The sequence below is a fragment of the Triticum dicoccoides genome, chromosome 3B (genome assembly GCF_002162155.2).
Source record: "Triticum dicoccoides isolate Atlit2015 ecotype Zavitan chromosome 3B, WEW_v2.0, whole genome shotgun sequence".
Taxonomy (NCBI): Eukaryota; Viridiplantae; Streptophyta; class Magnoliopsida; order Poales; family Poaceae; genus Triticum; species Triticum dicoccoides.
The window spans coordinates 367,465,500-367,537,588 of record NC_041385.1 but is presented as its reverse complement, the minus strand read 5'-3'; positions in this window follow the sequence as shown (position 1 = coordinate 367,537,588).

The following is a 72,089-nucleotide window of genomic DNA, read 5'->3' as shown; positions in this document are numbered from 1 at the left end:
ATCTCATATGATCCTCTCGAGACATGGCTACTACCTAAGTCCGATATACTATGCATGATTAGGTGTCAAGAAGAACCTCCCAAGGATGCACGTGAAGACGGACAAGCTACCCACTCCGCGGATGAAGAGAACCAGCTGACACGGACAAGATCATCTTCCACGCCCCGGGCATCCGGCCCAGGCCCCGGACATCCGGCCCCTCGAGCTTCTCCATCAGCAAGAGCCAAGTCTGTCAAGTCTCCAGGGCCCGGACATCCGGCGTCCAGCCCGGACATCCGGCCTCAGCCCGGAAATCCGGCCAAAGCCACGGAAATCCGGCGCCTCGCACCAGGAACCACAGAAACCTGCACCTCCATCCCGGACATCCGGCGTTTCGGCCCGGACATTCGGCGCCTCCATAAGCCCCGGACATCCGGCCCGACGCCCGGACATCCGGCTCTGCCTGTGTGTGAACAGTGAAGGGCCAAAGCCCATGTACCTCTTCGCCCCCCTAGACTATATATACTCCTTTCCCTTCCTCTTTCTAGGTTTAGCATTGGATTAGCTCATTTTGTGTGAGAGCCTTTGCTCATCCACTTGGATACTTCTCCTCGGAGTTCACGGCCTCTTCGGAGAAGATGCCCAAGCGGATTCAAGACCCCTTTCTAGGGAAGAACATCAAGGCCTCCTCTCGGAGAAGAACGGTTCCGTTGTATCCTTTCCTTTGTTGATCTTGAACCTTGTGCTACCTTATGTGTGTGATGATCTAGCACTCGTGTGATTAATTCTATGTCGGTTTAGTGTTTCTCTCTCATTTTCCCCGTGTTCCCCTTTGTGATTTCCGCGCGTTCTTCGTGTTCTCCCATAGGATCCCCACCAAACGTGAAAGATCGACGTTCTAGGGTTCACCCTACATCATCTTGGTATCATGAGCCACGTTGATCATGTTTTTGGAGCCCCTACCCCGTGTTTTCTAGCTTGATTTTGTTGTTTTCGTACTAAATCCGAAAATCCCCACCAAAAAAATAGCCCCCAATTTTTTTTTGTGATTTGTTGGTGTGATGAAATTTTGTGGGATTTGGTCCATGGATTTGTGTTGCTGCGTGTGGATCTAGCTTTCCCCACCCTCCCCACCCTTTTCCATCCACCAATTCGTCCGAATTTTTCCCCAGAATTGCATTTTTCCCCGTGGAGTTCATCGTGTTCGTCCCCGATCCAGAGCCCGGACATCCGGCCCGTGTACCCCAGAAATCTGGCGCCCTGGACATCCGGCTCCTGGCCCGGACATCCGGCCCCTGGGAGACAGCAACTCCACCCCCCGCGGCCATTTCTCCATACCTTCGCCAAATTTTGCCATCGTGCCCACGACTTCTTCCGCATACCGACAACACTTTCCACAACCACCACCACCCCTCACCGCTACCTCCTATGTCGATTTTGATACGTTTTGGTCTTTGAAATTTGAGTTGTGGTTCCCGTGTCCTATTGTGTTTCGGCTATATAGGTACGGTTCGACGTCATCATCACCACCGCTCAACTCCATCGACTACTCAACATTGCCAAGGACGGTAACTTCGACGACATCTTTGTCATAACTTGCAATTGCATTGATAACCCACATTGCCTCATTTTGCGTAGCTTACCCATCGAGACTAGCCACTGAGTATTGCCGGCAACGTGACTTGTGCACATTGGGGATCATACTCCATAGTATACTTACCATACCATAGTGGTGCATATCTTGGGATCCACTTGTGTGTCACAAAGTTGTCATCGCATACACAATTGCTATCTTGGTTCATGAAGTATTGCATGAGAAAAGAGCTCAAAAGTGAAAGAGCCACCCAAGATTTTAAGTAAAGAGGAAAGATAAGCAAAGAGCTTATGAGCAAGAACCATAGCATCATAATACATTAAGTTTGTCATATTGGATCATTGCACCGAAATACCATACATATAGCATACTTGGGATAGAGATAGTTGCATTTTGCCTAGTAGGTTGTGCACAAGTTTGCGTATCCGCCTATTGTGCAATCGTGCTAGCATCTCTCTAGTATTGTGCAACAAGAGCATTTTCGTGGTTTCCACATTTTGGCTCACTTTTGGATTGCACAATCCCATTTATCTATTTGAGTGTGTGTTTCCGTGTACCCATACTAGCTTGGTCTACTTGTTGCATTTGCAAATTTGTGAATCTTTTCCAACATTATTGAATCTCGCTTTCAATTGCATCAAATTTTGTGCCACCATCCTAACCAAGCTCCACAAAAAGCTTTTACTTGTGTGGGTGTGAGAACCGATAAGAATTGGTACCAAAAGTGCTATTTCATTGTCCGCATTTGGGTGAACTTGATTCATTTTCAACATCGGTCAAAGGTACATTGGTATTAGTTCTTCTCCTTCTACCACTCATATTTTGTTTGCAATGATGGATAGGCCAAGTACTTCTACAAACCCACACTTCATCGAGCAAGACGACGACATGTCATCATTTGTCACAAAGAGCCACCTCTTTGGTGCTCAAAGGGCGTTACACCAAGAGCAACAAGCTATGAGCGACCGCATCGACAACCTCGCCACCGACTTGCGACTCTCCGTGCAACGTACAAAAGACTACTTTGACAACAAGCTCGACGCGCACAAGCAAGAGAACGATGCAAGAATGGACGAGATCCGCGCCTTGTTGGTGAACCGGCCTCATTCTACATCGTCATACTCAAGACGGAGCTGCTCGAGTCGAAACTCCGGCGGCACCTTCTCCGACTCAAGTACACCGTCATCGAACACTCTTCGACGAGCCGTGCGTCAAGACCGTCATGCATCTCGCAACCTGCTACACAACAAGCATTCACAAGAGCAAGTCGATGAGCAAGTACCTCGTCCTTAATCAAACCAAGTTGCGTTTGCTCAAGCTCAAGAACGACAACATCTTCATCGCCAAGAAGAACAAGAACGAGCACATCTACACCAAGCGCAACTAGACGCCGAGGCTCAACGTCTTCACCAACAAGAACGAGAAGCACAAGCTCTTGAGGCGGAATGTGCCCTTCGAGAATCAAGTCGGGCCATCGCCAACTGCAATCGCGAACGGCGCAATCAAGAGGAAGCTCTTCGAGAAGAAATCCAAGAGAGGAACTACCATCCGCGTGTGCAAAGACAAGCTCCACAAGCTCCTCCACAAGAACTTCAAGCTCCACAAGCTCCTCCACAAGCTCGTCAAGCTCTACCTCAACTTCAACCTCAACAAGAACAAGTTGACCATGGACTTCCTCCATGCCAAGAGCAACATGAGGATGATTACCCTCCACGTCAAGGGCGTCTTCATCACCATCGCCAACAACACAATGAAGAGCAACGCTATGGAAATCTCAAATTCACAATGCCCAAGTTCAACGGAAGCAATGATCCCGAAGAGTACCTCTCATGGGCATTGAAGGTCGACAAAATTTTCCGTTTGCACAACTATGAGGAAGAGAAGAAGATCGCAATGGCATCTCTAGAGTTCCAAGACTATGTGCTCATATGGTGGGAACAAGTCCTTGAGCGCCGTCAAGCAAGAGGTGAACCTCCAATCACCACTTGGGCTCAAATGAAGGATGTCATGCGGGCACGCTTTGTACCAACCTACTACAACCGCGATCTCTTCAAGAAGCTACAACTCCTCAAGCAAGGAACAAAGAGTGTTGAAGAATACTACAAGGAAATGGAGATAGCCATGATTCGAGCCAATGTCAAGGAAGATGATGAGCAAACAATGGCACGTTTCTTGAATGGACTCAATCATCCCATCAAGAAGATTGCCGACTTCCAACCCTATTCCAACCTCATTGAGCTCGTACATCAAGCAACCAAGGCGGAACGTCAAGTGCAAGATGACTTCAAGTACGCCAAGTACTCATCCAAGACCTACGATTTCTCCAACATCCAAGCTTCAACGACTTCTTCAACATCTACATCAACCAAACCTTCTCAAAGCAACGACGACAAGTCAAGTTACAAGAAAACTTCAGCAACTTCAAGTCGTCTTCCTCCTACGACAAGCAACTTCAAACCGCGTGCTTCATCATCTACTCCAACCGATGAGACCGTCAAAACAAGCTCCTTCAAGTGTTTCACTTGCGGCGGCCGAGGCCACAAGGCCTACCAATGCACGAACAAGCGCACCATGATCCTCAACGACGACGACACATATGACTCAATGAGTGAAGAGGAGATGGAAGCCCTTGAGCAAGTGGCCATGCACCGGCGCGTGAATGAGGATGAAGATGATCAAGTCTTTTGTGATGAGGATTCGAGCCCCGCTCTTGTTGTCTCCAAAGTCTTGACACTTCAACATCAACAGGAAGAAGACCAAGGATGCCACATCTTCCACACAAAAGTCGGCATCAATGGAAGGTCCGTCAAGGTCATCATAGATGGAGGTAGTTGCCACAACTTGGCAAGTGAAGAACTATGCTCCAAACTTCAATTGGTCAAGAAGAAGCACCCGCACCCCTACAAGGTTCAATGGCTAAGTGACTCCGGCACTATACAAGTCGAGCATACGGTCCAAGTCTCCTTCAAAATAGGTGCATATGAGGACACTTTGGAGTGTGATGTGGTCCCAATGACTGTTTGCCACCTCCTTCTTGGTCGACCATGGCAATTCGACCGCGGTGTCATCCACAATGGGCGAACCAATCACTATAGCTTCAAGATGAAAGTGAAAGAGTATGTGCTACGACCTATGTCTCCTAGTCAAGTGATAGCCGACAAGCAAGCCACCCACCATGGAGAGAAGAGTGAGAAAGTGACCCACCCAAAAGTGAGTGAGAGCCACAAGCCAAATATGAGCGCCTCTTCGCCTAGAGAGAAAAACCTCATCCTATTTGCCACCAAAAGTGAGATGAGAGAAGTGTGTGAGAACCTATCGAGTGTGATGCACTTCGTCCTTGTGTGCAAAGATGGAGAGCCAACAACTAACACCTCTCACGAGTTACCTTTAATGTTTCAGTCTCTTTTGCAGGAATTCAACGATGTCTTCCCCGATGAGCTACCTCCGGGTCTACCTCCACTACGAGGCATTGAGCATCGAATCGACCTCATCCCCGGAGCGCCACTACCAAACAAAGCCCCATACCGTGTCAATCCCGAAGAAACCAAGGAGATTCAACGACAAGTAGAACAACTCATCGACAACGGTCATGTACGTGAAAGCTTAAGCCCATGTGCCGTTCCCGTTATACTTGTACCTAAACCCGATGGCAGTTTCTCTTGTGTTCTGATTGTAGACCCATAAACGCCATTACCGTTCGTTATAGGCACCCCATTCCTCGATTAGATGATATGCTTGATGAACTTAGCGGAGCCAACTTTTTCTCCAAAATAGACCTTAAAAGTGGCTATTATCAAATTCACATTCAAGAAGGTGATGAATGGAAAACCGCTTTCAAAACCAAATTTGGCTTATATGAGTGGTTAGTGATGCCTATGGGTTTGTCGGAAGCACCCGGAACTTTTGTGCGTCTTATGCATCATGTGCTTAGACCTTACATTGGAGTCTTCATTGTGGTTTACTTTGATGATATCCTTGTGTTTAGCAAAACCATGAAAGAGCATATTAATCATGTTAAATCTGTATTGCAAACTCTTCGCAAGGAAAGCCTTTATGCAAACTTGAAAAAATGCACTTTTGGTGTTGACAAAGTGGTTTTCTTAGGTTTTGTTGTCTCTTCCAAGGGTGTCCATGTTGATGAAACTAAAATTGAAGCAATTAAAACTTGGCCCCAACCCACCAATTTACAACAAGTGCGAAGTTTCCTTGGTCTTGCAGGTTTTTATCGTCGCTTTGTCAAAAACTTTAGCACTATTGCCGCCCCTTTGCATGCTTTGAGTAAGAAGAATACTCCTTTTGTTTGGGGAACTTTGCAATCAACCGCTTTTGATGAGCTCAAGTCTTTGCTTACTCATGCTCCGATTCTTGCTTTGCCTAACTTTGACAAAACTTTTGAGGTTCATTGTGATGCAAGTGGTACCGGAATTGGCGGAGTTTTATTGCAAGAAAAACGAGCCATTGCATATTTTAGTGAAAAACTCTCCGGTGCTCAACTTAACTATCCCACATATGACAAAGAATTGTATGCTTTAGTACGTGTACTACATGTTTGGGAACATTATCTTAGACCTCATGAGTTTGTCATCCATACCGATCATGAAACACTTAAGTACTTAAAAGGTCAAACTAAGTTGAACAAGCGACATGCCAAATGGAGTGAATTTATTGAATCTTTCCCATATGTGATCAAGTACATTAAGGGTAAGGAAAATGTAGTTGTCGATGCACTTTCACGCATATGCACGCTTGTCACTAAACTTGAGTTGAATGTTATCGGCTTTGAGCACATAAAAGACTTGTATGCTAATGATCCATCTTTTGCACCTCATTATGCTAAATGTTTGACGCATACATCTTGTGAACAATATTACATCAAGGATGGTTATCTTATGAGAGCTAACAAACTATGCATTCCCGAGTCTTCTCTTCGTTTGCTACTTTTGCAAGAGGCTGATGGAGGTGGTCTCATGGGACACTTTGGACGCGACAAGACTTTCGCCACGCTCTCCAAGAACTAATTTTGGCCCAAGATGTTCCGCGACGTCTCACGCTTCACCACCCGATGCTCTACATGTCGCAAAGCTAAGTCTAAAGCTCAATCTCATGGTCTTTACATGCCTCTTCATATTCCTTATCAACCATGGGAAGACATTAGTATGGATTTTGTACTTGGTTTGCCTAGAACTCAAAATGGAAAGGATTCCGTGTTTGTCGTTGTGGACCGATTTTCTAAGATGGCACATTTCATTCCTTGCAACAAGATAGACGATGCTTCACATATTGCAAATCTCTTTTGTAGGGAAATCTTGCGCCTCCATGGAGTACCAAAGACAATCGTCTCCGACCGCGACGTCAAGTTCTTGAGCTACTTTTGGAAGACTCTATGCGCCAAGCTCGGAATCAAGCTCTTGTTCTCATCCGCATACCATCCTCAAACCGATGGCCAAACGGAGGTGACGATCCGGACACTATCCACTCTACTTCGCGTGTTGATCAAGAGGAACATCAAGGAGTGGGAGGCGTGTCTACCCATCGCCGAGTACGCCTACAACCGTGCAAGACATTCGACTATCGGCAAGTCCCCCTTCGAGGTCGTCTACGGCTTCAACCCGTTGTCCCCATTGGACATTCTACCTCTCCCTCTACAAGAGCGCACCAACATGGATGCGAGTGCACGAGCAAGCTACATCAAGAAGATGCATGAAGATACAAGGCACACCATCGAGCGCCAAGTACAACGACTAGCGTCCAAGCTCAACATCAACAAGCAACACATGATATTCAACATTGGAGACCTAGTGTGGCTACACCTTCACAAGGACCGCTTCCCCAACGAATGCAAGTCCAAGCTTCTCCCTCGAGCCGACGGACCCGTCAAGGTGCTCGCACGCTACAACAACAACGCTTACAAGATCGACCTCCCACGCGACAAGTACAACTTGAGCGACATCTTCAACGTCTCCGATCTCTCCCCGTACCATGGTGATGAGGATTTCGATCCGAGGTCGGATCTTTCACAAGGGGGGGAGATGATGCGGAGCATCCCTTGGTCATCCCCATGGACCTACCATCGCCTCACCAAGCCTCAAGAGGACCCATGACTAGAGCACGTGCTAGAGCTCTCGAAACCGAGGTGACTTCTCTCCTAAGTGATATCTCATATGATCCTCTCGAGACATGGCTACTACCTAAGTCCGATATACTATGCATGATTAGGTGTCAAGAAGAACCTCCCAAGGATGCACGTGAAGACGGACAAGCTGCCCACTCCGCGGATGAAGAGAACCAGATGACACGGACAAGATCACCTTCCAGGCCCCGGACATCCGGCCCCTGGAGCTTCTCCATCAGCAACAGCCAAGTCTGTCAAGTATCCAGGGCCCGGATATCCGGCGTCCAGCCCGGACATCCGGCCTCAGCCCGGAAATCCGGCCAAAGCCCCGGAAATCCGGCGCCTCGCACCAGGAACCACAGAAACCTGCACCTCCAGCCCGGACATCCGGCGTTTCGGCCCGGACATTCGGCGCCCCCGTAAGCCCCGGACATCCGGCCCGACGCCCGGACATCCGGCTCCGCCTATGTGTGAACAGTGAAGAGCCTTTGCTCATCCACTTGGATACTTCTCCTCGGAGTTCACGGCCTCTTCGGAGAAGATCCCCAAGCGGATTCAAGACCCCTTTCTAGGGAAGAACATCAAGGCCTCCTCTGGAGAACAACGGTTCCGTTGTATCCTTTCCTTTGTTGATCTTGAACCTTGTGCTACCTTATGTGTGTGATGATCTAGCACTCGTGTGATTAATTCCATGTCGGTTTAGTGTTTCTCTCTCGTTTTCCCCTTGTTCCCCTTTGTGATTTCCGCGCGTTCTTCGTGTTCTCCCGTAGGATCCCCTCCAAACGTGAAAGATCGACGTTCTAGGGTCCACCCTACATCAGAAGGGAAACACCAAGTGAAGACGAGGATGAGCCTCACTAGCCGAACACTGGGGGACAGAAAAAATTCCCACCAGAGGTAAAAGCAGTAAACATGATCCACGCGACTCACACACCCACGAGAAGGCGCGAACGCGCGGTCAGAGACACATACACTGTAGAGCCCGTCGCCCCCAAACTTAACCACTGGTCAGCCTGCCCGATCACCTTCGATCACAGGGACTACCCGACTAGTATGCGGCATGGAGGATCAGCTGCCTTGGTGCTCGACCCAATAATCGACGGATACCATCTCACTCGCATCCTCATGGACGGCAGCATTAGTCTTAATTTAATATACCAGGACACCGTCCACAGGATGGGGTAGACCCATCCAGAATCAGCCAAAGTAACACCACCTTTGAAGGGGTGACACCAGGCATTGAAACCTACGGCAGGGGCTCCATCGCACTAGAGTTAACATTCGGTTCCCCAGGCAACTCCAGAAGCGAAGAATTACTCTTCACCATCGCCCCCCTCCAAAGCGGCTATCGCACATTGCTTGGGAGAATGGCCTTCGCTCGCTTCAACGCAGTACCACATTACGCCTACCTTAAACTCAAGATGCCCGGTCCACGTGGCGTCATCACCGTTAACGGAAACACAGAGCGCTCGTTACGCGTGGAGGATGCGTTGGCTCCAACAGCCGGACTCTAAGCGGCCTCTAATACCATAAAGCATGATTGGTCGTTAAGACCACTGACACGGTTATATGAGTCCGGCAGTCCAGATCAACCTGATCTAGGCACCACACATGTAATCCCATAGAGGACACCAGGGGCTATAGATAATTAATAAAGCCCAATTCTCAGCCTGACCTTATTAACAGGCCAATGTCTCACACTTTTACTATCCATTAGTGATAGCCAACTTTTCGCATGCTTACGTCATACTCTTCTACATGAGTTTCTCTTTTTTACAGACACCATCCGTGCGACACCCTCCCAGGACACGGCACAACAGAGACAAAGGCGCAGACGTGCAGTAGGACCCCGCTCAAATGTTTCTCTTTAGATTAAGCCCCTGTGTAAAGCTTTTTATTGTTCTTGTTGTTTACACATCCCATGGGTACTACACCCATAGAGGGTACTGCCGTTATTGGCATTTCGCCACGACAGACTAATGCACGTACCTGGGAATACAGGGTTCATAATGAAGGGCATTCTTCAGCCCATTTTATGTTTCAAAGTCCGAATACCTTCGGGAGTGTTCGGCGTCACGAGTTTGGCCTTATATGCATCAGCTCCGAATCATTTCTTTGGTCAAATGTTGGGTTTGCCCGGCTCCTGGGTTTGCCGCCTTACGTTCCGTTCTTATCGGCTAAGGCGGCCAAAGGAGAACTACTGCGATTGTGCCCTGGTTATTTAGGATGAGCACCTCAGTAGAGAAAGACAAAAACCGACTATCATGATACAGCGAGAGACTGTTCAACCACTCGAAGACTTATCGGAATCTTTAGGATTCCTCCGCATTAATGAAGGACCGTTTCCCGGTCATGTACACACGTGCCCATATTCGGATGCACGCAAAGGTACCAGGGGCTACATAGTAGACCCACCATCAAACTCCTACGACTAAGTGAAAGTGTTAAAGCTATATAGTCCGGTTGCCTAGTTCGACGTGCGATCACGTACTTAACGGACCAAGACATTGGATCAAGTGTGATTATGCATATTTTTGCGAACACCCCCGCATTGTAGGCGTGGGGGCGGAAGCCAACGACTGCTAACTTTCAGATTACATTTATACATAAAACGGTCGCACACGAGGCACCATAACACTTTCGGGCAAAAAGTATAAAAATAGCCTTCATCATTAAAATAGCATTGTTTTTACAATGAGGCGATTTGTCACTCGAACATGACATTCTTTGAGCACTGAGCCTCTATCAAGCGAGCACCTTCTGTTACCTACTCCAAGTAGTGCTCGGCCGGATCCTGGCCTCCCGCTGGATTCTGGGTCGCAATGATGGTGGCCTCCATATCTGTCCAATATGCTTTAACGCGGGCAAGCGCCATCCATGCACCCTCTATACATGCCGACCTCCTCATGGCATCGATCTGTGATACAGCACCAAGGAATTGTTGCACTAAACCAAAATAACATTCCGGCTTAGGCCCCTTCGGCCAAAGATGGTCTATTACAGACCGCATTGCAAGACCGGACAACCTATGAAGCTCAGCCACAACAGCCATCTTCTCACTCAACGGCAATGGGCGCGTGGGAGCATTAAATTGCGACCAGAACAACTTCTCCACTTCTTTATCATCTTGATCCTCGAGAAACTTGGCCGCATCAGCCGTACTCTTCGCCAAGTCCGCGTACGCGTCTGCAGGGCTCCAGCGTCGATCTAGGGGAGCATACTTCGGATCTAAAAACTTCATCCGCAATAAGTAGGGGTTTCCAGCCGCGATTTCTCCGGCCTGGCAAAGCTCCTCCCGTGCATCCCTTCTTTCAGACCGCGTCTCCCTGGCCATATCAAGTGCCTTCTTCAGGTCAGCCAAGTTCACCTGATTCTCCTTCTCAAGGAGCTCATACCGGTTGGCGCCATTTTTCAGCTCCACAGCCATCTCGGCTATTTTGTCTTCGCTTCGGCGATGAGCAGCCTGTTCGGCTCTCAACTCTTCGGCCGCCTTTAGGGCAACCGCATTGCTAGCCCGAGCTTGTTCATTGGCCTGGGCAAGTTCCGCCCTCAGGGCTTCCACGATAGCAGCACCATCTGCAGTCCAAGAACATCACATCAATATTATGCTCCTTTCAATTTTTCCTATAAATAATAAGTAAAGCAGAGCACATACCTTGTGACTCGTTCAGCTGCTCATTCACAAGCGTGATGTCGGCATTAATAACTCCAATCTACCTCCTCAGTTCGGAAACTTCAACGGACCGGTCATCTGCCGGATCCTTAGACACCTGCGCATAAATACAGGGCGATCGTTACATAAAGATGTGATCCTCCGTTTGCCGCCTAGGGATGGCAACCAGAGTCTCAGGGGCTACTATCCATATGGAGCACACCTAGCGCGTGCGTCACAGTAAAAAATTATGTATTTTTATTACATACCTCGAAGCCTCTGAGAAGGCTCGTAAAAGCTTCATTCAACCCGCGGGTGGTGGATGAAATCTTCTCGAGCACCGTGCTCATTAATGAACGGTGCTCATCCGGGCGAGCAGCTCGCTCCAGAAGGCCCGTCAGTGTGTCCGACCGGACACCGAACTGTGCCGGACTCTTCATATTGCCCCCTGTTGGTGTCAAAACTGGCGGATCTCGGGTAGGGGGTCCTGAACTGTGCGTCTAGGCGGATGGTAACAGGAGACAAGGGACACGATGTTTTTACCCAGGTTCGGGCCCTCTCGATGGAGGTAAAACCCTACTCCTGCTTGATTAATATTGATGATATGGGTAGTACAAGAGTATATCTACCACGAGATCGGAGTGGCTAAACCCTAGAATCTAGCCTATGGTATGATTGTTGTTCGTCCTACGGACTAAAACTCTCCGGTTTATATAGACACCAGAGAGGGCTAGGGTTACACAGAGTCGGTTACAATGGGAGGAGATCTTCATAGCGTATCGCCAAGCTTGCCTTCCACGCCAAGGAAAGTCCCATCCAGACACGGGACGAAGTCTTCAATCTTGTATCTTCCTAGTCCGGGAGTCCGGCCAAAGGTCATAGTCCGGCCATCCGGACACCCCCTAATCCAGGACTCCCTCAGTAGCCCCTGAACCAGGCTTCAATGACGACAAGTCCGGCGCGCAAGTTGTCTTCGACATTGCATGGCGGGTTCCTCCTCCGAATATTTCATAGAAGATGTTGAACACCAGGGTAGTGTCCGGCTCTGCAAAATAAGTTCCACATTCCTTCGTAGAGAGAATAATATTTGTATTAATCGGATCTGCTGACGTATTCCGTGGTGTGACATCATGCCACAACCAGGCTCTTTATTTATTTTATTGTTCCACCTCCGTGCATTTTGCGAGGCGGTTTCCTTGGCACGTCTTGTCAAAGCAGAGATCGTGTCCCCTTATTCCGGGTTTCTCATCAATACGGGTGTGGGTAACCCAACCGCGCCATTAACCGCGGCGCTTGGGGGATAGGCGAGTTTTATTAGGCCGGTGGGGGGCTCGTAGTTTTGGCCGCCCATATAAGGGGATAAGAATCCGCCCTATCCATTCACGCCCTCTTCCTCCTCTGATTATCCGTCCCTCTGCGCTCGAGCTCCAGCGCCCAAGCCCGCACTTCCCACCTCAACCTTCTCCAACCATGTCAGGAGCGGGAGGTAGATGGATGGCCTCCTCCATCACGGAGGGACAAATCAAAAACCTGAGGGAGGCCGGATACTTGTCTAACGACATCGCGCACTGGCTCCCAGATGCGGGGCAACTCACTCCCACCGCCAGGCCCCATGAGAGGGTTGTTTTTCTTCCCCATTTCCTTCGTGGACTGGGTTTTCCTCTTCACCCGTTTGTCCGGGGGCTGATGTTCTACTATGGCCTGGACTTCCACGACCTGGCCCCAAACTTCATCCTCAATATCTCGGCGTTTATCGTCGTGTGTGAGGCCTTCTTCCGCATCCAGCCCCACTTTGGCCTATGGCTGAAGATCTTCAGCGTCAAGCCGGCGTTGCAAGGCCGACAGGCGGAATGCAGAGGTGCCATGGTGGGCAAGATAGCCAACGTCACCTAGCTCGAGGGTGCCTTCGTGGAAACCATCAAAGGGTGGCAATTTGGGTGGTTTTATATTACCGAGCCGCGTGACCCTAAATGGGCAGCGGCCCCTGAATTTCGATCCGGCATCCCCACCCGGCTCACATCTTGGAAAGAGACAGGCCTGTCGTGGGGCAATCCGGAAGAGGTGACCGGACTCCAAACCTGCGTCCGAGACATGGTGGCCAAGAAGGTCAAACTTGTCAACGTGGTCCAGGTCATGCTCTTCCGCCAGATCCTCCCGTGTCAACGACGGGACTTCAATTTGTGGGAGTACGACCCGGCCCGGCACCAGACTCTATCCCGGCTCTTCGAAACGAAGCACGAGGACGCCTGGAAGGTGCTTTTCAAAAGCTCCGAGGTCTCCCCTCCTGTCACCGAGGATCGCGGGTTCTGCGCCAAACGTCAAGCCTTCGAAGTAAGCTTACCTTTAGTTCCTTACGGGATATCCGCATTTCATAGTGTGACCTTATGTGGGATCTAAACTCCCGTTCCTTTGACAGGATTGGAAGAGGACATCCAGATAGTTTGACTGTCCGGCCCCTTTGCCCGAAGGCCCAGTAGACGCACACTTAGCGAAGCTACTGGTTCCGGCACCCCATGTGGTGCCGGAGAAGAAGGCCAAGGAGAAGGCCACGGGGACCCAAAGGAGTTCCCGGCGCCCGGTGTCGTCGGATTTGCCCGACTGCTCCAACGCACCCTCCGCCTCCGAAGATGAGGAGGAGGAAGAAGAAGATGCCTCTCCCCCTCCAGCGGGGGGAGGAAAGAAGAGAAAGGCCGCCCCAACTGGGGAAGCCGGAGGGTACAAGAAGGGGAAGCCCCTTCTGCCGGACTACGCCCCCGACGCCAAAGACGGCGAGGAGGACTGGCCATCCAGGGTCAAGCCCCTGGCAAGTCGTAAGTGTCCGGCTACCCGAATGAATTATTGCACTCCTTTATTATTTGATAGCTTCTAACACCGAAGCTAATCATGCAGTCCGCCCAGAGCTCAGCTCGGCGATTCGTCGAGCGGATCTCTGAATTCGTCGAATGTGAATAGCGCTTCACTTCCGACGGCCTCCTCCCCTCTCCCTACAGACGATGCTGAGGCAGAGTCCCGTAGGGGACAAAACCAGGAGGAGGTGGTCCTGGAAGCGCCGCAAGGCGACCTTCCGGACTCCCAACCCAAAGGGGGTAAAGCCCCGGAGGGATCTAAGTCCGTCCCTGGGTCGGACACTGCTCCGGAACCATCAGTGGTTCCAGAGCCCGACAGGTGGCGCCTTCACAAGAAGGGCAAGTCCGCGACGCCGGCGACTTCCCTCCACCCGGAGGCGCCGAACAATTTGCTGGAGGCGCTCAACGGTGCCTCTATCGACGAAGAACACTGCACTGTTATGAGTGCGGTGATTCAGAAGGTTCAGTCCGCCAAGAGCGGGCTGACGGAAGCCTGCACAAGCCTGTTAACAGGCTTTGAGGTATGTGTTCAAAAACATATATAAAAAATGTTACCACATAGACAGTAGCCCCTGATGCTTAGTTTGGTGTTCGGAAAGAAAAGTCAAACTGAGTATCTTAAAAGATATACGCAGGAGTCTAATAGAAATATGTCAATATGGGAATGCAGGTTGCGCTGCTGACCTCTGCCGCACTGACTGCGGAGGTCAATGCCTTGAAGGAAAGCCTCGAGCGGTCCGAGAGCGAGCTCGGCCGTGCCAAGAAGCAGCTCGAGGATAAAGAGGGTACATAGTACCTCCTGTAAATGTATATAGAAATACTTGGTTGCATAATAATAATAACAGGACCAACGTTAATGTTGTAGGAGCCATGGCCGAGGTGGCGACCCTGAAAGAGGCGGTCTCCAAGGCCGAAAAGAGTGCGGCCTTGGAGCGTGCCGAGCGAGAGAAGCAGGAGGCGCGGGTGGCGGAGGTGCGGCAAGAGCTCCAGGCTCTCGTGGAAAAACACGAGAGTTTGGAGCGTGACTCGAAGAGTCGAGAGTCCGAGCTTGCCTTGGCTCTTGAGAGTGCCAAGACCGCTAAGGCCGAAGCCCAGAAGGCCCTTCAGGAGATCGAGGCGATGAAGAAGATAGCGGCGGGTAAGGCATTCTTTATGCAAAGCAAAAATATAAAAGTTAATTATTTGCTACTTACCCGAATCCGGAGCTCTCCAGGAGCGTTCGCTGATCTGCCCTGTAGTGTGTCTAATGCCGCCGCATACTACCGAGCCGAAGAGGGGAGCTCGACGGAAAAAGTGTTCTAGTCTCAGTATGCTGAGGCCGAACATCCGGTGCCCCTGAGCGACCAGCTGAAGCAGCTGGTTGAGCTCCACAAGGTGGCCGAACAGGCCATGAAGGGCCTCATAGCTCGGTTGTGGCCTGGAGAAGTCATGCCTGGGAGCTACTTCGGTCTGGTGCGGCGGATGGTGGATGCATGTCCGTGGATTGAGGTCGTCAAGCGCTCCGTTTGCATTGAAGGTGCCCGTCGGGCCCTTGCCCGTGCTAAGGTGCACTGGGGTAAGCTAGACGTGGAGAGGCTGTTGACGGACGCGCCACCGTCGGGCAAGGAGTATCGTACGCCCAAGATGTATTATAATGGCATTCTGAAGGGTGCCCGCCGCATAGCGGATGAGTGCTCCAAAGATGTAATTTTTGAGTAAACTCGCATTTGTTATCCTGTACGCTGAAGCTTTGTTCATATGCGTTAAGCAACGCTTGTTGATTTAAAATATTACCTTCTGTGCGACCGTTTGTCAAATCTGAGAGATGCAAGTCGTTGGCTTCGACCCCCATGCCACGAGTGTTGGGGTGTTCGGGATAAACCTGAGCACTCTTGTTCCCATTCTTGGGTCCGTCTAGGGAGGCGTTCAGCACAACGAACCAGGCCATCAGACTTATAATGCTTTATCACTCTCACTTAGCCATAGAATTCTATGATTTTAAATTTCGGCGAAGCCCCTAGTATTCGGAAGACCGAGTTCGGGGCGCTATCCACGCCTAGGCCGGATAAGTCCGGTTCTTCGCTTGAAGCGGCATAAGTCTTTAAGGACTCGAAAAAACCTCGCGAATAGCGACCGGTCTCTCGCACTATCATGACAGTCAGTTTTAGCTTTCTCTACTGAGGTGTTAACCCAGCTCAACTGGGGCACAATCGCAGTAGTTCTCCCAGCGCTACCTTAGCCAACAATGCGGAACGTAAGGTACCAAAACATTGGAGCCGGGCAAACCCAACTATTGACCAAAGACATGATTCGGAGCCAATGCATATAGTGCTATAAGTTCGGGGTGCCGCACTTGTTAGATTGTTCGGTCTTCTCACACCATGTTATGGGGTGTTGTAAGCCCCTGGTGTATTATCCGTACCAAAGTGTACGGTTGCATAGTGTCATGACTGAACATATTTGCATATAAAAATATATAAGTACAATAATAGGTAAGAGCTATATATTGTTCATAAAAAAAAGGGGCTGCTGCGAAAGTAGAACGATACAAAGAGTGCGGTAAGCAAGAGATGGGAGTATTTGACATATTCCCCTTCAGGGGCAAGCTGCAGGATTGTAAGAGAAACATGTATTAAACTCGTTATAGAGACCACCTTGACTTTTGACGTAGCTTGCTTCCTCCCTGGCTATTGCATCATTTGTTCGGCGATAGTATTGCCGGACAGGCCTTCCGAATAGTTGGGTCCTGAAAGTGTGTGAAGAAAGGAAAACGGCGAAATAGGGAGGCCCCTAGTGCGGCTAAGCCGCATTCTGGGCGTGCCGTTGTTGTGCCCCTCCCCTTATGCCCATGGTATCTCTAAGGCGTAATTATGTACATGTGGTACCAGCATTGCCGTTTGGCGGGGGCTGGGGTCGGGGCCGCACTGCTATGCTTGCTCGGAACGTGCCAGCCGGATTTGTTGTAGGTTACTTCGGGCTCGCTTGACGTTGTCCGGATGTTTGGTGCCTGGATTGGAGAACTACCTTGAGAGGCTACTCTGTACTTCCGCCGCCAGGGCCGCCGTGTGCTCCTCCGTTCGGAGAGAGCGTTCGGTGTTTCCATTTACCGTGATGACTCCGCGAGGTCCTGGCATCTTGAGCTTGAGATATGCGTAGTGCGGCACCACATTGAATTTTGCAAATGCGGTTCGTCCGAGCAGGGTGTGATAGCCGCTGCGGAATGGGACTATGTCGAAGATTAACTCCTCGCTCCGGAAGTTATCCGGTGATCCGAAGACCACCTCGAGTGTGACCGAGCCTGTACAGCTGGCTTCTACCCCTGGTATGACACCTTTGAAGGTTGTCTTTGTGGGTTTAATCCTTGAAGGATCGATGCCCATTTTTCACACTGTGTCCTGGTAAAGCAGGTTCAGGCTACTGCCGCCATCCATTAGGACTCTGGTAAGGTGAAATCCGTCGATTATTGGGTCTAGGACCAGTGCAGCGAATCCGCCGTGGCGGATGCTGGTGGGATGGTCCCGTCGATCGAAAGTGATCGGGCAGGAGGACCATGGGTTGAACTTTGGGGCGACTGGCTCCAGCGCATAGACGTCCTTGAGAGCATGCTTCCGCTCCCTTTTGGGGATGTGGGTTGCGTATATCATATTCACCGTCTGAACTTGCGGGGGAAATCCCTTCTGTCCTTTGTTGTTCGGCGGCCGGGGCCCCTCCTCGTCATCGCTATGTAGCCCCTTGTCTCTGGTCTCGGCGCTTATCTTGCCTGCCTGCTTGAACACCCAACAATCCCTGTTGGTGTGATTGGCTGGCTGTTCGGGGGTGCCGTGTAATTGGCACGAGCGATCAAGTATCCGGTCTAAGCTGGATGGGCCCTGAGGGTTTCGTTTGAATGGCTTCTTCCGCTAACCCGGTTTAGAGCCTCTGAATCCGGCATTAACTGCCGTATCTTCAGTATTGTCACCGTTAATGTGGCGCTTATGCTTGTTGCCGCGTGACCTGCCGTTGTTATCCTTGGTATCCGAATTGCCGGGGCTCTTGCTTATGTTATTGCTACGAGCTAGCCAGCTGTCTTCTCCCACGCAGAAGCGGGTCATGAGTGTCGTGAGGGCTGCCATAGACTTCAGCTTTTCCTGTCCTAGGTGCCGGGCAAGCCATTCGTCTCGGATGTTGTGCCTGAAGGCTACGAGGGCCTCGGCGTCTGGACAATCGACTATTTGGTTTTTCTTTGTCAGGAACCGTGTCCAGAATTGTCTGGCCGATTCCTCTGGTTGCTGGATTATGTAGCTTAGGTCATCGGCGTCTGGTGGTCGCACATATGTGCCCTGGAAGTTGTCAAGGAATGCGGATTCCAGGTCCTCCCAACAACTGATTGACTCTGCTGGCAGGCTATTAAGCAAATGCCGTGCTGGTCCTTTAAGCTTGAGCAGGAGGTATTTGATGGCGTGTAGATCATCGCCACGGGCCATGTTGATGTGAAGGAGATAATCCTTGATCCATACCGCAGGATCTGTTGTGCCATCTTATGATTCGATGTTTACGGGTTTGAAGCCCTCGGGGATTTGATGATACATTACTTCATTTGTGAAGCATAGTGGGTGTGCGGCGCCCCTGTACTGAGCTATATCACGACGCAGCTCGGACGAGCTTGGTCTGTTGTATTCGGCCGGGCCATACTTATTATGTCCGGCGTGACGGCTAGCATCACGTGAAGCCTGCACAAGCCCCGTGGGAGCCGAACGCTCCGGGCTCAGGGCGGCCAAAGTATTAGCTTCTGGACTCCTCCATGACGACACCTCGGGGTCGCCCGCCTCATGAGGCAAAGAGGTTGGTGGAGTCTCACTCTCCATCATCTCCGGAAGGAGATCCCCCGACGTTGAACTCTGTCGAGAAGAGCTGCTAGCCGGACTGCAGAGAATGGATCCAGGTTATTGTTCTTGGAAAAGGAAGCAGTACCTTCGTATTTACGACTAACTTACAACTCGGTTGAGGGTTGGCCTGTTGACGTGCATGGCGCGGTGAGGACGCCCTTCGGGGCAGGGCCCCCTAGTGAAGCTTTCTTCCCTTGTCCGGGCACCTCCGTCTCCAAGTCTCCGGAGGTGGCCCTCTTCTTCCCGCGAGGGGATGAGGCCTTAGATTCCCCTCCCCGACTATCCTCCTTCGGGGAGGTAGCAATTCCCCCGGTTTGGATGTGCAATGTATGAAGTTCTGCTTCTCTGTTCTTCCCTTCGTCTTTCCCTCAGGGCATTTTGCTTAGAACACGACCAAGCATCTTGGCTATGGTGGGACTAGGCGAGCCTTTGGGAAGTGGCGCCGGACACCTGATTCTCTCCGCCTTGCTAAGCCATTCCTGGCCACGGAGGATTTTCAGATTAATGATTATGATAAATATAAACGAGGTGTTCGGTTTCGGGGTTACTTACTTGGGTATCTGGGCGATTGCAGCTCAGGCCCGCATCCTCGGTGGTGTCCGGACACTTTACTTATGGTCCGAAGAATAATTTAAACATCCCTTCGAGCGTCAGGCCGAAGAAGTGCAGAATAGTCCGCGGACCTTCCGGATTGAACTCCCACATCCGGAGAGGCCGGCGTTTGCACGACAACATCCGTCGGATTAGCATTACCTGAATTATGCTGACAAGGCTAATGTCCCGCTCAATAAGCTCCCGGATACGGCTCTGCTGTGTTGGTACATCGCTAGCAGACCCCCAATCCCGTCCTATATTGGTCCATGACGCCAGTTGAGAAGGAGGGCCCGAACGGAAGTTGGCGGCAGCCACCCACTTCGTGCCTCTGGGAGCCGTGACGTAAAACCACCTCCGCTGCCATAGATTGGACACCTATCGGAAGGAGCCCTCTGGCCATGGGGCGTCAGCATTCCTGCTTATTACAGCGCCTCCGCACTCCGCGTGTCGCCCCTCGATCATCTTCGGCTTCACATTGAAGGTCTTGAGCCATAAGCCGAAGTGTGGAGTGACGTGGAGAAAAGCTTCGCACACAACGATGAACGATGAGATATGGAGGATAGTGTCCGGAGCTAGATCGTGAAAATCTAACCCGTAATAGAACATGAGCCCTCTCACAAAGGGATCAAGGGTGAGGCCCAAGCCGCGGAGGAAGTGAGAAACAAATACGATGCTCTCATTGGGCTCGGGAGTAGGGATGACCTGCCCTGGAGCAGGAAGCCTGTGCTGGATGTCGGCAGTCAGATATCCGACCTCCCTAAGCTTCGCAATGTCCTCCTCTGTGACCGAGGAGGCCACCCACCGGCCTTGAGGGTTGGATCCAGACATAGTGGAGGATCAGGGGTGCTTGAGCTTGGGTTTCGGGTGTTAGAACTCGAGATGCGAAAAGGCACAAGGGTGGTGGAAAAGAGGGATAGGCCTCAGCCCCTTTATGAAGGGGGTGAATATCAAGCGTCCTCAGCATGACCGCTTGGGACTTATCTAAAAACACGGAGTCATACAAATAGTCGTCGTGGGGTTGCACACGCCCGTATCGATGGAAGATCCCGCGATAAGGGGGACATGACCTCTGCTTTGGCAGGGCGTGCCAATAAAACCTCCTCGCAACACGTATAGAAGTGGGCTAAGAAAAAACGATTCGTGTGGGGTCGGGCCACAATGTAGGGGCACGACATACAAAAATTGCCAGCAGATCAGGTTTATGAAGTGCTATGCTCTCTACGGTGGTATGTGAAGATCATCTTGCAGATCCGAACACGGTTTAAGTGTTCGATAATTAATTTGGAGTATTCTGAGATGGAACCCGCCTTGCAATGCAGATGAAGCCTAGTTCAGGGGCTACTGAGGGAGTCCTGGATTAGGGGGTATTCGGACAGCCAGACTATATACTTTGGCCGGACTGTTGGGCCATGAAGATACAAGACTCAAGACTTTGTCTCGTGTCCGGATGGGACTCTCCTTTGCGTGGAAGACAAGCTTGGCGATCCAGATATTATATTTCCTTCTTTGTAACCGACTCCATGTAAACCCTAGCCCTCTCAAGTGTCTATATAAACTGGAGAGTTTAGTCCTTAGAGACAGAATCATAATCATCATAGGCTAGCTTCTAGGGTTTAGCCTCTCCGATCTCGTGGTACATCAACTCTTGTACTACTCATATCATCAATATCAATCAAGCAGGAATTAGGGTTTTACCTCCATCGAGAGGTCCCGAACCTGGGTAAAACATTGTGTCCCTTGCCTCATGTTACCATCAGCCTTAGACGCACAGATCGGGACCCCCTACCCGAGATCCGCCAGTTTTGACACCGACAGCGCCCCCTGTCTCGTGGGCCCCTCGGGCGGCCACTGACGTACTTCTTCCTCCTATATAAGCCTACGTACCTCGAAAACATCCAGGGAGCCAACGAAACACAATTTTCACCGTCGTAACCTGTTGTATCCGCGAGATCCCATCTTGGAGACTTTGCCGGCGCTCTGTCGGAGGGGGAATCGACCATGGAGGGCTTCTACATCAACACCATAGCCCCTCCAATGAGTTGTGAGTAGTTTACCACAGACCTACGGGTCCATAGTTATTAGCTAGATGGCTTCTTCTCTCTTTTTGGATCTCAATACAATGTTCTCCCTCTCTCTTGTGGAGATCTATTCGATGTAAACTCTTTTTGCGGTGTGTTTGTCGAGATCCGATGAATTGTGGGTTTATGATCAAGTTTATCTACGAGAAATATTTGAATCTCCTCTGAATTCTTTTATGTATGATTGAGTTATCTTTGCAAGTCTCTTCGAATTATCAGTTTGGTTTGGCCTACTAGATTGATCTTTCTTGCCATGGGAGAAGTGCTTAGCTTTGGGTTCAATCTTGCGGTGTCCTTACCTAGTGACAGAAAGGGTTGCAAGGCACGTATTGTATTGTTGCCATCGAGGATAAAAAGATGGGGTTTATATCATATTGAATGAGTTTATCCCTCTACATCATGTCATCTTGCTTAAGGCATTACTCTGTTCTTATGAACTTAATACTCTAGATGCAGGCAGGAGTCGGTCGATGTGTGGAGTAGTAGTAGTAGATGCAGGCAGGAGTCGGTCTATTGTCACAGACGTGATGCCTATATACATGATCATGCCTAGATAATCTCATAATTATTCGCTTTTCTATCAATTGCTCGACAGTAATTTCTTCACCCACCCTAATACTTATGCTATCTTGAGAGAAGACACTAGTGAAACCTATGGCCCCCGGGTCTATCTCTTATCATATTTGCTTCCAATCTACTTCTATTTGCATCTTTACTTTTTGCATCTATATTATAAAATACCAAAAATATATTTACCTTATCATACTATCTCTATTAGATATCACTTTCGCAAGTGGCCGTGAAGGGATTGACAACCCCTTTATTGCGTTGGTTGCGAGTTCTTTGTTTGTTTGTGTAGGTGCATGGGACTTTTGAGGAGCCTCCTACTGGATTGATACCTTGGTTCTCAAAAACAGGAAATACTTACGCTACTATTGCTGCATCACCCTTTCCTCTTCAAGGAAAACCAATGCAAGCTCAAGATGTAGCAGTCATCAAGAGGTACCAATATCATTCGCTCATACAATAGGTTTGGCTGGCTAGTAATATTTTTTCACTCTCTCTCTCTCTCTCTCTCTCTCTCTCTCTCTCTCTCTGTTTCCTCTCATTTAACTAGGAGCACGTGAAGAGCTTGGGCATTTTTTGCCTTCCACTATGTGGCCGATGCCATATTTTGCAAAAGTATGCCACATAATACGCATCGATGTCAAATCAAAAGATTTTGGCACCGCTCTCGCGATGTGAGAGAGTTGGCACCGCTGTGCACACAGACCCACATGTATAAACAAATCAATCAAACCAACTACACCAGCCTCTCCCTCTCCCAAACAAGTGTTTTTTTATTGCCTCAGTCCTCTCTCTCTCTCCCACGTAGTGTTTTTTCATTGCGTGAGTTAATTTGGCACCAGAGCAAAGTAGGTGATCCAGATTGCGGCACCAGGTGAGCAATGGAGGGGCATCGATGCCAAATGCATCACAAGTGAATTTTTGGCACGTGTTTTGGCCTACATAGCCCACTTTTGTACTCCCTACGTCCCAAAATTCTTGTCTTAAATTTTTCTAAATACGGATGTATCTAGTTACATTTTAGTGTTAGATACATCCGTATCTAAATAAATGTAAAACAAGAATTTTGGGACGGACTACCTCGTATTTAGTATAAAATTTTGACCATAGATTTACCTAAGAAAATGCCAATGCATGTCACTAAAAATTACACCATTTGAAATTATCTTCAAATACAAATCTAATGATATAGTTCTTAGTGACATGCATTAACATTTTGTCAGTTAAATCTATGGTCAAAATTTGATACTACAAAATTGGAAGAGTAAACCAGGACGGAGGTAGTACTTGCTCTTAGGGTAACCATAGAGTTACTGGAGTAGTATAAGTTACTTTCCACTGTGACTAGCCTAGGCTACTATAGTAGTACAGCATAAAAATGATGCAGGTGATCATGTGAGAAAAAATACTAAAAACATTTCTTTCGGTGCAGTGCGTAGATGCAGTTTTGAACACTACACTTGTCATCGTAATTTGGGAAAATTACGAAAAAAATTGAGCTACATTGTGATTACCGTTTACTAATAGGACAGAAGTTTCACCTCAATGAATAGCTTCTCCGTCCACGGAAAGCATGTAAGGAATCCAACAACTTGATCCAGATTGGGACCGATAATTTTAGTGCCAAGATCTTCACTGTGCGCATGGACTTGTGGGAATCATTTTCTGGAAGACGGTCGTAAATACATCAAGAAGAAATTTAAAAATGTCAATTTCAAGAAGACGGAGAAGAAGATGAGTGTTGCACCTGAACAATTATGGATCCAATAAAGAGTTCGAGAATTTGGCAGACGAGTACACCAACGCTGTCAATTTCAGCGCATCAATGACTTTTATTTTTGTTGGACCTTCTAGATCCGATACAAGCAATCTCTTACAGAAAGGCGCATTCTCAATGACCATAACGTGGAACAGCTGGAGTGATCTCTTCCCAATTGATGTCTTGCTACGGGGCCAGCAAGACACATAAATCCATCGGAGATTCGTCGAGGCGATGTGGAGGCTAATGAACCCGTGGATCTGCTCAAGACGAAGGTAGTCGAGCGCAGTGCAGCTACGGAGCAGGTGCTCCATACCCTTCTTCGAGATGACAACGTCGAAGAGGTCGAGCTGCTTGAGTTATGGGAGAAGAAGGGCGGGCGCGACATTAATCTGGGGAAGATAGCAGGAGCTGAAGCTGGCGCGATGCAGTGTTGGCATGAGGCGGAGCGCGGACGGCGGCAGAGAGTGACATCGTCGAGCTTCAAAAGCTGAGATCCTCGAGCTGATCTAGGGCGGGGGATAAGAACCACTCGTCGAACTTGGGTTGGACCATGCAGTTGGAACTGAACATGCGGATGTCAAGGCATCTGGTTGGCCCACGGTGCGATGAAAGGATCTTGGAGACTGCGCCCATGCGTTTGCAATCCCCGTCGCAGAGGCAACTGTCGACGGCGAGGTTGAGGGGGATGCGGCGCCAGAGGGGGCGCAACCGCCGGGAGAGCAGGGCGGTCCGCACGGCATATTTGGTGGGGAGGAGGCCGATGATGACGAGCAACATGTCATCGGGGAGGCTGCTGATGAAGTCCAGGCTCACCTGATGCGGTTTTGGCTCGAGCCACCTCCGCTTGTTGGCTGCCTCGCCGTCCATCTCAATCGACGGCGACGCTAGTGTACACGTGTGCTGGTGTGTGTTGTGTGCTGGGTGTGCGCGAGTGCGTCCTTCTGTGCATGTCGTTGCGCAGTGGTGAATTGTGCGTGAGTGCGTCCTTCACGCGCAAGAAGTGTGTTCTCAATGCGCCCTCAATTTACTAGCGTGCGGGGTGCTACCCCGAGTGGTTTCAACTTTGTTTACTTCACCGCGTGTCAGATGGGCCTCTAGTTTACTTATTTTCACCCACTGCCACATGGGCCAACACACGAAGATACAGAACACGAGCTGACAAGGCAACATGTGGACTGGTTGATCGGTCAACTAAACAATATACGGAGCTATACGCTAACACAGTGAGCATATAATCCGTCGGTATAGAGAGTTCGAGTGAGAGGGGAGGCCCGTGAGAGATAGCAGAGAGAGAGAGAGAAAGAGCTACTCCCTCCGTTCGATAATGTATTTCCAACATTTTTTTTAAAGTCAAACTGTTGAAACTTTGACCAAGTGTATAAAGAAATTACTTATATCTACAATACTAAAGATAATGATAATATGAAGTAAGTACATGTTGTGATGAATCTAATGATCATTCCAGATGTAAATGTTTTTCTCCACATATACCTGGTCAAACTTTTCTGAGGTTTGACTTTTCAAAACATTCATATGCTTATGGACGTGACAGAGTCCCTAACTAGAGAGAGAGAGAGAGAGAGAGAGAGAGAAATAGAAAGAGTGAGTGAAAAAAGTGTGTGTGCGTGTGTGAAAGAGACATGGACAACACACGACAAAAGTAGAGAAAAAGCATGCGTGTCTTATGAAAACATATCACACATGCATCTTTGACAACGGAGGCAAGGTGAGGAGATAGTGTGTGGTTGTTTGGAACCGAGAGAGCAAGACCCCTAGCACGTGGCCAAGAGGGGTCTGACAAACAAGGGAGAGAGGTCGAGAGAGACGTACGGAGAAAATGCAGACATGGGGAGGAGAGAGTGTATGTTTGTCATAGAGAGATCCCCTGGAGATCGTGATGGGACTACATGGGTGGGAGATCGAGTGACAAGGTGTGTGCACGATAGAAGATGGCCCGAGAGATATCAACATAGACGTATGGATGGAAGGAGACAATACGTGTTTTCCTGATGGCTAGTAAGAGATAATCGTACTTAGGAGGGGGGAGTGCTTGCGCCTATAATGGAGTGAGGGATTATGGTACTTAGGGGGTGCGTGTCACATGGAGAGAGAACAAGGGCGGAGAGTGTTGGATGGGTCTATATGTATAGCGCGAGCGAGACATGTGTATGTGTGAACCAGGGAGATATAAGGTCAGTTTGGCTTGTGTCCTGAGCATCTTTTGCCTGGCCTGGGGTTGTGGCTGGATTTCATGCACGCTTGTTTGGTTGCTACCCTGTAAAAAATAAAGCCCGTGTGGGCTGGATTCCCTTGCACTTTAATTAGCCTGGCTGGACTCTAGACACTGCAAGTAGCCTGGCCCAGGCGACCGATTTCGAACGCCTGGTCGTGCGATCACGAGGCTAACAACAACCTAGATGGATATTAGCATTAAATAATTGCTGCATGGATTGATTGATGGGACGTTGATGCTTTGCCTGGCCCAGGCACGAACCAAACGCTTCAGCACCACACAAGCCTGGCCAGGCAGAAATATTTTACATCTCATGTCCACACCAGGCAGTACTGGCCATCAAGGCATGAGGGTCAAGTCACGAACCAAACTGACCAATAAAGTTTAAGAGAGATTGAGGAGCCCCGATAAGGCTGAGTGCTGCGTCAGATAGCTGAGAGGGGGAAAGAGATATTCCATCCGCTCGATAATGCAGTGCATGTAAATTTGTTAGTAGTCAAACTTTGGAAACTTTGATCAGGTTTACGCAAATGTTATTTATATCTACAATACCAACGATACATCATACAAAACTACATCTCATGGTGAATCCAATGGTATATGTTTGCCGTTCTAGATGTAATTTTTTTCTCCACGTACATGGTCAAACTTTGTGATGTTTGACTTTTCAACAAATCTATATGCTATGGACCGAGGAGAGTGCCTAAGTCGAGACAGATCAAGTGCGTGTGAAGGAGAATGAGTAAGTGTGCAAAAAGAGTATGTGTGTGAAAGAGAAAGTGAGAACAAACAATAAATTAGAGAGAGTGTGTGTTTTTTCGTTTCTTATGCGAACATATCACGCATGCATCTCCGAGATACAAAAGCGAGGCGAGGAGATACACGAAGATAGCTAGTGTGTGATTTTTTGCAACAGAGAGAGACACCCCTGTAGCACATGTCCAATAGAGGTCTGGCCAACAAGGAACAAAGGTCGAGAGGGACACATGGAGGACATGGACGCATGGGGAGGGAGAGAGGGTGTGTTTGTGATAGAGATATCCCCTCGAGATCGTGAGGGGACTATATGGGTGGGAGATCGAGGGAGGTGCGTGCACGATAGAAAGATGCCCCGAGAGAAATCGAGATAGACCATGCACATGTTTGTGATGGAGACTAAGATTAGCTAGTCATATACATATAGGGGGACTGCGCATGCCTACAATTGAGTGAGAGACCATCATACTTGGCTAGCTAGGCATGATATTGTGTGTGTGTGCGTGTGAGATGGAGAGAGAACGAGGGAGAGATAGAGTTTTAGATGGGCCTATCGAGTGCGAGTGAGATATGCATGTGGATGTGTGACCCAGGTGGATGGAGAGTTTGAGAGGGGGGAGAGCTCCGAGACGACAGAGTGGTGCATGAGAGAGTTACGGGCAACGAGCAAAGGAATTTGTGTGCGTATGATGAGTGCACCCAAGATATCTAGCTTGGACTAGCTAGAGTATCATACATAGTGTGCGAGAGAGACCTATAGATGGTGTATATATGAATGCGAACTAGAAAGACCCCCCCCCCCACACACACAAAGAGAGAGAGATGGAGAGAAAGGGAGAGGGACCAACAAGGTTTTTGTGTCGGATACGTGCGATAGAATTTAAGATTGTCGGAGAGAGAGAGAGAGAGAGATAGAGAGAGAGAGAACAGGAGTCCGAGAGAGGGGGAGGTCGCGTTTTATGCATCAAAGACTGATATAAACCATGTTTCGATATAAACTTGCATTCAAATGTTTAAATTGGATAACATGTTGTCTGCAATCCACACATGAACGGATATATGCGTATATCAAACAAGTTCATTAATTTGACTTTCAACATGTTCATGGAGTACTATAATATTGTACAAAATGCTACTCGATTGAGGTGTTCAATTTTGGATTTAGTTCACTATTTTGACCTAGTGAACAAGCTATTTCATTGAATCGAGATATTTCATTTTGGGTTTGATCCGCGTTTTTGAGTGGGTCAACTATTTGTCATATAGTAAATCGCTAGCAACGAGCATGTAAAAGCACATTACTCCCGAGCATCATCTCTCCATCTAAAAAAGAAGTGGCAAGCTAATATTTCAAAATTTGATTCGAATCGACTTGGTAAGGTAGACGTGGATGCTCGTTCTCCCAAAATTTGAACGAACTGTTAAACACCCTCTGCTCGGTGGAATTCGCCCGAGCAAATAAATGGGAGACGCGAAATTATCGTCCTATGTGGGACACACATCAATTGGCCCGTTGTACATCAAGGGTAGGTTCGTAACTTCATCCAAGCACGCCTTCTCCTCAGCCTAAATGACATGTGCTGAATAATTCATAAACCATGGCCGGCAAAACACGCTCTCCTCGCCTGAAATAACTCATGCCCACTATTTCAAAACACGCTCTCCTCGCCCGAAATCGCTCGCGCCCACTATAGTTTAAAACACGCCCTCCTCGCCCGAAATTGCTCCCGCCCACTATTTGGGGAGAAGCAAAGTTACTCTACTATCCCCGACCCTCAGTACACAGACCCAAGCCGAGAAGCCTAAAGGTAGGAGTAGAACTGTAACTCCCCCTCACATTTCAGACAAATGCTTCTGTAAGACATGGTTCCACTCCCCTCCCAATTCCCCCCCACCTCCCCCCCCCATTCATACCTCGTGGGCGCCAAATCACCTTCTCCCCGGGAAGCTCCCTTCTCTCGAGCCGCGAAACCTCAGCCCCTCCTCCATGGCGCCCCCACCGCACCAATTTCACAGCCGCCCTCCTCCCTAATGCTAGAGGCGCTGTCCATTTGCCGTCGTGCACTGGGCCGTGTTCCTCTTACTCCGTGCTGCTGGAGCTGCCTTGACGACGGCCGCGTGAACCGTAACGGAGCCGATTCACCCCCGTCGTTGTTCACGGCACCGGAGCGGCTCCAACTTTGGATCCGTCTAGCGTCCCGGCTCAGCTTCCCCGTAGCCGTCGACCGTCGCGACATCGCTGTTTCCCTGCCGCCGGTCACCACCGCAACCACGCCGGCCTCACTGACTCGACAGCTGGACCTGCCTACTTCACCATGCCGCCAGATAGGTTGCACCCTCATCTCAAATCACTTTATTTAGGTGTCAGTTGTCTGAATTTTTATTCTGGGCCAATCAATTCCCAATAGGAGGCAGCACCCCTCGAGGCGGCGGAGCTCCTAGGCTGCCGGTTGGCTGGTGTCTAACATAAGGGTGCAGGGCCGCAAGTTCGCCGCGGAAGCAATGCTTAGATGGCTATCTTTTAGAGTTGCGTGGGTTGAAGGTACTGCCGGCGCCGGATCTGGATGACAGGGAGTCTTTGTGGATTGGCCCTGGGGCGGCGCAACCACGACAGTGCGGTGGGGCGGGGAGCAGTGTTTTGGCTGGGGCCACGGACGACGGAGGTAGGCTGCTCTGCCATTGGTCGCTCGCTCTTCGGGGAAGATTCCGAACAGTGTCAGCCGGGAGCCACAAGACGACCATCAAGCCATCCAGCGTAGATCGGACAGTACCAAAATAAAATAAAATCGTGTGACCCCAATTTAGTCTCCAGTCAACAGACTGTGACCACTCTCGTACCTTGCTGTTGATCTCTTAGTGTATTTCTTCAGATCAAAAAGATATGTCATTCTTAACATTATGCGTTATCTGCATCTTCAGATACATTGTCGTCCGACTCACCGCAGCTGCTCCAACAAGGGAAGCATACACTAGAAGGGAGCTATAGTCCCCACTCAACAGTTCCCTCCATCGAATGCGCGTGCCCGACATGGACAGCCACAACAACTTCAGGGCCATCGACAAGTGAACACATGATGCTCACTCCTATGGATGGCAGCCAGATAGGTTGTACCCTCATCTTACTTGTGTGCAACATTTATGGCTTTGTTATTCATCTAAGCATGGAAAATAGATCATCACATTTCACTGTATATTCATGCTGATCTCTTACGGGTCTTGTTCAGGAGTTAATGCTGTTCCATAGTTCAGCTAAGATACTTGTTCTTTAGGTAACGTTGTTCCATAGTTATCATCCATCAGCCAATGCTATCCCACAGGCTGGTGATTATAGTATTATACCACTTCTAGTATTACCTATGTTGTTCTTTAATACTTTTGTGTGCCATCTAGTTAATCTCGAGTACAAACGATACATATTCTGTAGCTTTCATCTGTGTTCTCCCTTTAGTTTATGAGACCTGTTGCTGCTAGTTAACCCCAGTCCAACTATTTATGTCGTCTCCTATAGGCACTCATTACATAAATCTAACTACTAGTTGTCTTCCATGCATGTCAGATATAATTGCACACACTGATATATCCACAAGAACCTCACAGAGCAATGTAAAGGCCAATAAACTTGATGTCAATGATACTCAATATGATGGAACATGTAAAGGCAGTTCTTCAGAAGACTTGCAGAAAGATGATGAATCCTCTTCACCCCACAAGGTCCTTGCTCTAACATGGCCTGTGATATGGGTACAACATGCATATAATGTCTTGGAGTGTATCTACTTTGTTGCAATGCCATGTGCTTAGCATGCTGATCATGCATGTAAATATGTCATGCCTTCTCGTTTTTCAGTACCTATTCCATTCATGATAACATGTTTTGAAATTCAAGTACTATCATTCTACTCTATCGCACATCTGCTTAATTTGGACATCATGCTTCTGAATATCTTATACATTGTTATTCATCAGTATGTACTTCATTTGTCTACCATACCATGTTTTTTACATTGAAGTGCTATTCTAGTGCTCTGTTGCAATGCCATCTTAGTTTCCCAATCATACATGTGTATGTTGCCTTAGTTATTTCTGTACGTGTTCCGCTAGCATACAGTTTTACATTCAACTAGTGTTTTTTGCTGTGTTGTCCTGTCGTATCCCTAGCTCTTACACCATACTCCCACCGTCCGGATTACATGTTGCTGAAATGGATAAAAAAGGATGTATCTTGAACTGAAATATGCCTAGACCCATCCATTTTTTTCAAGATGGAGGGAATACATGTCAATATGGCATGCCTTTCTATTCTTCAGTACCTATTCCATCTCTCTGCTGTAGCATGTTTTATAATTAAAGCACCATTCTTCTATACAAGACATGCAAGGGGAAGACGACTATGTTAGAATCTGAAGGGTTACAAACAAGGCCTTTGCAAAAGATCCAAACGCCAGGAGATAATTAACCAACTCCAGTTTTTATAGATACTGCTCTAGCACAGAGAAACCCAACTCCTACTGATAATAAGCAGATTCCAGTGGCCAAAGAACTAGTCCGCTCCAGTCCAGCAAAAATATGTCAACTCCATTCTAAGAAGCATGTGCGTATCCTTGCATCATGAAATTTTATAGCATGCTAATCATATTTTCTACATGTTTCTTACCCATCTCTCTTTTAGAAAATAAGCTTAACAGATAGAAGAATTTCTGCACTAGTATCGTATGTGAGGAAAGATTCTTGCAGGAATTCTCTGTGCTCCAATGCAGATGTAAGTACCTGTTGTATATCACTATATTTTTACATCAGCATGTATTTTGTTAATCGGCGTGAATCCAACCTTTATGTGATCTAAATTTGGTTGTAGCAAAATGTATGATTAAAGGCCACAATGTTGATTTTTTTAAGGAAAACTGCCTGGTAGTTTTGCATCCTGAGCTGCATGAGTGTACTATTTCATATCTGTGGGTTTGAATACTCTGGTTCTGCAGTGGGTTTTTAGTGTTTTTTACTTTGTTGTCCTATCGTATTCCTAGCTCTTACATCATACTCCCTCCATCCGGATTACATGTCGCAGAAATGGATAAAGCTGGATGTATCTAGAACTAAAATACGCCTAGACCCATCCATTTATTTCTGGATGGAGGGAATACATGTCAATATGTTATGCCTTTCTATTCTTCAGTACCTATTCCATCTCTGTTGTAGCATGTTTTCTAACTGAATCACCATTCTTCTATATAAGGCATGCAAGGGGAAGACGGCTATGTTAGAATCTGAAGGGTTACAAACCAGGTCTTTGCAAAAGATCCAAATGCTAGGAGATAATAAACCAACTCCATTTTTCATAGATATTGATCCAGCACAGAGAAACCCAACTCCCACTGATAATAAGCAGATTCCAGTGGCCAAAGAACTAGTCTGCTCTAGTCCAACAAAAGAATGTCAACTCCATTCTAAGAAGTGTGTGTGTATCCTCACATCATGAAATTTTATAGCATTCTGATCATATTTTTTGGATGTTTCTTACCCATCTCTATTTTAGAAAATAAGGTTAAACAATAGAAGACTTCCTCCATTGGGATCGTATTCGAGGAAAATATCTTGCGGGAATTCTCTGTGCTCCAATGCTGATGTAAGTACCTGTTGTATATCACTATATTTTTACATCAGCATGTATTTTGTTAATCGGCGTGAATCTAACCTTTATCTGATCTAAAATTAGTTGTAGCAAAATGTTAAAGGCGCCAATGTTGATTTTTGTAAGGAAAACTGCCTGGTAGTTTTGCATACTGAGCTGCATGAGTGTACTATCTCATATCATGCACATTACTGAATTGTAGTGCTTCTCTGGTTGCCCATTCATTCTGTGTCAATGTTGCTTTCATATTACCTTACCTGGCTGATGATAGCTGTGCCATATTGTGTTAATTTGGTGTAGGCTAGTTGCCCAAACCTTTGTTGTGTCAATTTTGCTTTCCTATTATCTGACTTGGCCAATGATAGCAATATTAGTGTGTTAATTTTGTGCAGGCTGCTGAAGATAAGAAGACAAACTCTGAAAATAGCAAGGCAACCCCATTGTTTCTTTCTAGTAAATCTAGGCCAGGTAATATGGCAATAACTCATGATTAATCTGTTTGGTTCCCGTCCTAATTTATGTTATGATGCAGTGGTCGAGACACTCTCCACTATCAATAATACAAGCATGCCAAAATCGCAATCTGAATCTGTTCAATATCCTCTGTCTCGAATGCAACGGAATAAATGTATGTTTGTGAACCAATTAATGGCTGAGGCAATGATGGAAATGGTGGATGAATCAGAGGTGCAGAGTCATGCGACACAACAACTGATCAATGTTTTCAGAGACAGTGTAGCAAAGCAGCAAGAACTTTCCCACATGCTTATGGGTGTCATCTGTGCTGAGGTTGCAGATTGTGACATTGTAGATGGTTAGGTTCTGCTCATTTATTTGCATTGGCATGAATCTTTCATTGCCCAATGGATGTAATTTCCTGTAATATATGCTAGATGTGCAACGTTATTCCCTGTATGTCGTACCTTTGCTTGATCGGTTTTGGTCCTATGCATAATTGCTCATCGTAATGGGTTCAAATTATCTAATTTGGCCTAAAGACATTTACGAACTTTAGTGGGCTCATTAAGTTAATGGGCCGTTACTAGGCCAAAACTTAATGGTCGGCCTGCCTCTTACCTCCCGGGTCGTTTACAGGCCGACATCGAAGCGGGCAACAGGTGGGCCCAATTTATTTCACGGGCCATTAACAGACCGTTACTAAGTTTGGGCTACATATAGCCCAACTATACTGTAGGCCTTTAGCAGGCTGAACGAGACAGCAGGCTTGTACTGGACCATGAAGAGCATGGGCCGCTAAGAGGCCGAAAGTCAGGTCGTATTGTAAATGGCCCAACTGTGTTGTGGGCCTTTAGCAGGCCAAAAGAGAAACCGGGCTGGTATTGGACCATGAAGGGCTTGGGCCGTTAAAAGGCCAAAACTAAGGTTCTACTACAAATGGCCCAACTCATTTATGGTCCGTTAACAGGCCGAAAGGCACACAGGGCCGGGAATTGGCGCAACACTTAAATGGGTCGCTAAAAGGCCAAAACTCAGGTCCGACTACAAATGGCCCAACTGATTTATGGGCCGTCAACAGGCTGAAAGTGACACCAAGCCGGAAATTGGCCCAACACTTAAATGGGCCGCTAAAAGGCCGAAACTCAGGTCCGAGTACAAATGGCCCATCAGATTTATGGGCCGTCAACAGGCTGAAAGACACACCAGGCCGGAAATTAGCCCAACATTTAAATGGGTCGCTAAAAGGCCGAAAGAACATCCTGAAAATTGGCCCATCCATTGAATGGGCCGTTAACAGGCTGAAATCTCATCGGGCCGATATTGAGCCCAAATATATAGCGGGCTGTTAACGGGCTTGAACTGACGATGGGCTGCAATGGTGTCAAATCTTTAACGGGCTGTTGACGGGCTGAATTGGCACATCTTGTATGGGTCGTGGGATTAAATGGACCTGACACAAGTAGGCCTTATATGGGCCGGCCTGCTAATTTTTACTGGGCCGGCCTTTTTCACCGGAATGGGCCACTGTTGGACCGTGCCACATGTCGACCTATCATAGGAGCCTCCTATCCAATGAGTGGATGACATATGTCCCAACGGTGAGCCGACACGTGTTTCCTCTAGCCAATGATGATTTTGCACGTGGAAAATCCCCATTGGTCGGGGCTGTTAATGGGTTATCGGATCCAAAACCGGACCCGATAGCTTAACGGCGTTCCGTTATGGTGGATGCCACATGTCGGTCACCCTTGAAGAAAGCACTTCTGTGACGCGCGATTTATCGTCATGGAAGTGGACACTTCTGTGATGATAATTTTGGTAATGACATGGAACACTTCTACGACATCACAGGTATGACTATCTTGATTCTGTCATAAAATTGTCATGGATGTACATGCATGACAGAAAATGCGACCTACTGTGACAAACATGTATCATCACGAAAGTGTATTTTTTTTGTAGTGATAAACTACTCATACAAATGCATCTTGATGTTCCGTGCAATGAACGGGCATCTTGCTAGGTAAGATTCTAAATTTCATTCATTTTTTTGCAGGGAATTGTTTTTTGAATCTTATTTTGATATAAAATTTTGAAAATTATTTTTAATGTGACTCGAAATTTCATGATTAAAACAGTTCGGACCCCACCGAAATATGCAAAATTTCGTTGAATTTTTTAGCAGTGCCCAGAATATATGGTCTATAATGTAATAAAAAGAATATGGGCTTCAAATATCCTTAAGAATTAGCAAATGGGCTGTAAATTATTGAAAATAATGGCTAATGGGCTGTATGCTGTTTTCCACAGATTTGGAGGCTGACTTCTAGGCCTACTAGGTTGACGATGATGCTGTCCTAATTTTTTTTGACGCGTACGCAAGGCTTTGTCAACTTAGTCAACACACAGCAGTGACTATTGGATGTCCATCCAACGATCTCCGTGCTTCTTCAATCACTGATATTCCTGCTCCAGCCGCCCAAAGCAGCGCCGGCGGGACTGCCTGCTCCCTCCTCCCGTGGCTGGCTGTGCTGCCACCAGGCCATCCCTCTAACCACCCACACATCCTGTTATTTTCCTGCGTCCTCAACCTCACCCCGCAGCTGATCAGTCAGCGCTCGTACTCCCCTCAACGTGGGCATCCACTGTGGTGGCTTCGCCGGCTCCGGGTGGTTCCCTTCCTAGGCCTCGCCCTCGTCCACCGCGTTTGTGCTCTCAGCGCGACGAGGTCAACATGGTCAACAAACAACAGCCATCAGAAGAGGCTGACAGTAGGGGCCCACATAGGGAAATGCCTCCTTATTACACGCAAAATAATGATTCCTCCACCTGATAGCTGGGACCCACCAGAAGGGCCTTTGTATTTTATGAAAAAAACGTTCCCCCTGCTGTCAGCTCGGACCCACCAGAAGTGCTTCCTTATTACACACAAAAAAATGAATACTCCCCCTGCTAGCTGGGACTCACCTTTGTGGGAGGCTGACTTGTGGGCCTACTAAGTTGATGGGGACGGAGGGCTTTGTCAACTTTGTCAATATGAACGATTCTAGCTTCAGTTACCGTACGATGTTCATCAAACGGCCGTAGTGCTTCTTCAACCTCTAGTCTTCTTGCTCCAGCCGCCCAACCCAGCATCGGTCGTGCCGCGTGCTCCTGCCTCTCGTGGCCGGCTATGATGCCGCAGAGGCCTCACTGCCCCCTGCTACTCCAACCGCTGGCCATGCCATCCCTCTACTCACCCACCTCTTATTATTCTGCGGCGACGACAGCCTCACATCGCAGCCGAACCAGTGAACCCTCATACTCCTCTCCGCGCGGGATACCACTGCCGCGTCTTCCCCAGCTCCGCGTCGTCCCCTTCCTAGGCCTCATCGTTGTCCATCGCCCTGGTGCTCTCGGCGCGGCGTGGTCAACATGGTCAAGGAGCGACTTCCATCGGAAGAGTACTGTACGTGGAGATGCTGACGGTTGGGTCCACGGCGGCCGCAAGGAAGTGCCTCCTTATTATTACGCGCAAAATAATTATTCCTCCACCTGACAGCAGGGACCCACCGGATAGGCCACCGTATTTCTCGAAGAAAACCTTTCCCCCCTGACTGCTGGGACCAACTAGCTACATCTTCGCATGCAAGGAAGTGCGTCCGGGCAAAAAAAATGATTCGCCCCCTGACTGTTGGGACCCACCAGCTACATCTTCGCATGCAAGGAAGTGCCTGACAGTCGGGACCCACCTGGTCGAAGCGTACGTAGCATTTTCATTCTGGTCGCGAACGTGTACGTACATACTGGTCGATGTAGAGGCGCGCACGTGTCGTAGTAGTGGCGCACATAGCATGTACACGTACGTACATCGGCCAATGTGCAAGAAAGAAAATACAACCACATACGTACATACGAGCGGGGTCTCGAACGCCTACTCGCGCATACGTACGGCTAGGGCTCATGTCCATGGCTGGGTCAGAACGGAGAAACAACATCGTCGTTGTGTTCATGGGAAGCCAACCGGCTAGGTCGGAATGGAATGCGTCCTCGTGTTCATCGGGAGGGCTTGGACGGAACAACCGATGGAAAGAGGCCTGGCGTACCGCAGAATGGATGAAACGACCTTGTGTTCGACCGGCCACGTTCGAAACAGGATCTTGTTCATCCGGAGGGGTCTGGCGTACCGCAATATGGAGGAAACGGACTTGTGTTGGACCTCCTACGGTCGAAACGGGGTCCTGTTGATCGGGGGGGTGGCGTATTGCAAAAAGGAGGAAACGGACTTGTGTTGGAGCGCTACGGTCGAAACAAGGGTCCTGTTCATTGGGAGGGGTGTGGCCTATCGCAAAACGGGACTCCACGGGATACTGTTCATCTCCACCGTCGACCTCCTCCAACCTCCACAGGCTACTGTTCATTTACCGTCGACCTCCTCCAGCCTCCACCTACGACTGTTCATCCACGGGCTCCTGTTCATCCAGCCTCCACCGCGTGCTACTGCACCGGCTACTGTTCAACCACCCGTCTCCACAGGCTCCTGTTCAACCACCCCTCCACGGGGCTACTGTTCATCCACACCTCCACCGTTTACTGTTCATCCAGCCCTCCATGGGGTCATCCTGTTCATCCAGCCCTCCATGGGGTCCTGTTCATCCAGCCCCAACCGGTTCAATCGATTGGGGTCCTGTTCATCCACCCCCACCGCTCACTGTTTATCCAAACCCCCCAGCAACACTCACTGTTCATCCAGAGGCAGCATCGATCGGCTTCAGTTGGCAGCAGTAGCGAAGGAATCGCTCGATCGGGTTCAGTTAACAGCCATCGGTCGATCGCTCGGGTTCACTAACGTGTAGCCTGCAGTGCAATCGCTCGGGTTCAGTTAGAGCCCAACGCCTCGCTCGGGTTCAGTGAGCCCAACACCTCACACACATGCGCATATGTGTACGAGAGACACGCATCGATCGCTCGGCCCCCGACCACCCACCGTAACCGGGAACTCCCCGAAATTTTCCTCGCCCTCGCTTGTACCACGTTTTTTTCATCATGGACGGCCCAAAGAATGTCATGCAGTTGCGTCTCCGGCCCGCCCAGGACGAAAAGCCCATTTTCTGTAATGATTTTTTGTCATAGAAGTAGGATCCCACCATATCTATGATGATACCGGGTTTTGTCACAATTATCGTCATACAAGTGTCATAAGTATGACAAAAAAAATTTCGTTCGCCCCAAAATGTCATGGATGTGTCTTTTTTTTGTAGTGCAACCCCTATGCATAGATTACCCTAATGTCACCTTGGGAATCCGCGAGTTGAGTGCCAAAACATACATCAACTGAATCAATAGAACATCCCATTGTCTCCACAAATATCCCATCGCAAGACATACATCAAGTGTTCTCAAATCCAATACTCAATCCAACATAACGAAACCTCAAAGAGCAGGACTCAATTCATCACAAGAAGGTAAAGAGGGGAGAAACACCATATGATTCAACTATAGTAACAAAGCTCGCGGTACATGAAGATCGTGCCAAATCAAGAACACGAGAGAGAGAGAGAGATCAACCACATAGCTACTGGTACATACCCTCAGCTCCGAGAGTGAACTACTCCCTCCTTGTCTTGGAGACTGCCGGGATGATGAAGATGGCCACCGGTGATGGTTTACCCCTTCGGCAGGGTGCCGAAACGGGCTCCCGATTGTTTTTTCATGGCTACAGAGGCTTTTGGCAGCAGAACTCCCGATCTAGGTTTCTTTCTGGGGGTTTCGGGATTTATAGGAATTTTTGGCATCGGTCTCATGTCAGGGAGACACTCGAGGGGCCCACAAGCCACAGGGGCACGCCCTAGGGGGGCCCCTACCCTTGTGGTTGCCTCTGGACTCTTCTGGCCCAACTCAGATGCTCCATGGGCTTCTTCTGGTCCATAAAAAATCACCATAAATTTTCAGCTCATTTGGACTCCGTTTGATATTCCTTTTCTATAAAACTCAAAACAAGGAAAAAACAGAAACTGGCACTGACCTCTGGGTTAATAGATTAGCCCAAAAATAATATAAAATACTCCCTCCATCCCATAATGTAAGATGGTTTTTGGCACTACGCTACTGCCAAAAAACGTCTTACATTATGGGACGGAGGGAGTAGCATATAAATGCATATAAAACATCCAAGATAGATAATATAATAGCATGGAACAATAAAAAATTATAGATACGTTGGAGACATATCAGACATCCATATTGATTCCTATACTTACACGAATGATATTCGAGTGAACTGTTGGTTATCATACGTTGTTCCTTTTTCTTCGTGATACATTTACAAAACCCAAGGTGAGATATATCGGTACTCCATGAGATCAACACATGCACACTATACCGGGCTTCCACATTATTGGTTTTGTTCTGTTTTCTCGTTCAGGTGTTCTGGCATCCCCGTGATCAATTCACGCTTTGTCCGTCCAGATGATGATAGATTCCGTCACACCGAGAGTTCCATAAGAATATCTTTCCCTTTTTGGAGGAGCAAATCTCGGTCTCAAGCTATCTGGTCCCTCATCATACATTTCCGATGAACCCGTAAGTTGCGTTATGGTCACCCTGTTACAGATGACTTTGGAACAAACCCAAAGGGCAACATCCAATATGGAGTGACTCTATACTCTCATGGTCTAAGGAATCAAGCATAGGTTAACTCATGTGTTATGAACTATAGACTTCAGACGATAAAATCTCTAAGCATAACAAACAACTTGGGTCAACTCAACATGAGTGTTCTACCAACATCATGCTTTTAGATGTAACTGGCGTATGCCCATGATTTGGAAAACAAAATCATCAAATTGACACATGAGCTAGTCCTAGAGGCAAGGCTAGGAATCTGGTTTTTACCGTTTATACTTCTACATGTGCTAATGAGTTTTCCTATGAATCACATATTCAAGAATCTAGCAGTTATAGCATAGAATATAAACATTAACTATAAACTTGGAAATACACAATACAAATATTATTTCCTCTAGGTCATATTTTCAACAATCTCCCACTTGCACTAGAGTTAATAACCTAGATTACATATCTTCCTTTACACCTATGGCAATCAGGTGTTGTTCATGCTTTGCTCGTTGTAAAGGATTCGTCATCGGGTGTGACACATTCAAGCCTGTGTGAATCCTGAGTACTTTTACTAAACCTTCTTCAACATGATATTGAATCAGGTGATACTTGCGTTGTGTAGGACTTCTGATGGGATCTTGGCTCCTTTGCTTGAGCCACAACGCTGCTATTATCACAATATAGCTCCATGGGATTCGCTGCATTTGGAACCACATGTAGTTCTTCTAGAAACATCTTGATCCAAACCACCTTCTTCGAAGCTTCTAAAGCTGCAATATATTCTGCTTCCATCATAGAATTAGCAATAGTGTTCTTCTTGAAACTTTTCCAAACCATTGCACTACCATCGAGAGTGAAAATATAGCCTGATCAAGATTTGTAGTCATCCATATCATTCATGAAGCTAGCATCGGTGTAACCACTTACAACGAGCTCTTAATCACCTCCATAGACTAGGAGAAAATCCTTAGTCCTTCTGAGGTACTTCATAATATTTTTAACTCCTGCCTAGTGAGACAATCTTGGATCATTTTGGTACCTGCTATAAACACTTAGAGCATAAGAAACATCTGGTCTTGACATAGCATGACGTACATGATAGATCCCACCGGCAAAGCATATGGAATATTGATCACCTACACTTTCTCGTCGTCCGGCGACTTTGATTCTTGCTAAGTGTTGTGCCATGTGAAATTGGGAGTGAGCCCTTCTTGGCATTCTCCATTTTGAACCTATTCAAAACCTTGTCAACGTACGTGCTCTCGCTAAGCACTATTAGGTGTCTTAATCTATCTCTATAGATTTTAATGCCCAATATATAGGTCGCTTCACCTAACTCTTTCATCAAAAAAGCACTTTTCAATGAATCTTTAATTGTACTAAGAAATTTCACGTCATTGCCAATCAATAATATGTTATCACATACAAGATTAAAAATGACTTGGCACTCCCACTAAACTTCTTGTAAATGAAAGACTCTTCACCATTCTTAATGAAGCCAAATCCTTTGATCACTTCATCAAAGCGAATATTCCAGCTCCTTGATTCTTGCTTCAAACCATATATTAATCTTTGAAGCTTGCACGCATTACCGACATCCTTAGGATCGACAAAACCTTCTGGCTATATCATGTATACATCCTCTTCAAAGTTTCCATTTAGGAAAGTTGTATTGACGCCCATCTGCCATATCTCACAGTCGAAATAGCAACAATTGTCAACATATTTCACAGAAACTTAAGCATTGCTACAAGTGAAAAAGTCTCGTCATAATCAACTCCTTTGATCTGTCGGAATCCTTTCGCAACAAGCCTTGCTTTAAAGATAGTAGGATTACCAACCGCATCTGTCTTTCTTTTGAAGACCCATTTACATCCAATAGGTTTCAGTTCCTCTGGAGGCTCTACCAAGTTCCGAACTTGATTATCATGCATGGACTCCATTTCAATTTTCATGGCTTTAAACCATTCCTTTGAGCTCGGCACCGCCATCACCTCTTTCTAGTGCGCAGGTTCATCTTCTTCTAAGATGTGTATTTCGTCATGATAGCACTCATGTGGTTCACTAACTCTACTTGACATGCACGGTTCAGTTATAGACTTGACCAAAGTTTCCACTCTTGTAGTGGCAACTTTTGGTTCAATTGTAGGAATATATGGTGGAACTACTTTTGGTTCTTCAGTACTACTAACTATTTTAGAAGATACATTAATCTCATCAAGTTGTACTATCCTCCCACTCACTATTTACTGAGAAACTCTTTCTCGAGAAAGACTCCATTTTTTTGCAACAAACACTTAGTCATCGGACGCGTGGTAGAAGGAATATTGTTTCCTTGCAGTAACCTACAAAGTAACATTTATGTGATCCGGGTTCGAGCTTGGTTGGCTGTAAACATTTTACGTATGCATCGCAACACCAGTTTTTAAGATGCAACAAATCAGGTTTCTTCCCATGTCATATCTCATATGGAGTTTTCTTAACAGACTTAGACGGTGCTCTGTTTAGTGTATAAGTTACAGTTTCTAGTGCATGACCCAAAAAAAGATAAAGGTAGATCGGTAATAGACATCATAGACCTCAACATGTCTAACAAGGTTTGGTTATGCCTCTCAGACACTCCATTCCTCTATGGAGTTCCGGGAGGTGTAAGTTGTGAAACAATTCCATGATCACTAAGATGCTGACTAAACTAATGACTCAGATATTCGTCTCCATGATCTGACCGTAGGAACTTGATATTTTTGTCACGATGATTTTGCCTTTGTTCTGAAATTCCTTGATCTTTTCAAAGATCTCAGACTTACGCTTTATTAAATAGATATAACCATATCTACTCAAGTCATCAGTGAAAGTTGCGAAGTAGAACTATCCACCTGATGAGTCCAAAATATATGATGATTTTGATAGTTATTTTCTGCCTACATGGTAGGCTTTGTGAAATTTTACCACATTCATGCACTACTTTTTGTCGGTATTTCCCAGGTAACGTCTTTTGGAGTAAATTAAGTTTTATGGAAGGAATTCCAGGAAATGATGGTGAAATCATGTTATTCAATGTGATAATCAATTACCATAAAAGAATCAAGAAAAGGAATCAAGGAGGAGTTCATACAACACTTCCAGAGAAAAAGAGGACCTAGCATACACTTCAAAAAAATACATCCATGATGATACGCATTTGTCACAGTAAGTCACATTTTTTCTCAAGTATGAACATCCGTGATGATTTTATGAGAGAATTAAGGTAGTCATAACAGTGCTGTCGCAGAAGTGTTCCATGACAATAATCGTTCACTTTTGTGACGATAAATGGCGCGTCATGGAAGTGTTTTCATCAAGTGTAACTGTAGGAGCGAAAGTAGGTCTAGAGGGGGGGGTGATTAGACTACTTGACAAAATAAAAAACTAACCTTTTCCAAATTTTAGTTGTGGACAGATTTAGCAACTTAGCACAAGTCAAGCAATCAACCTACACATGCAATTCTAAGAGGGTAGCAGCGGAAAGTAAACCATTGCATATGAAGGTAAAGGGAAGGGTTTAGAGAGTGCAAACTCAATGATGACACGGAGATTTTTGGCATGGTTCTGATAGGTGCTGCTATCGTATGTCCATGTTGATGGAGACTTCAACCCACCAAGGGTAACGGCAGCGTGAGTCCACGAAGGGCTCCACATACGAAGGATCCACGAAGAAGCAACCTTTTCTATCCCACCATGGCTATCATAGATCTTCATGAAGTAGGCGATCTCCTTGCCCTTACAAACTTCTTGGTTCAACTCCACAATCTTGTCGGAGGCTCCCAAGCGACGCCTAACCAATCTAGGAGACACTACTCTCCAAAAGGTAATATATGCTGTGTTGATGATGAAGTCCTTGCTCTTGTGCTTAAAATGATAGTCTCCCCAAAACTCAACTCTCTCTCACAGATTTGGATATGGTGGAAAGATGATTTGAGTGGAAAGCAACTTGGGGAAGGGTAGAAATCAAGATTCTTGTGGTTGGATTGGAATGTCTTGATATCAACACATGAGTAGGTGGTTCTCACTCAGAAAATGTAAGGTGGAAGTGTAGGCACGTTCTGATGGCTCTCTTAGATATGGAGAAGGGGGTGGAGGGGTATATATAGCCTCCACACAAAATCCAACCGTTACACCCATTTGACCTAACTCAGTCAGACCGAATAGAAGAACTCGGTGAGACCGATTTATTCCAAAATGTGAATGTTAGGAATCTCGATGGGACCGACTGGAACAACTCGATGGGACCGATGTGCTAGGGTTAAGGAAAAACCTCATCTCGATGAACCCAATTGCTTGAACTCGGTGAGACCTATTTCAGCAAAGAGCAACAGAGAGTTGGTCAAGCAAACTCGATGGGACCGATTGCACACTTCAGTGAGACTGAAATAATTGCAACAAGCAATAGAGAGTTTGCAGGGACATCTCGGTGAGACCGAGATCCGTATCGATGTGACTGAGGAGTTAGGGTTTCTGGAAGTGGCTAGGTCAAGTGAACTCGGTGGCGCCGGACAGATCATTTTGGTGGGGCCGAGTTTGACTTTGAGTTTTGGACATATTTGGAAATGATAAAGTGGTTGAGGGTTTTGGAGCAATACCACGATGCACTTTGAGCAAGTAGACCATTAGACAACACCTCATCCCCTTTTAATAGTATTGGCTTTCCTATGGACTCAATGTGATCTTGGATCACTAAAATATAAATGAAGAGTCTTGAGCTTTTGCCAACATGTGTCTTGGCATTCTGAGGGGTCCACATTTCTAGTCCATGCCATGCCAATCATTGAACTTTCTAAAATATTAAACTTGAATGCATATTACACTGGTACAACGAGGTGCTATACAAACGGTTTTTAACCCCTTTCCGCGACGGCGTTCTGAATGGTCGCCTAGTGAGTGACTGTGATAGGGGGGTCGTTCCCACACGACCCAGAAACTGTCGGGGATAGGCCCTCCTGGCAAACATGCTCGGCAAAATGAGGTCGTGTGCGATGTCCGAGCGGTGAAATATAGTTATACGTAAAGTTGTGCTAAAAAATACAGTTATACAGGCCAAATCATTTCCGGTCGTAAATATATCCCACACAGTTAGTCCCGGCTAAACATTTCCGTTCGTATGTACATTCCACACAGTCAATCGAAGGAATACATTTCTGTTAGTATGTACATTCCACACAGTCAAACCAAGAAGTACGTTTCCGTTCGTATATACATCCCACACAGTCACTCCAAGAAAAATGTTTCCGTTCACAGTTACATCACACACAATTTTCCCCATTAAGTCGTTTGTGATAGCGTGGCCATTGCACATGATATTAACAATTTTATCATTTGCGTTATTGAATGCATCACACACAGTGCGTAGAAGCAACTGTGTGGCATAGGCTGTCCATCACACACGCTTTTTATGTGGTAAACCTTTGTGCAAGGTGGCCTAACGCAAACACTTTTCAAGAGGATGTCGTCTGTGATTGTTCATTGATCCAACACGGTTTATTCATAGAAACTGTGTGTGTTGCCTGAGGTCATCACCCACGGTGTTTTATCAATAACCGTTTGCAATAGAAAACCCAATTATCCTGCTAATTGGCCATTAGCAGGCTAATTGTCCTATTATTAATAATCCATTTATTAATCTAATTGACATTTCATATTAAGCACACAATATATTTCATTTTCATACTAAGGAAGCAGATTTCATAATTGAAATACATCAGAGTACTACATCATATAGCTTCAACACTCGGCTACCCCATTACACAACTGCACCAGCACCAAGTTTCACATGCAAGATCTATAACCTTTCAAAATTGGCATCATAGACGGTACATAGAAAGATGAATCTCATATGGAAAATTGCTGAAGCGGAAGGAGAATATTGAGCCTTCATTGATGTTGAAGGTCTTTGCAACTTTAGGCCAGTGCTTGTGGATGATTGACTGTCCATCCTTCGTCCTCTTCAGGAACACTACAATATTGAACCATGGGTGTTGTATGAATACCTTCCTCGCCTCCTGACCATACAAGTGGTTTGAGAGGTAATCATCAGTGAACTACTTCGGAAAGGCCCGAAAACAAGGATGTGCATAAATATCTTCTCTATATTGGAAATGGGGCAGAGGAATAAAAAAGGCAAGGTATAATAGTTAGTACCATCCTGTAGTGAACTGGTGTCTTCTTTATTGTGCAGACAAAGATGTTGTTGTTTTTTGTCGCTAATTTCTTTATCCTAACAATCTTTCTAAGTTTCTTGACTTGACTGATATTCATGGACAACTCATTTCCCCATATGCAAAAAGGGTCGAACAGTGGGTCAAAACCTCTGACGGCAGGACCTAAATGTGCAAAACCAAATTGTTAAAAACCTAAATATTAGAATGGTTCCTTCAATTGCATAATAATGTGCTATTAGACAAAGGACCATGCATGTGCAAACCTCGATTGTAAACCTCACTGCTTCCCATTGTTTCCCTACAACACATATAAGGTAGTTAGTGATCAGGTTAAGTGAGGGTTCGCATGCTATCAGTAAAATATGTTGATGAAAAATGAGCACATTGCAGATTCATCAGATTAATTCAAGCCACATGGAAAACCAATTTATCCAAACCAAGCATGATTAAGAACTAGGAAATATAGAAATTGTATATTTTTTCATGTATTAAGTGCAACCAAATCTGATTTATTCCTCACATGCACAACAATACAAAATTCTACCCACGAAAATTGGACATCGCATAGCAGAATTGAACCAAGCAGTTAACTAAACACCACAACAAATGAACCCGTCGACGTTCTGGGACCCAGGGTACCCAGACTTGCCTGCCTGCGGCCCACGGCATGGCTCCATTGATGGCCTGGTACGACCCATCTTCAGCATCGAGAAGTCAAGACCCTCGCGAGGGGCAAGCCTCGCGAGGTGGATGACATCAAGACCTCCTGAAGGAGCGGCCTACCCAGGCGGCCTCTGATACGTCTCCAACGTATCTATAGTTTTTGATTGTTCCTGAAAGTGTGTTATATCGACTAGAGGAGGGTGAATAGGCGATTTTTATGAATTCTTCACTGAGGAATTTGCTGGTGAGGAAATTCCTAAGTGAAGAACTACTTGCAGCAGAATAAGTACTTAGAAGCAAACATAATAGAACACAAGCATAGTCATCATGATGAAATGACGACAAGCACAGAGTACAGAAAGTGTAAACACAGGATAACACAAGAAAGAAGATGGATAGACTGAGGAAATTGAACCGAGGAAATTGAGAAAGTCTTCAGTCAAAGTCTTCAAATAGACATGAACAGGCACACAACAACAGACATGAGGAAATGAAAGAGTTGAGGAAATAGAACCAGTAAGCTCGGTGAAAACAATGATTTGGTAGACCAGCTCCAACTGATGTCACAGTTATACATCTGGTTGGATCGGCTGAGTATTTAAACTCGAGGACACCCAGTCCCGGACACACAGTCCTCACCGTATTCTCCTTGAGCTAAGGTCACACAGACCTCGCCCAATCACTCGTGGTAAGTCTTCAGGTGACTTCCGAACCTTCACAAACTCGGTCACTCGACGATCCACAATTCCTCTTGGATGCTCTAGACCTTGATGCCTAACCGTCTGGAAGAAGCTCAGTCTTCAAAGGAAACAAGCGTCGGATCCACGCAGGATCAATCTCTTCAGCGATGCTCAATCACTTTGGGTTTGTAGGTGCTGGGTTTGGGTTTTCCTCACTTGATGATTTTCGCTCAAAGTCCTCGGAGGATGGGATGCTCTCAATTGGCAAGTGTAAGTTTCCCTTGGAGCAGCCAACCAACTAGTGGTTGAAGGGGGCGGCTATTTATAGCCTAGGGAGCAGCCCGACATGATAAGACATAAATGCCCTTGTCTGATATGACTGTTAGGTGGGTAGATATTTTGGAACAGCTAGCGCATAGCACAGCAACGGTCGGAATTTTGACTATCAAAATCCTCAGGGCTATCATGTTCCTCACTCTGTAGGCAATTCGCACTGGCGAATTCCTAACTCCTCAGTCAGAACAAATTCCTTAGAGACCAGAAGAACTTCGTCTCTGTCATTGAAGAATATGACTGAACAGTATGAGATTTCCAATGGCTTTACTCTAAGGGATTGGTAGGTGTAGGATTTTGAGTTGAGCATCACATGGAAATTTTTCCTTAGTATTTCCTCGACCCCCTTTAACAGTACGGTGTTTCCTATGACTGAAGAAAAAGAAAATGAAACTACGAAAACAAAGTCTTCACGCTTCATGTTCCTTGAATGATTGCCAAGTCTTCAGGATCACACCAATTTCTTCACTTTCAAAGTCTTCGGAAAGTCTTCAGTAATCCAAAGTCTTCAGTTGAAGAACTTCATTTTTAGGGTTCGACTTTCTCTATAAATATCAAACTCCTCATAGACTTATAGACCTGTGTACACTCACAAACGCATCAGTCCCTTAACCTATAAGTCTTCAATACACCAAAATCACTAAGGGGCACTAGATGCACTTACAGTTCCATGCTATTATATTACCCGTTTTGGATGTTTATGGGCTTTACTTTACACTTTATATCATTTTTGGGACTAACCTACTAACCGGAGGCCCAACCCGAATTGTTGTTTTTTGCATATTTCAGTGTTTTGAAGAAAAGGAATATCAAACGGAGTCCAAACGGAATGAAACCTTCGGGAACGATCTTTTTGGAACAAACGTGATCCAGAGGACTTGGAGTGGAAGTCAAGAAACAAGCGACGCAGCCACATGGGTGCCGGACGTGCCCCCTACAGGTGGGCGCGCCCCCACCCTCGTGGGCCTCTCGAGCATCCACCGACCTACTTCTTCCTCCTATATATACCCATGTACCCTGAAACCATCGAGGAGCACCACGAAAAGCTATTTCCACCACTGTAACCTTCTGTATCCGCGAGATCCCATGTTGGAGCCTTCTCCGGTCGACCATGGAGGGCCTCTACATCATCTCCAAGGCCCTTCCGATGAGTTGTGAGTAGTTTACCACTGACCTTCGGGTCCATAGTTATTAGCTAGATGGCTTCTTCTCTCTCTTTGAATCTCAATACAAAGTTCTCCTCGATCTTCTTGGAGATCTATTCGATGTAACTCTTTTTGCAGTGTGTTTGTTGAGATCTGATGAATTGTGGGTTTATGATCAAGTTTATCTATGAGAAATATTTGAATCTCCTCTGAATTCTTTTATGTGTGATTAAGTTATCTTTGCAAGTCTCTTTGAATTATCTGTTTGGTTTGGCCTACTAGATTGATCTTTCTTGCAATGGGAGAAGTGCTTAGCTTTGGGTTCAATCTTGCGGTGTCCTTTCCTAGTGATAGCAGGGGCAGCAAGGCACGTATTGTATTGTTGCCATCGAGGATAAAAAGATGGGGTTTATATCATATTGCATGAGTTTATCCCTCTACATCATGTCATCTTTCTTAATGCGTTACTCTGTTGTTTATGAACTTAATACTCTAGATGCATGCTGGATAGCGGTCGATGTGTGGAGTAATAGTAGTAGATGCAGGCAGGAGTCAGTCTACTTGTCACAGACGTGATGCCTATATACATGACCATGCCTAGATAATTTCATAATTATTCGCTTTTCTATCAATTGCTCGACAGTAATTTGTTCACCCACCGTAATACTTATGCTATCTTGAGAGAAGCCACTAGTGAAACCTATGGCCCCCGGGTCTACCTTAGTGTCGTCCAAGTCTTCATACTTGTCCGTGGCGCGTGATGAAGAATATGAGTTGGCCACCAAGGAAGGAACCTTGACCTTCTTGTATTTCTTCGGTGGAGGAGCAGACCAGTCGAAGTCTTCCTTGAAGCCCATTTTCTTCAGATCTTCTTCACCATATAAATGTGACAGAATAGCCCAGGTGCGATCAAACACTTCATGGAGGTAGTAGTGGTTTTTCTTCACTGCATTATGTGTAGATGTCATGTTGTGAAGAATAGAACCAAACTGACGCTTAACCCACTTGTGGTTTCAATCCACCTTCTGGTGAAGACTTATAAGCAGTTCATGGTCAGTCATCACACGAGGAGTAGTAGCTTGAGGACTTGACTTGGCAGGATTGGCAGCAGAATCATGAGTGGCAGAGTCATCATTGGTGGAGTAAGATGCAGCTTTGCAGAACTGACCATCCAATGGACGAATGCCTTCATCGATAACGGCTGGTGACTTGCCCTTCTCATCAGATGAGGAAATTGTTCACTTGAGGACTTCCATAGGGGGCAAGTAGCTGAGGTGATTCTGAAAATCAGCCATGTAGTTGAGTGAAGACCTTGTTCTGAGGAATCTCATGATCCATGGCGCATAAGGATTCAGCTCAAATGGTGAAAGTGCAACATTCACCAGAGTCCTCAGGAAGAAATCATGATAGTTTATGGGGATGCCATGCATTATGTTGAAAAACATATTCTTCATCATCCCGATAATTTCTTCATCGGATGATTCATGGCCTTTGATAGGACTCATGGTCTTCGTTAGAATGTGGTAGATTGTTCTTAGCACACAGAGCAATTCCTTCACGAGGAATTTGGTCCTTGGGGCTTGACCAGGCTTCAGCGGCTTCATGAGCACTTGCATATAGTGAGTAGTGAGTTCAGGCTCATCATACAGACAATGAGCACCGTCAGGTGGAGGACTGATTGGCAGGACACGAAGCAATTCAGAGGCTGGTGCCTTGTAATGAGTGTTTTCAGTCATCCATTCCAACACCCACGAGTTGACGTCAGCAGCATCACCTGTGATATGCAGAGTTGCATAGAACGGAAGAATAATCTCTTCATTCCAGTCAACTATGTCAGAGCAGAAGTTGAGCAAGCCTGCATCATGAAGAATGCTGGGGACTTGAGAAAAGCACGACATTGATTCCATGTCCACATGAGGAATATGCTCGTGATCGAAGACTTTGTCCTTGTTGAAAAGCAGTGAGGAATAGAAGTTGGCCTGGCTGGCAGTCCAGAAACGCTTCCTTCTAAGATGAGCATTGTCATAGGGGTTGAATTCAGTGAAGAACACGTGCTCGCCAAAGAAATCATCAGCCTTGAATTTTTGCTTCTTTGAGAAGGGATCCTTTGGCTTGGCTGAGGAGTGTCAGTCAATTGCACCACCACCTTAGGAATCGCAATCTCAGGTTCCTCAGGCTGAGGAATTTCAGGCTCTTCTGCAGCTTCAGCCTGGTTCTTCATTTCCTCATTGACATTTTCTTCAGCACTAGTGGCTGGAATTTCTTCATGAACACTTGGGGTTGCATGAGGTTCTTCAGATCCCATTTGCACTTCAGTAGGTGTAGGGGACTGAGGAATTGCTTGGAGTGGAGTGAACATTGGAGAGTTGGGGTGCTGACTGTCCCAAAACTCATCATTGAGCACAGGAGTGGTACAGCCAATGTCCACATCCTCATCTTCCATTTCTTCAACACCTGCCTCTTCAGCAGTGAACTGAGGCATAGGTGAGGAAATGACTGGGGTTGAAGGGATTTAATCCACTTCAATTTCTTCGTCCAACTGCTCCGTCAAAGCAGCAGAAGGAGTTTCTTCATCAGATTCATTGGGAATCACATAATCTTCACCAAAAGGAACAAGGTCCTTTAATGGCATGAAGGAGACTGGAATGGCATCAATTGGGTTGTCAATTGAGCTAGTCAGTGGCTTCATCTTCTTTGGAGCTCAAGAATTTGATGAAGTTGATGCCTTCCTTTTCTTCACAGTTGCATGCTCTGCAGCCTTGGTCTTCTTCGCATCTGAAGACGATGGAAGGATCAGAGTTGGTGCAGGCGCAGGAGGTGCAGAGGACTTTTGTTCATTTTCCTCAGGCGCAACTGATGCAGTTGCCCTGACTTGTTCACTTTCTTCAGGCGCACCACTAGTGGATGCCCTGGCAATGTCTTCAGCGGCTGGAATGGATTCATCAGCCCTGGCACTCTCAGTTTCTTCAGCAGCCTAATTATCATCAGCGGTGCTGGCATGTTCTTCAGTAGGCTGAGCAGATGCTTCAGCCTGAGTAACTTCAATGTGCATAGGAGGAGCAGCACTTGAAGTGAATTTCTTCGTCAGATTGATGAACCGAACCTTGGTGCCCTTCCAATCAGCATAGTAGTGATCGAATTCATCACTCAATTGCTTGATTTCAGCTTGCAAAGCAATGAGCTGATCAGGGGTGAGAGTGAGGACATTGTCCTTGAGGTAGCGTTGTTTCTTATACTGCGCTTTCTTCAAACGTCTGCCTTGTTCAAATTTCCACTTTTCTTCCTCAATGAAGGCAGTCAAAACATGAATCTGACCAGGAGTGAGGTTCATATCCGGCAAAGGCGTGTTGGGGTCCTTGTGCCATAGGTCAATGTAATCGAGGATCAACTTTGGATCCAACATCAGTGGCACATTGCTGCCTTTGGCTCTAACGGCCCTGGCTTGCCTGTCTCTGATGATTTCGGCAAGTTCTTCATCATCAGCCTCATCATCATCAAAGGGCACTTGGAAGGCGACCTGCTTCTTGTGAGGACTTGGTCGAAGGCCTTGTCCAGCAGTGGCCTTTTTCTTCAGCAGAGAGGGGCCAGCTGAGGATTTTGGTGCTGCTAAGGAACTTGCAGATGCTCCTGAGGCAACTGAGATGCCTTGGGTCCTTTGGCACATGGCAAGATGCACAGGTGCTGAGGATTTGGTCGGAGCAGCTGAAGACTTTGACGAAGGAGCTGAGGACTTTGAAAGAGCAGTGTGAGGAATTGGCCGTGAGGGCTTTGAAGAATCTGGCCTTGAGGGCATAGCAGAGGAGCTTGGCCGTGAGGGCATTGAAGGAGAAGCGCTTGACTTATGCGCAGGCTTCTTATGCATTGCCTTCTTTGGTTGACTAGCAGAGGCCTCAGCAGAGGCAGCAGTAGCAGTAGCAGAGTCTGCGTTGAATTTCTTCACTGCTTCCTTTGCTTGCTTGGCCAGTTTGGCCTGACGCTTTGCCCATTCATCAGGATAATCCTCACCGCGCTTGAGGTTGGTGAGATCTGCCAATTGGCCTGGTGCCAATGGAGGTCTTGGGCATGAAGGGTTGAGTGCGAATTTCTTCATATACTTGGGAGTAACATATCTGTACTCCCTCCATTCTCGTGCCCATCTCCTCTCTATCCGTTGTATGCGCACCTTCCGCTGATTCTTGTCCTCCTTGCCAAAATTGGCCTCATTAGGAGTGCAGTAATCCTTGTATATGTCCTCAGGGATTTCGAAAGCAGTATTAACCTCGGGCCTCTTTCCACCCTTCTGTGGCTTCTTATCAGCCATTTTCTTCAGGTGAGGAATATGAACAACTGAAGTTTCTAAAGAGGTGTGCAACTTTTCTTCGAGGAACGCTGCAAATGAGTTAAGTTGATGAGAACCTAGTGATTCATCAGCAGACATTTGTACCTGTGAACGGAGTACAGTTGCGAGGAATTTGGAGAGGTCATATGCGTTCTCAGAAAGTTTTTCAAAAATGAGTAGGTTTGAGGAATTTGACCAGATGAGTCTTGAGGAATTTCACTAAGCGTTCTTTGTCTTAGGTTCCAGAGTTGTATAGATTGAAAATCCACACAATTGAGGAATCTTGAAGAAAATCATTGCTTAGATAAACGAATCAAGAGCCGATAACATGTGAGGTGTTCATGTGTGTGAAGATTTGAAGAATAAACACCTTTGAAGATTTTCAAGAAAACATGAGAATCAAAGAGGGCAGTAAAAATAACTTTTAATTACCCAAAGTGAAGAACTCGACGAACTGGGAAGAGTAGATGTGAAGTTCGTCAAGTCAGATCTTCCATGCCCTAACTCGGCAGAGGAAGACGGCTACGACGGCGGCGGAGTGAAGAAGTCTGCAACCGGCGTGAGTACGACGGCGACGAGATCGAGGCAGTGAAGCTCTTCCTCACCGGCGACGATGAAGTAGCGGCGGCGCTAGGGTTTCGGGAAGCTCGAGCGGGAGTGAGAACGGACAAGGTGAAAGTGAAGTGAGGAAGAGGCAGCGGTATTTATAGAGGGAGTGAAAAACTGTACGTCCAAGGAAATTGGACGAACGTGCCCCTGGCCCTTCTCATTCAAGTGACATGTGTCACCCACGTACTGAGAGGTGGCAATTGTGTAGGATCGCGGGTGAATAGATAAGTATTGTCATGAGAAGTGGCACGGTTTGAGCAGCAAAGCCGAAAATTTAGATAAGATAAGTTTAAAAGTTTCGTTCGCAATTTCTTCAGCTGTCAAGGACACTGTGAAGATTTTGAACGAGTTTCAATTAGAACGCGCATGAAGAATTTGTGAATAGACTGGGTTGAGTTTAGCATAGAGGGGGAAGGGTCCAATCACATTCACTTAGCAGAAGAAATCAACTTGAAGAATTAGCAATAAGTGAATGCTGTAGAGGACATAAAAACTCATATATAGATATTCCAATGAAGACCAACACCAGAAAGAGTGAAGACAATGCAAAGTTGAAGAATTTGAAAAGTTGAGGAATTTCAAAAATGAAGAAAAACTCAAATTGAAGATTTCCAACTTTGGGTGGTGGCGTAACCCACCGTATAAGAAAGTTGATTTCAGGGCTAACGTGGTCAATGGAGATGTCGCTCTTGAACACATGATCACGAAGAAAATGATGACGAATCTGGATGTGCTTGGTCTTCGAGTGCTGAACTGGGTTATGAGCAATCTTGATAGCACTCTCATTGTCACACTAGAGAGGCACATTCTTCACGTTGATGCCATAGTCCTTGAGTGTTTGCTTCATCCATAGTAGTTGAGCACAGCACGATCCAGCAGCAATGTACTCAGCTTCTGAAGTGGAGAGTGATACACAGTTCTGTTTCTTCGAGGACCAACAGACCAAAGATCGTCCAAGGAAATTACATGTGCCTGACATTGACTTGCAGTCCACGCGATCTCCAGCATAGTCAGAGTCTGAATATCCAATGAGATCAAAAGAAGAGCCCTTGGGATACCATAATCCAAGTGTTGATGTGTGAGCTAAGTATCGAAGAATATGCTTCACAGCCTTATGGTGTGATTCCTTCGGTGTAGCTTGAAATCGGGCACACATGCAAACACTAAGCATAATATCCGGCCTAGATGCACATAGGTACAATAAAGAGCCAATCATGGAGCGGTATACCTTTTGATCGAAGTCTTGACCATTTTCATCAGTGCACAGATGGCCATTTTGTGGGCATTGAATTTTGACCCCTTTGCAATCTTGCATGCTGAATTTCCTCAATACATCCTTGAGGTATTTCTCCTGAGATATGAATATCCCATTGCGCTGTTGACGAATTTGAAGACCTAAAAAGAATTTCAATTCTCCCATCATAGACATTTGATATTCTTCACTCATCATATAGGCAAATTCATCACTATATCGTTGGTCAGTACACCAAAAATGATATCGTCAACATATATTTGACACACAAACAATTCATCATCTTAAGACTTAGTGAAAAGAGTTGGGTCGAGTGAACCGGGTTTGAAGCCTTTCTTCATGAGGAATTCCTTCAAAGTATCATACCACGCCCAAGGGGCTTGCTTGAGGCCATACAGGGCCTTGTTGAGCTTGAATACTTTGTCAGAATTCTTTGGATCTTCAAAACCTGGGGGTTGAGCAACATATATTTCTTCCTCAAGCTTACCATTGAGGAATGCACTTTTCACATCCATGTTGTAAGATAATATCATGATGGTTAGCATAAGCAAGTAATATGCGAATAGCCTCAAGTCTAGCAACAGGTGCAAAGGTTTCATCGAAGTCAATTTCTTCAACCTGTGTGTAGCCTTGAGCTACAAGCCGTGCCTTATTCCTCACCACAAGGCCATTTTCATCTTGCTTATTGCGGTAGATCCACTTTGTGCCAATAATGTTGTGCTTGCGAGGATCTGGACGTTTGACCAGTTCCCAGACGTTGTTGAGCTCGAACTGATGTAATTCTTCTTGCATAGCTTGAATCCACTCAGGCTCCTGAAATGCTTCACCTACCTTAGTGGGCTCTGTCATAGAGACAAAAGCGAAGTGCCCACAAAAGTTAGACAAATGTGAAGCTTTTGAGCGTGTGAGAGGACCTGGTGCTTCAATGTCATTGATGGTCTTCTCGATTTGCACTTCGTTTGCAATACGAGGATGAGCGGGTTGTCTTCGAGGAATTTGATCTGCATTTTCTTCAGGAGAATTTTCCTCAGCACCATTTTCTTTAGGTGCGCCAGCTCAACGTTCATCACGTTCTGGAATGAATTCTGCAGCAGATTCTTCAGTGGGAATGACATCCTCAGTGGCTTTGGATTTGATAGAATCCTTATGTGCTGGTTCATCTATCACAGAAGGTAGGTGCTCTCTTTCCGAGCCATTAGTTTCATCGAACCACACATCTACAGTTTCAACAACCTTGTGAAGAACGTTGTTGAAGACTTTCTAGGTGTGCGAGTCCTTTCCGTAACCAAGCATGAAGCCCTCATGTGCTTTCAGTGCAAATTTAGATGTGTGATGAGGATCTCTAATCCAACATTTAGCACTGAAGACTTTGAAGTAACTCACATTGGGTTTCTTGTCAGTGAGGAGTTCATAGGCACGCAGTATCAATTGTGAAGATATACTTTGTTGATGATGTGGCACGCAGTATCAATTGCCCCACTCCAGAAATGACGAGGCGTCTTGTATTCATCAAGCATACTGCGAGCCATCTCAACCAGAGTTCTGTTCTTGCACTCCACAACGCCATTCTTTTGAGGAGTATAAGCAGAAGATAACTCATGAGTAATACCAAGTTCATCAAGATAGTCATCAAGACCGGAATTCTCGAACTCAGCTCCATTGTCACTCCTGATGTGCTTGATCTTCACACCAAAGTTGGTTGAAGCCCTCGAAGAAAATCATTTGAAGACTTCCTGCACCTCATGTTTGTAAGTGACAATGTGTACCCATGTGTAACGAGAATAATCATCAACAATAACAAAGCCATATAGGGATGCATCATTTGTAACAGCAGAATAATGATTAGGACCGAAGAGATCCATGTGTAGCAATTCAAATGGTCGAGTGGTAGTCATGATAGTCTTCGCTTGATGCTTGGCCTTAGTCATCTTTCCAGCTTCACAGGCTCCGCATAAGTGATCCTTGAGGAATTTGACATTCTCAATGCCAATGGCATGCTTCTTCTTCATGAGCGTGTGCAGATTCCTCATGCCAGCATGACCAAGTCGTCGATGCCAAAGCCAGCCTTCTGAAGCTTTTGCAAGTAAGCATACGGCCGGTTGTGGTCCTGTAGAGAAATGAACAATGTACAAGTCTCCTCTCCTAAAGCCTTCGAAGACTTTGGAATTGTCAGCTTCCATGATCACAACACAACGATACTTGCCAAAGACAACAACCATATCAGGATCACAAAGCATTGAGACAGACATGAGGTTGTATCCTAAGGACTCAACAAGCATGACTTTGTCCATGTGTATGTCCTTAGAGATCGCAACCTTACCTAGACCCAATACCTGACTTTTGCCTTTGTCAGCGAAGATGATATGCTTCAGATGTGAAGGTGATAAAGGAGGATCCATCAATAGATTCTTGTCACCCGTCATGTGATTCGTACATCCACTATCGAGGACCCACTCATTGGCTTTGGGTTGTTCATCCTGCAGATGAATTAGTGCAACTTACAAACTCATATACTTCATCAGTGAAGAATATGACATTAATATCATCAGATCAATTTTTTCGAGCAATTAGAACAGATAAAACAGTATGAGGACATGTGAAATGAAAGTTCATTTCATCATGATTAGTCTGCGTCCTATCAGGCACTGTTCAGGTCTCCAGCAAATTCTTCAGACGTTTTGAGCACGTTTGGAGACCTGACCCTGCATAAGAGATTAGTTCTTTTTCTTCACCACCCACATCTGAAGGGGTGGCAAAGAATTCATCACTCTGCGAGCACCATATGAGAAAGGTTGCATAGACGCCAGTCCACTTCGTTTCAAATAAGAGGGGTTAGGGTAAGCATATGAATAAGCAGAGAAATTCTTCGAGGACTTATGAACATAATGATTTGAAGAGTAATGATCATATTCATAGCCCTTAGCTCTACCCTGCGAAACAGAAGGGTTAGCTCGATGATGATCATATGAGGATTTTGATCCTTTTGAGGAATTTGATCCACGTGAGGAATTTGGTCCATATGAAGAATTTGATCTGGAGTTCCTATTCTTCAAAGGTGGTGTCATGAGGACATTCACCTCAAGACTTTCAAGGCAACTTTTGGGAACCCAGATTTTCTTCATAGGGGAACCGTTCCTGCAGTTAGTGCCAACATATCTAGCAAATACTTCACCATTCTGATTTTTGAATAGTTTATAGTTGGAGTCAAATGACTCATCAGAAGAATGAGGAGATTCACATGTAAAGCCAGATAAGTTGGATGGATCAACTGGAGGTCCCTTTGCAGCAACCCATGAGGTTTTGGGGTACTGCTCAGGCTTCCAATATGTTCCATCAGCATTGAGTTTCCTCTCAAAGGCAATACCCTCTTTCCTAGGGTTTCTGTTGAGGATCTGCTTTTTGAGCACATCACAAAGAGTCTGATGCCCTTTGAGGCTTTTGTACATGTCTGTCATGTACAATTCCTTCAGCCCTGCATCATCAGTGATACTTGCATTTTCCTCTGATGAGGAATTAGTGATAGTAGAGACATATGAAGAATTTGTAGCATTAGAAGCATTTGAACATTCAGGTGAAGAATTAGTAGTTTCACGTTCAATGCACTTCAGACATGGAGGAACAAATTCTTCCTGAGTAGCGCTGATTTGTTGAGCAAGTAATGAATCGCGCTCCTTCTGAAGATCTTCATAATCCACTCTTAGCTTTTCAAGATCTTTCTTTCTTTGAAGAAATTCGTAAGAAAGCTTCTCGTGATTGGATAAGAGAGTGTTATGATGACCTTGAAGATTGTCAAACTTGACTGAAGTCTCTGAAGATTTTCAGTCAAGGTTTTAGTGCGATCCATTTCTTCACCCAACATGTCATCACTTTTATCTAGCATGTTTTGAACCTTTTCAAATGCCTTTTGTTGTTTCACAGCAATTTTAGCAAGTTTAGAGTAGCTGGGCTTGAGGTTTTCATCAGATTTATCCTCACTAGAGTCAGAGGAGGCGTATTTAGTTACCTTAGCACCCTTTGCCATGAAGCAATAGGTGGGAGCATAGTCATCATTGCCTTCATCAGCCTTGTTGGTGAAGCCATTTTATTCAAAGTTGAAGATAGACTTGCTGACGAATGCAGTAGCGAGAGCTAGGCTCGCCACACCAGGCTCGGACTCCTCAGATGCCTCCTCGTCCTCATGTTCCTCCGATTCAGCCTCAGAGTCCATTTCCTTGCCAATGAATGCCCGAGCCTTCTTGGAGCTGCTCTTCTTGTCAGATGAAGACCTCGAGGATTTTGATGATGAAGACTTTGAAGATTTCTTCTTCTTCTTTGCGTCATTAGAACTGTAATCCTTGTAGTTCTTCTTCTTTGATTCCTTATCCCACTGAGGACAATCTTGGATGTAGTGACCAGGCTTCTTGCATTTGTGGCATAGCCTCTTCTTGTAGTCACTGGATGAGGAATCATTGCTCCTTGAGGGTTTCCCAAAGCGACCACGTCTTGAGAACTTCTGAAATTTCTTCACGAGCAGTGCTAGTTCCTGGCTCAGTTTTTCAGGGTCACCAAGGTTGCTAGCAGAGTCCTCATCTTCAGACTCAGAGACTGCCTTGGCCTTCAGAGCACGTGATCTGCCATAGCTCGAACCATAGAGATCTCTCTTCTCAGCAAACTGGAACTCATGAGTATTTAGCCTCTCGAGGATATCAGCGGGATCAAGTGACTTGTAGTCAACACGCTCTTGCATCATTAGTGCCAGAGTATCAAATGAAGAATCGAGCGATCTCAGCAATTTCTTCACCACCTCATGATCGGTGATGTCAGTGGCGCCAAGCGCTTGAAGCTCATTTGAGATGTCAGTGAGGCGATTGAAGGTTTGCTGGACATTTTCATTGTCAAGTCTTTTGAAACGGTTGAACAGATTGCGAAGAACGTCAACATGAGAGTCACGCTGAGTTGAGACTCCTTCATTCACTTTGGATAGCCTATCCCCGATAAGCTTAGTAGTTTCCAAAGAACTCACTCTTCCATACTGTCCTTTGCTCAGATGACCACATATGATATTCTTAGCTTGAGAGTCGAGTTGCTTGAATCTCTTCACATCAGTAGCATTCAGAGAAGGTGTGACTGAGGGAACACCATTTTCCACAACATACAAGAGATCGTTATCAATTGCCTCAAGATGCATTCGCATCTTATTCTTCCAGTAGGGGTAGTCCGTTCCATGGAAGGTAGGACACCCAGCAGAGACCTTGATCATACCTGCGGTCGACATAACTAAAAATCTAGGCGGTTAAACCAAAATCACACAGAACAAGGGAGTACCTTGCTCTGATACCAATTGAAAGTGCGTTATATCGACTAGAGGGGGGTGAATAGGCAATTTTTATGAATTCTTCACTGAGGAATTTGTTGGTGAGGAAATTCCTAAGTGAAGAACTACTTGCAGCAGAATAAGTACTCAGAAGTAAACACAATAGAACACAAGCATAGTCATCATGATGAAATGAAGACAAGCATAGAGTATAGAAAGTGTAAACATAGGATAACACAAGAAAGAAGACGGACAGACTAAAGAAACTGAACTTAGGAAATTGAGAAAGTCTTCAGTCAAAGTCTTCAAACAGATATGAACAGGCACACAACAACAGACATGAGGAAATGAAAGAGTTGAGAAAATAGAACCAGTAAGCTCGGTGAAGACAATGATTTGGTAGACCAGTTCCAACTGCTGTCTCAGTTGTACATCTGGTTGGAGCGACTGAGTATTCAAACTCGAGGACACCCAGTCCCGGACACACAGTCCTCACCGTATTCTCCTTGAGATAAGTTCACACAGACCTCGCCCAATCACTCGTGGTAAGTCTCCAGGTGACTTCCGAACCTTCACAAACTCGGTCACTCGGCGATCCACTATTCCTCTTGGATGCTCTAGACCTTGACGCCTAACCATCTGGAAGAAGCTCAGTCTTCAAAGGAAACAAGCGTCGGATCCACGCAGGATCAATCTCTTCAGTGATGCTCAATCACTTTGGGTTTGTAGGTGTTGGGTTTGGGCTTTCCTTACTTAATGATTTTCGCTCAAAGTCCTCGGAGGATGGGATGCTCTCAATTGACAAGTGTCAGTTTCACTCGGAGCAGCCAACCAGCTAGTGGTTGAAGGGGGCGGCTATTTATAGCCTAGGGAGCAGCCTGACATGATAAGACATAAATGCCCTTGTCTGATATGACCGTTAGGTGGGTAGATATTTTGGAAGAGCTGGCGCATAGCACAACAACGGTCGGAATTTTGACTATCAAAATCCTCAGGGCTCTCATGTTCCTCACTGTGTACGCAATTCGCACAGGCGAATTCCTAACTCCTCAGTCAGAACAAATTCCTCAGAGACCAGAAGAACTTCGTCTCTGTCACTGAAGAATATGACTGAACTGTATGAGATTTCCAATGGCTTCACTCGAAGGGATTGGTAGGTGTAGGATTTTGAGTTGAGCATCACATGGAAATTTTTCCTTAGTATTTCCTCGACCCCCTTTAACAGTACGGTGTTTCCTATTACTCAAGAAAGAGAAAATGAAACTACGAAAACGAAGTCTTCACGCTTCATGTTCCTCGAATGATTGCCAAGTCTTCAGGATCACACCAATTTCTTCACTTTCAAAGTCTTCAGAAAGTCTTTAGTAATCCAAAGTCTTCAGTTGAAGAACTTCATTTTTAGGGGTTGACTTTCTCAGTAAATATCAAACTCCTCATAGAGTTATAGACCTGTATACACTCATAAACGCATCAGTCCCTTAACCTATAAGTCTTCAATACACCAAAATCACAAAGGGGCACTAGATGCACTTACAGTTCCATGCTATTATATTACCCGTTTTGGATGTTTATGGGCTTTATTTTACACTTTTATATCATTTTTGGGACTAACCTACTAACCGGAGGCCCAGCCCGAATTGCCGTTTTTTGCCTATTTCAGTGTTTCGAAGAAAAGGAATATCAAACGGAGTCCAAAGGGAATGAAACCTTTTGGAATGATCTTTTTGAGACAAACGTGATCCAGAGGACTTGGAGTGGAAGTCAAGAAACAAGCGACGCGGCCATGAGGGTGCCCGACGCGCCCCCTACAGGTGGGCGCGCCCCCCACCCTCGTGGGCCCCTCGAGCATCCATAGACCTACTTCTTCCTCCTATATATACCCATGTACCCCGAAACCATCGAGGAGCACCACGAAAAACTATTTCCACCGCCGTAACCTTCTGTATCCACGAGATCCCATCTTGGAGCCTTCACCGGTGCTCCGCCGGAGGGGGAATCAACCACGGAGGGCCTCTACATCTTCTCCAAGGCCCTTCCGATGAGTTGTGAGTAGTTTACCACAGACCTTTGGGTCCATAGTTATTTGCTAGATGGCTTCTTCTCTCTCTTTGAATCTCAATACAAGTTCTCCTCGATTCTCTTGGAGATCTATTCGATGTAACTCTTTTTGCAGTGTGTTTGTCGAGATCCGATGAATTGTGGGTTTATGATCAAGTTTATCTATGAGAAATATTTGAATCTCCTCTGAATTCTTTTATGTGTGATTAAGTTATCTTTGCAAGTCTCTTTGAATTATCAGTTTGGTTTGGCCTACTAGATTGATCTTTCTTGCAATGGGAGAAGTGCTTAGCTTTGGGTTCAATCTTGTGGTTTCCTTTCCTAGTAACAGCAGGGGCAGCAAGGCACGTATTGTATTGTTGCCATCGAGGATAAAAAGATGGGGTTTATATCATATTGCATGAGTTTATCCCTCTACATCATGTCATCTTTCTTAATGCGTTACTCTGTTCTTTATGAACTTAATACTCTAGATGCATGCTGGATAGTGGTCGATGTGTGGAGTAATAGTAGTAGATGCAGGCAGGAGTCGGGCTACTTGTCAAAGACATGACGCCTATATACATGATCATGCCTAGATAATTTCATAATTATTCGCTTTTCTATCAATTGCTCGATAGTAATTTGTTCACCCACCGTAATACTTATGCTATCTTGAGAGAAGCTACTAGTGAAACTTATGGCCCCTGGGTCTATCTTTTATCATATAAGCTTTCAATCTACTTTTATTTGCATCTTTACTTTTCCAATCCATATCATAAAAATACCAAAAATATTTATCTTATCATATTATCTCTATCAGATCTCACTTTCGTAAGTGGTCGTGAAGGGATTGACAACCCCTTTATTGTGTTGGTTGCGAGTTCTTGTTTGTTTGTGTAGGTGCATGGGACTTTTGAGGAGCCTCCTACTGGATTGATACCTTGGTTCTCAAAAACTGAGGGAAATACTTACGCTACTTTGCTACATCACCCTTTCCTCTTCAAGGACAACCAACGCAAGCTCAAGACATAGCAAGAAGGATTTCTGGCGCTGTTGTCGGGGAGGCTTACACAAAGTCAAGTCAAGATTCGACCTTCCGCCAACGTGCGATTTCTGGCGCCGTTGCCGGGGAGGTCTTCGCTCAAGTCAAGACATACCAAGTACCCATCACAAACTCATCTCCCTCGCATTACATTATTTGCCATTTGCCTCTCGTTTTCCTCTCCCCCACTTCACCCTTGCCATTTTATTCGCCCTCTCTTTCCCAATCTCCTCTCCCTTTCGCTTACCTTTCTGTTTGCTTGTGTGTTGGATTACTTGTCGTGATTGCGCAAGATAATACAAAATTGTGTGATTTTTCAAATACCAATAATAATGATTTCCTTAGTACTCCGATTGCTCCTCTTAATGATGTTGAGTCTTGTGAAACCAATGCTGCTTTGCTGAATCTTGTTATGAAAGATCAATTCTCTGGCCTTCCTAGTGAAGATGCCGCTACCCATCTAAACAACTTTGTTGATTTGTGTGAGATGCAAAAGAAGAAAGATATGGATAATGATATTGTTAAATTGAAGTTATTTCCGTTTTCACTTAGAGATCGTGCTAAAGTTTGGTTTTCGTCTTTGCCTAAGAATAGTATTGATTCATGGAATAAGTGCAAAGATGCTTTTATCTCTAAGTATTTTCCTCCATATAAGATCATCTCTCTTAGGAACGATATTATGAAGTTTAAACAACTTGATCATGAGCATGTTGCCCAATCTTGGGAAAGAATGAAATTGATGATTCGCAATTGCCCTACTAATGGTTTGAATTTATGGATGATCATACAAATTTTTTATGCCGGATTGAATTTTGCTTCTAAAAATCTTTTAGATTTGGCCGTGGAGGCACTTTTATGGAAATCACCTTAGGATAAGCTACTAAACTCCTTGATAACATTATGGCTAATTATTCTCAATGGCACACCGAAAGATCTACTAGTAAAAAAGTGCATGCTATAGAAGAAATTAATGTTTTGAGTGGAAAGATGGATGAACTTATGAAATTGTTTGCTACTAAGAGTGCTTCTATTGATCCCAATGATATGCCTTTGTCTACTTTGATTGAGAATAATGATGAATCTATGGATGTGAATTTTGTTGGTAGGAATAATTTTGGTAACAATGCTTATAGAGGAAACTTTAATCCTAGACCATTCCCTAGTAATTCCTCTAATAATTATGGAAATTCCTATGGTAATTTTAATAAGATGCCCTCTGATTTTGAGAATAACGTTAAAGAATTTATGATCTCTCAAAAGAATTTTAATGCCTTGCTTGAAGAAAAATTGCTTAAAGTTGATGATTTGGCTAGGAACATTGATAGACTTTCACTTGATGTTGATTCTTTGAAACTTAGATCTACTCCTCCTAAGCATGATATCAATGAGTCTCTCAAAGCTATGAGAATTTCCATTGATGAGTGCAAAGAAAGAACCACTAGATTGCATGCTAAGAAAGATTGCTTTGTAAAAGCGTGTTCTTCTAGTTTCCATGAAAATAATGATGAAGATCTAAAAGTTATTGATCTGTCCCATATTAAATCTATGTTTTGAAATATGAATCTTAATAATGTTGGGACTGGAGATGAGTCAACTTTAGTTAAAATGCGTCCCAATGATTCGGAGTTTTTAGATCTTGATGCTAAATTTGGTAAAAGTGGGATTGGAGAGGTCAAGACTTTAAATAGCATTGAACCCACTATATTGGATTTCAAGAAATTAAATTATTATAATTGTTCTTTAGTAGATTGTATTTCCTTGTTGCAATCCGTTTTGAATTCACCTCATGCTTATAGTCAAAATAAAGCTTTTACCAAACATATTGTTGATGCCTTGATGCAATCTTATGATGAAAAACTTAATTTGGAAGTTTCTGTACCTAGAAAACTTATTGATGAGTGGGAACCTACTATAAAGATTAAAATTAAAGATCATGAGTGCTATGCTTTGTGTGATTTGGGTGCTAGTGTTTCCACGATTCCGAAAACCTTATGTGATATTCTAGGTTTCCATGATCTTGATGATTGCTCTTTAAATTTGCACCTTGCGGATTCCACCATTAACAAACATATGAGAAGGATCAATGATGTTCTTATTGTCGCAAATAGGAATTATGTGCCCATAGATTTTATCGTTCTTGATATTGATTGCAATCTTTCTTGTCCTATTATTCTTGGTAGACCTTTCCTTAGAATGATTGGTGCAATTATTGATATGAAAGAAGGGAATATTAGATTCCAATTTCCATTAAGGAAAGGCATGGAGCACTTTCCAATAAAGAGTGTCAAATTACCTTATAAATCTATCATGCGAGCTACTTATGAATTGAGTGCCAAAGATGGCACTACTTAGATCTATCCTCGCTTTTATGCCTAGCTTGGGGCGTTAAATAATAGCGCTAGTTGGGAGGCAACCCAATTTTATTTTTGTTTTTTGTTTTTGCTTATGTTTAGAAATAAATTTTTCATCTATCTTCTGTTTATATGTGTTTTTATGTTTTAACTAGTGTTTGTGCCAAGTAGAACCTATAGGATAACCTATGGTGACAGTTAATTTGATTCTGCTGAAAAACAAAAACTTTGCGCGCACGAAAATCATTTTAGTAATTCACAGAAACGTGCTTTTGCATTAATTATTTTTTCTGTAGATCAATAGACAAATTTCCCAGGACTTCCTATTTTGGTAGGAGTTTTTGAGTTCCAGAAGTATTCGAGAGTTACAGATTGCTACAGACTGTTCCATTTTGACAGATTCCGTTTTTCGTGTGTTGTTTGCTTATTTTCATGCATCTATGGCTAGTATGTAGGGGTATGAACCATAGAGAAGTTGGAATACAGTAGTTTTAACACCAATATAAATAAATAATGAGTTCATTACAGTACCTTATGTGGTGGTTTTTCTTTCTTGCACTAACGGAGCTTATGAGATTTCCTGTTGAGTTTTGTGTTGTGAAGTTTTCAAGTTTTGGGTAAAGATTTGCTGGATTATGGAATAAGGAGTGGCAAGAGCCTAAGCTTGGGGATGCCCATGGCACCCCAAGATATTCAAGGATAACCAAAAGCCTAAGCTTGGGGATTCCCCGGAAGGCATCCCCTCTTTCGTCTTCATTCATCGGTAACTTTACTTGGAGCTATATTTTTATTCGCCACATGATATGTGTTTTGCTTGGAGCGTCTTGTATGATATTAGTCTTTGCTTTTTAGTTTACCACAATCATCCTTGATGTACACACCTTTTGGTAGAAACCCACTTGATTGGAATTTATTAGAATACTCTATGTGCTTCACTTATATCTTTCGAGCTAGATATTTTTGCTCTAGTGCTTCACTTATATCTTTTAGAGCACGGCGGTGGCTTTATTTTGTAGAAATTGTTAATCTCTCATGCTTCACTTATATTATTTTGAGAGTCTCTCAGAACAGCATGGTATTTGCTATGGTTATAAAATTGTTCCTAGAATGATGGGCATCCAAGTTGGGTATAATAAAAACTATCATAGAAAGTGAATTGGATGCTATGATCAATTTGATGCTTGATAATTGTTTTGAGATATAGAGGTGGTAATATTAGAGTCATGCTAGTTAGGTGATTATGAATCTATAATACCTAAATAGTTCATCCCCACTAACTCATTTCTCTTGACATGCAGCCCATCCACATCATCAAGTAGGTCCCATGTATAAAAAAGTTTTCCTTTCTCAATAATCTTCCTATAATAACTTCTATCACGTTGCATGTCATGTATTGTGGACGGGAGACAAAAGGAGGGCCTCTCCATCTTTCCATCCACTATCGAGAGGCCCATCGTTTCTCACCGCCGCCCCCCTGCTCTGTGTACTAAGTTCCAATCAGCTATATCGCCACATCATTTAATTACGACGCATCAGTTCATCTTCCTTCTTCTAATAATCGAGCAGTTGGGACACATCGTTTATCCTCATCTCCCCAGTCCTCACCACATGGAAGATCGGCAATTTGTCCTGCTCGATGGAAGGACCCAGCCCCAGTACCCATGGCCTATGGATTCCCGGGCAGCCCAACTTTTGGGGTGCAGAAGCGGGGCTACAAGCAGCCGGGCGACCAGGCTGCCGTGCTACTAGTTCCAGCCACGCATCAATATGAACTTGGCATAGTTGTCGATTTGGCACGCGGTCTAGAGGACGGGCGCCATAGACTTCGCCAACACTTCTTAAATGGATCAGGTAAGTTGAATCGTCGCTCACCTAGTACCATGCGTGCTGCCCCTACCCTCCAGGCCGCAGCTGCTGATTGTGTCCATGTCTCGGTGCGTCCTTCCCGCCACACACGCGTCACCCTTCCAATTGCGGTTGCCACTCCTGTTAGGCTTCCACTCTTGGGCCCTCAAAGTATTTGTGTAATTACATCTGTTAGATGTGACCTCACAATTACTTTTATTCGGTATGTTTCTTATGCGAGAAGTGAACACACACACACACACTAGGTAGGCTGAGGCCCATCCATGGGACGCAGGCTCAGTTCCAACTTCGACCGGTAAAAGCTCTGCATCAGGTGCCTTGACTGCAGCCATGGGTACAGATATATGAAGAGGTACCTCTCCAAGCTAATCAGTGCCGTAAGAAGTACACTCGGTTTCATGAATCATGACTAACCTTGCTTAGTTAACTGTAGAGAAACATTGTATATTGCCACTACTTTCACTTGCATAGGCATCCATTTCACGTAGTTCAACACTAACTTTGATGTTTGATGCTTTCACCAGGTGCAAAATTCTTGAGCACATCTACAGATGCCACTTGGCTCTTCACATGCGTAAGTGCAAAGCGAACACTCTGTTCTCCAGAACAAACACAAGTCTCTCCGACAATGTCTTCTTATTTGTTCTCTGCAGAGAGCAGGTCGGTGTCGATGGAGACATGCTCTGTGTAACAGGATAGCAGTCCCGCACACACCGACAATATTCGCGATGGCGCGTCAGGAGACTGGTGGTATCCGTGTCATCTACTTCCAATCATGATGGCTGTCTCCAGTAGGTGGGGAAAGGTGCAGAGCGAATGGCGAGAGGGAGGTGGTGCCAGCCCAGATGGCACTGTTGGCGTGGTGAGCACCTCGATTGATTCAGATACAACTAGATAACCGCCAGGCAATTTGGTCCTTTTATGAGCCTATTAATGTGAAAGGAAAAGAAAATGAACAAAATGAGATGCTAATGGCATAGTAATCTAGGTATCAAGGAGCTATGTTTTTACGAACGAAGTATGGAATGTCACACTTCTGCAAAGCCACACATAAGAAGTGGCAAAAATCCAAATACAAAGATATCACATAGTCTAGGCCTCAACACTTCCCCGTAAGAAAATTATTAATTGAAGATCACCTTGCATAATATGAGTGTGTTCTTTCCTCATTGATGGTTACTGAACTGAAAGTATGTTAAAATGAATATCATCTATCATTATTAATTGAAAAGTTTGTTCTTTTCAAAAATTCTATCATTATTAATTTGTTGCTCGCATCTGACTATCACTTCTAACTATGTGGATGATTTGGATCTTGGTGCTTATCCATGTGTAAGTTCTCGTGCTATTTCTAGCCCAGTGCTTTAGGCGAAAAGGAATTGTTACTATCTTCAGAAAAAAGGAATTGGTAATCCTTATCTTGGAGCTCCATTACTCACTGCAAGTAAAGCAAGCTACTACACTGGGCATTCATATTTTATTTTCAATATTTGTTCAAATATCTTAACATTGTAGGTATGGGGATTGATTTACAACACAAGTTGCACATAATACACAGTAAATAACTCAAAATGGCAGTGTGTACATAACCTTTCATAGTGTCCCCATTTCAGAATCTCAGATGGCATAATACACATTCTGTTATCGTTCTAATTGTACTCCAAGTACTGGGTCCATTGTAAAAAGGAAATATCTTAAGATGATATATCTACTCGGTAAACAATATTATTTGTTTTATGTATTATCATGTGCATAGGGCTAAAATTTTCCGCAGCAACGCGCGGGGTATCATCTAGTTTAAAGAATACTTGTGTTGAATTTTGTGATTCCCGTAGCATGCATGTATGGTGAACCGCTCTGTGATGAAGTTGGAGCACAATTTTATTTATTGATTGTCTTCCTCATGAGTGGCAGTCGGGGACGAGCAATGGTCTTCTCCTACCAATCTATCCCCCTAGGAGCATGCGCGTAGTACTTTGGTTTCAATGTCTTGTAGATTCTTGCAATAAGTATATGAGTTCTTTACGACTAATGTTGAGTCCATGGATTATACGCACTCTCACCTTCCACCAGTGCTAGCCTCTCTTGTGCCGTGCAACTTTCGCCGATACCATACACCCACCATATACCTTCCTCAAAACAGCCACCATACCTACCTATTATGGCATTTCCATAGCCATTCCGAGATATATTACCATGCAACTTTCCACCGTTCCGTTTATATGACACGCATCATCATTGACATACTGATCTTTGCATGATCATGTAGTTGACATCATATTTGTGGAAAGGCCACCTACATAATTTTTCATACATGTCACTCTTGATTTATTGCATATCTCGGTACAGCGCCGGAGGCATTCATATAGAGTCATATCTTGTTCTAAGTATCGAGTTGTAATCTTGAGTTGTAAGTAAATAAAAGTGTGATGATCTTCATTATTAGAGCATTGTCCCGGTGAGGAAAGGATGATGGAGACTATGATTCCCCCACAAGTCGGGATGAGACTTCGGACTTTATAAAAAAGGAGGCCAAAGAGCCCACCAAATAAAAAAAAGAAAGGCCAAATAAAAAAAAGGAGAAAGGCTAAATAAAATAAAAAATGAGAGAAAAAGAGAGAAGGGACAATGCTACTATCCTTTTTACCACACTTGTGCTTCAAAGTAGTACTATGATCTTCATGATAGAGAGTCTCCTATGTTGTCACTTTCATATACTAGTGGGAATTTTTCATTAGCCTCCTGAGGAGCGGAGATTTCTATGCAAGCACTCACCTCATGAGGCTGAGGTGACGCCAGTCATGACGACCAAGACCATGCATGCGCCAGCGGGCGTAGAGCGGCAGGTTTCCACGTTGGTGCTAAGGAGGTAAGCGCAGGTGCAGAGTCCTAAGGAATCAACCAAAGGTTACCATTTGCATGCAACAAGATCAGGACCGCTAGAATTGTAGGATGGATGTCATCGCCGAGCCCACCACGACATCACAATCAGAAGCTTTGCTGGCAAAGACCACCTTTCATTAGGATAAGATGTACTACTTGTCCCCCTTCAAAATTGGCCACTATGGGATCCCTTCCCGCCTAAGTTTTGGGGAAAGAGGGCCGAGGCCACTATAAGTATAGCCTAGCCACCACCGTAGCAAAGGGTCGAGTCCCAGAGAGATAACTCCCCGAAGCTACCACCATCACAAGAACAAGCCTCCTCAGGTTGTTCTTCCCCTTTTAGTAGTTCATCCTCAGCCCCCGCGAGGCTAATCCACCACAAAGTAAGAGTAGGGTTTTACACCGCAAGGTGGCCCGAACCTGGGTAAAGTGTCGTGTCCATTCCTTTCTTGTTCATCGAGCTAGGCCGTGACAACAGCGAGTTGGCCGGCTAGAGAGGTTGAGTTCTTCGCACACGCCCCAGAGTTTGAACCTTTCTTGGGTCCCCGGAGCCTAGAATCCGACATTTGGCGCGCCAAGTAGGGGCGTGTCGAAAGATCTCTCCCTCGGCCGCTGCGCCTTCCACTCCTCTCGCCGTCTTGCTTTCATGGAGGCCGTCGTCCTGCTCGAGGGCAGCCAGGCGCGTCCGAGGGCATCATGGGTCACCGGGCCTTCGCCCCCGCCTTGCAGCGGGTGCGATGGCCGCCGAAGTTTAGGCTGAGATTGCCTCCACGATACGATGGCATGATGGACCCCGCGGAGTTCATTCAGGCGTACGCGGAGGCCATCAGGGAAGCCAGCGGCAACAACAAAGTCATGGCAAATTGGCTCCAATGTCTCTCGCAGATATGCCACACGCTTGGTTCCTCGGTGGCTTCCTGGGAAGAGCTGCGTGGCCTGTTCGTCGAATGCTTCGCGGCACCAGCGCCCCATGCCGTTGCGGCCATCCTCGGCGGGTCGCAAGCGCCGGCCTCAGACTGCCACGTCAAGCAGTTCTTCCACCAGATGGGGGCCTCCCTGTCTCCCCGAGGGGCCCCTACGGGCTGGGCAGCGCCCAAGGCCGATCTCACCTTCGACTCCAGGGAAAACACCAAGACCACAGCCGGCACCGGCGCACTTCCCGTGCTCTACACCCCCACCATCTATAACATAGCAGTCATCAGGACCCTCATTGACGGCGACTGGCCTCAACGTCCTCTCCGTGGAGGCGTTCGGCCTGCTCCATGTGCCTCATGGCCGGCTCCTCCCCACCAAGCCTTTCTCCGGAGTGGTCTGCGGCTCTACCTACCCCATGGGGCATATTCGTCTCCCCGTCACCTTCGGAATGCGCAACAACTACCGTACCGAGCTCATTGACTTCGACATCGCGTGCATTGGGCTCCTGTAGAACGCCATCCAAGGGTACCCGGCCCTCGCCAAGTTCATGGCAGCGACTCATCCCGGCTACAACATCATGAAGATGCCGAGAAGCAGCGGCGTCCTCACCGTGGTGGAAGATGCTGGGGACGCACTAACAGCCCTCAAGCACACTTTTAAGGTTGCGGTAGCTGTCGGTGTTCTGGGAACGGGGGTCCCCAGACTTGCCTGCCTGTGGCCTGCGGCATGGCTCTAGGGGCGGCCCAGCATGGCCCATCTTAATCAACACGAGTTCAAGACCCTCGCGAGGGGCCAAGCCTCGC